We start from the raw sequence: 72,089 nt of genomic DNA, 5'->3' as shown, positions 1-72,089 counted from the left end.
GCTGTGTTCTGACTGGGTGGAGGCGTGGCTGCTTTCTGATTGGGTGGGGGTGTCCTCCGATTGGGTGGAGGCGTGGTTGTCTTCTGATTGAGTGGAGGCGTGGCTGTCTTCTGATTGGGTGGATGCGTGGTTGTCTTCTGATTGGTTGGAGGCGTGGCTGTCTTCTGATTGGGTGGGGTGTGTTCTGAATGGGTGGGGTTTTTTGTTGTGTTGTAATATCCTGAGTGTTGTGATTTGGTGTCCTGAGGAGTGGGCTGTGTAGTGGCCTCCAGAGCTTTGGTTTGGCTCCGAGTTCGAGGACCTGCTATGTATCTCTGGTATGGGTCAGTCAGGTTCGTGTGTGCGTACACACACGTATATATATATATTTGAATAATTTACACACACACACACACACACACACACATGGGTTACCAGTTGTCTTTCGGGTGAGGTTCAAGGTGTTGGTTACGATCTTTAAGGCCCTACATGGCATGGGTCCGGGTTACCTCAGGGACCACCTGCTGCCGGCATCGACTCCCCTCCGCCCTGTGCGTTCCCACAGAGAGGGCCTCCTCAGGGTGCCGCCAGTCAGGGAATGTCGACTGGTGGCCCCCAGGGGGAGGGCCTTCTCTGTGGGGGCTCCGGCTTTATGGAATCAATTGCCGGTGGAGCTCCGGATGGCACCAGACCTTCGAACTTTCCGTCGGGGCCTGAAGACCCATCTGTTCGAATTAGCTGGTCTGGCCTGATGGGGGATTATGGGTTTTTAATTGTTTTTAATCTGTACTTCTGTTTTAATTGGGCATGGATTTAATTCTTTTTAATTTTTGTATAGTGTTTCTTATGTATGCCCTGTGAACCGCCCTGAGTCCCACCAAGGAGAAGGGCGGTATATAAATCAAATAAACTATAACTATAACTATAACTATAACTATATATATATATGTGTGTGTGTGTGTGTGTGTGTGTGTGTAAATTATTCAAATATATATATATACTGTATATATATATACTGTGTGTGTATATATATATATATATATATATATATATATATATATATATATATATAAAATGCTTGTTAACTATTTAGATTACCTTGCTAGGCCCCAAACATGGGACAAATCTTTATTTCCTGTTTCGGCCTAACCGAAGGCCATCGACAGGCAGTAGTCACAACAGTGACAGCTCATATTTGTGTAAATTTTAGATTGCTAACAAAGAATTAAACGGAGACTGATATGCATTTCAAACTTATTTGTTTTCATCAGTCATATATATATATATAATGTCACTTATAAATGACCACAATACCAATGACCCAAACAACAAATCACAAGACACAAGACACTGCAGCAAGAATATAAATGACAGAGCATATAACATCAAAAGAAAACCACAAGCAAAGCAAAAACAGGTAAATACATATTTTTAAAGTGCATTTGAGGAATAAAATATTATTCCCCTCTGGCTCTGTGAAAGCAATGCACATGTTAGCCGGCTTGATTAATGACTGGAAAAGTATTTTCTCTTATAGCTGCTGGCCTTTCCAGAAATTGGGTATCTATTGAAAGCCAATTTCTGCACAGAAAACATGGTGCTGTCCTCCTGTAAACAAGAAATGAAGTATGCAACTTTGAGAAGTTATGATTTAGAATTTAACCTCAGTGGTTTTCCTTGTTGAAGGAAGACTGGAGTTGCCCACTTTCCTCTTATCCCAAGTACATTTCCACCCCAAGTGCACCAGCAGAAGGGGCAATGCTGTAGATCCTGTTGGCCAAGGAATTTTGGCTGACGAGTTCCAGGAGAAGATCCTTTTCTGCCTTGGTCCCACACTCTAGAACATCATGCTCCCCCCCCTCCTAAAGTGAGATATGCACCCATGCTTTTGACTTCCTGATCTGGCTCTGCCAACTGGCCTAGGACTGGAGGTGTGAAATTATAGAGGCAATGAATGGAATAAGATATGACCCCAACCTCCTCCCCATGTGCATCTTCCTTCCTTCCTTCCTTCCTTCCTTCCTTCCTTCCTTCCTTCCTTCCTTCCTTCCTTCCTTCCTTCCTTCCTTCCTTCCTTCTGCTACCCATTATAGTCAATGACTCTGGCTGGCTTACAGTTAAAAAAATTAAAAATTAAAAATATTAAAAACATTTTAAAACAATCAAAACTGTAAAATCAATAAAACACTAAAAACATACATAGGAGCAAGATACTTGACCAATTAGCAGAATAGAATAGAATAGAATAGAATAGAATAGAATAGAATAGAATAGAATAGAATAGAATAGAATAGAATAGAATAGAATAGAATAGAATAGAATAGAATAGAATAGAATAGAATAGAATAGAATAGAATAGAATAGAATAGAATAGAATAGAATAGAAGCTGAAAGAGACCTTGGAGGTCTTCTAATCCAGCACCCTGCTCAAGCAGGAGAACCTATAGCATGGGGTAGGGTAGGGTAGGGTAGGGTAGGGTAGGGTAAGGTGGGGTGGGGTGGGCTAGGATAGGATAGGATAGGATTTTTTATTGGCCAAGTGTGATTGGACACACAAGGAATTTGCCTCCAGTACATAAGCACTCAGTGTACATACAGCAACAAAGGATAAATCATGTTCATAATTATAAAATACAATAATCATAAATCATAAGATACAACACTAGTGATAGTCATAGTATACTAAATAAGCAATCAACATAAATCATAAGATACAACAACACAGTTATAGTATGATGCTATGGAATAATAGGTAATAGGAAAGATGAGAAGGATAATACAGCCAGCCCTAGTAGGTGGTTTGAAATCCCAGGGCATAACACAGTGTTGTGGGAATTAGTTTTTTAGCAGACAGTTAATAGCCAAGAAAGTTAATAGCCAGGAAAGCTTATTCCTTTTTACTTCTCAGTTTGTCAACATACTGCTATTGTTGCCAAATATATCCACCCTACCTTTTGATCAAACTAAATCCAGTGGCATCGGTTCTACATTTAGGCAGGAAATAGTATAGGTGGTACCTTGCTCAATAGTAGTAACTGTGAGAGAGATCTCGGAGTCCTAGTGGACAATCACTTAAATATGAGCCAGCAGTGTGCTGCAGCTGCCAAAAAAGCCAACACAGTGCTAGGCTGCATTAACAGAGGGATAGAATCAAAACCACGTGAAGTACTAATACCACTTTACAATGCCTTGGTAAGGCCACACCTGGAATACTGCATCCAGTTTTGGTCACCACGATGTAAAAAAGATGTTGAGACTCTAGAAAGAGTACAGAGAAGAGCAACAAAGATGATTAGAGGTCTGGAGACTAAAACATATAAGGAACGGCTGCTGGAATTGGGTATGTGTAGTTTAACGAAGATAAGGGTGAGGGGTGACATGATAGCAGTGTTCCAATATCTCAGGGGCTGCCACAAAGATGAGGGAGCCAAGCTATTCTCCAAAGCACCTGAAAGCAGGACAAGAAGCAATGGATGGAAACTAGTCAAGGAGAGAAGCAACTTAGAACTAAGGAGAAATTTCCTGACAGTTAGAACAACTAACCAGTGGAACAACCTGCCTCCAGAAGTGGTGAATGCTCCAACACTGGAAGTTTTTAAGAAGAGACTGGACAGCCATTTGTCTGAAATGGTATAGGGCTTCCTGCCTGAGCAGGGGGTTGGACTAGATGACCTCCAAGGTCCCTTCCAACTTCTTCTTCTTCTTCTTCTTCTTCTTCTTCTTCTTCTTCTTCTTCTTCTTCTTCTTCTTCTTCTTCTTCTTCTTCTTCTTCTTCTTCTTCTTATTATTATTATTATTATTATTATTATTATTATTATTATTATTATTATTATTATTATTATTATTATTATTATTATTATTATTATTATTATTATTATTATTATTATTATTGTCTTCCAGTTTGGCTATTCTAGAAAAAGGGAAGTTCTGCCAAACATATTCTAACCTGAACTAAACCATTACAATAGGCTGAAAAAAAATTCTCAGCTCTGAGCATAAATAGCAGCAATGGGAACCAATAGGTCCCCAAGATACACACAGTGTAAGGACCTGCCTCCGTTTCTCTACCAAGAAAGCAGAACTCTTGAATCTGGCATCAATGCAAAAGGAACTTTTATTGGCAGGTACAGAAAGCAGGAAAGCTAGGCAGGATCTGAGGACTTCCTGCCCAAATCAATAGGTTAAACCCGTGAAACAGTAGCCCCACCCCAACTGTCCATCCAATCGATTCAAGCAGGCTAATCCACAGGTGACATTGAGCTGTGGGAAAGCAACCAACAAGGAGCCTCTCTCCAGGTTGTTAGGTCTTCTCCAGTTCCTCCCTGCACTACGAGATAAGGCAGATGGCCCCGAGGCACTCCTTTCACACCCTATAAAGGATACATCAAAGCACATAAGAGAACAAGCGCTACAAGCCGCTGGTTACTCCCCTCCCTCATAGGAGAATGACAGAACCCGAATAACCTAAACCCAGAGAATGTGCATGATTAATAACTGAGGGTTCTGGCACACAGGCTGTCATTCATGCGTTGCCTCCTCTTGGAGGCTTCTGTGTGACTCAGATCATTTGCATGGTGAATGCAAACCAGATTCATTTTTGTTTCTGGCAGGAGATAGAGAAAATAAATGGTGTTCAAGATTTCTGGATTTGTTCTTAAAATGTTTGTATTTAATTCTTTCAAGTACAGGACAGCTTGATGACAGTCCCATTTGTAACTGGCCACAGAGAAAGTTGTTGTTTTTTTTGTTAAGCTGACTTTTAACACCCTTGAGGATTTTTCTCTTCTGCATGTAAAATAGATTGCCATTATTTGATCAAACAAAGTACCTGGGTCACCTGATTTTTTTAAAAATGGTCTTTGTGAAATACCAATACTAGCAAAGCTTCTCCCTTTGATAATATGCTATCATAGCATTTGTTCAATTACTGTTTAAAATCAGCTACATCTTTCAGTTATTCAAGCAATGGTTCTTTTAAGCATATATCACCACAGCCTAAACTGCTCAATGCAAAATTGTATACAGAAGGTGGAAGATGACTGCTTTCAACTTTTCTCAGCCAGAGATATTAGTAAATTAAACCACCTTTGCCTAAATAATATAATTTTGTTTACTTTCAAATTTTTTTAGAAAAGAATGCTTTTCATTTTCAGATGTGTGATACACATAACACTTTGTTTTATGTATTGTAAGTCAGACCTCCACAACTTAGTCCCTTCTACCGGTAGATATGTTAGAGTAACTAGACAGCACCAGAATAGTGGAAACTCAGTGCAATGGAAGGCATCAAGACAAAAAGCAGTATGGCTTTATATTGTTTTATATTTAATCCTTGGCTTTTTTGCTCATTGTTGCTTGTCTTACCCAGTCTATTACAGTAATTCACTAAACATCCCAAACTCTAGAGTTTCCCATCTTTTTTATATATTTTCAATATTGGAAAGAAATATGTAAAAGTCCAGAACTCTGTCCATCTGTCTGTCAGCTGGATAATTCTCTGAAAACAGAGCATAATGGGATAAAATTTGATGTGGGGGAAGAAGCTGACAAAAGAAAGATCAAGGGTGAAAAGGAATGGTATCTAGCCAGGAACAGCAGAGAAAAATGAATCCAGGAAAAAAAATGTAATACAACCTAATGGGAGAGGCAGATAGAGAGATGGATGCTTGAAAAACTGCCGATTCCTCCATTCTAAGTCTTTCTTCCTCTTCCTTCTTGTTGCTTCGAATCAGAACTACTAGAAAAGAGTTGGAAGGAAGTGTGGAAAGCCTTGCTCTGCACGATTTCTATGCCTTGGGGCTTTGTTTTGTTTTAATACTTTCCTCCTTTTTTAAGAACGGAGGCAAATGAGGTGAATCTGGAAAAGTCATACTAGCAAAACAACTCAACTGATTTATCAGAAAGCTTCAAATGCTGTAGAGTAAGACCATCATATTACAAAGCCATACCCATTACCACTTAAATACTGAGAAGACTCAGGCTATTAAATTCACTCTAGCAAAAATAGGAGTGGTGGGAAACTGTAAGATCTGTAGTTCAGACAAATATATTCAGATAACTATATGATGGGTTGTTGGTTGGACCAAAATCTCTCCAGGTTGTAATTCTAAATAGCCTCAACCAATATAGCCAGAAGTGAGAAACACTAGGAGTTATAACTACTTCCATATCACTGTGATGGATCTTGGCTTCAGGGTTGGCAAGTCTTTAATCCAGAGAAGACCTGAAACACAGCTTTTCCTTAAAAGGGTAGACTTTGGGGTTAATGGTCTTATGCAACATCTCCTAGACAACTAGACAACTGGTTCAGTTGAGAAGCTCTCAACTAACATCTTCTTCTCTCCCATCCCATGGTTGTTTTCTATGGCTGCTTCTGTGTCTTGCTGTGTTACAGCAAATGAACTAAATAAAACTGCCTGCCAATCCTTATAATTTAAAAATCAAACAGAGAAATCTATCAACATCATGCAGATACACATTTTAAACTTACCCAAATGATTACAGGGATAAAATGTAGTTTACTTCTACTGTCCAGAGAATAGCATATTTATTGAATGTTCATCCTGTCTGTAGCCCATAGTCACTTGTTAATGGTTGATAGTTGATTATATATGACTTTAAATTACATTATTTGCTTCTGCTACTTTTCATATACCAATCAAAGTTGCCTTCTGCACTATTCTGCTTAGTTTAGAAACCTGCCCATTTGCTGTGATTTTTCATCATTTTTTTAACATGTAATCATTCATTTCCCTATTAAATACAACCATTTTGGTCTCTGATACTTTGATTTTCAAACCCACACTTTCCAATGCATTATATATATATTATATTTGCTGGAAAACATTCTGTTTCTATCGAACAATAAGACATTGTCTGCAACAAAAATGTAGACACTTTCATGTCCCCAATCAACACACCTTCAAAATCATTACAAATATTCCTTGTGTATTTATCCATAAATCATGAAACCACCATGTATACATTATCCATCCTTGCATTAGTTGCTACACAGTCGAACTATTTACTAAGCATTCCATTTGTGTATGTTTTGTTTCCATATATTAGAGCTATCAGCATATAAAATTCCATTTCTGTGCAAGACCTTCCATACTTCAAACCTATTCACTTTACCATCTTTCTCTGAATCAACAAATGTAACAATAAACTTTTTTCCTCAATTTTCCAGTAACTTGCCGAAGGAGACTGATGTAGACTTATACTATACTTTGCAACTTTTTTTGAATAGAATAGAATAATAGAGTTGGAAGGGACCTCGGAAGTCTTCTAGTCCAACCCGCTCTTCAGACAAGAGATCCTATACCTTTTCAAACAAATGGTTGTCCAGTCTCTTTTTTTGAAAGCCTCCAGTGATGGAGCACCCACAGCTTCTGAAAGCAAGTTGTTCCCCTGGTTAACTGCTCTCACCATTACAAAAATTCTCCTTAGTTCTAGGTTGCTTCTCTCTTTGTTTAGTTTTCAACCATTGTTTCTTGTCTTGCCTTTTGATGCTTTGGAAAATAGTTTGACCCCCCTCATCTTTGTAGGAACCTCTCAAATATTGGAACAGTGCTATCATGTCACCCCTAGTTCTTCTTTTCCTTAGACTGGATGTATCCAATTCTTGTAACCATTCTTCATACGTTTTAGCCTCGAGCCCCCTAATCATTTTTGTTGTTCTTCTCTTCACTCGTTCCAGAGTCTCAATGTCTTTTTTATATTTCACCGGTTGCAGTATTCCAAGTGTAGTCTTACTAGGGCTTTGGTAAGAGGTACTGGAACTTCACCTGATCTGGATTCTATCCTTTGCTTAATGCAGCTTAGGATTGCATTGGCTTTTTTGGCTGCTGCCACACACTGTTGACTCATTGTCATGTTCTTATTATCACCTCTTAAACTCTCCCAGTAAGAATTCTGCCAAACATCTTATCAAGCACAATTAACAGACTAATTCCACTTACAGTTTTTGCATTTTGCATTCCCATTACTTCACCTTTCGCTGTCAGCATTCTCTAAATGTTCTTTTTCCCTTCCCTTGTCCTTTTACTATTTTCCCTCTTCATTTAGCTAATGAGAGATTGGGGAAAGCAGTGTATCACTTTTCTGCCTGGCGCACTCTGGATATATGGTGTAGAAATTTAGTATTTATATTTATATTTGCAGAATAGCAGACATGCTAGCCCTATCCCCTGAAGAAAATTGCATTTCCCCCCTATATACCCAAACACAATATAATTTCTCTGCTGCAAAGAGAAATGCTGAATTAATTATGGAATTCAACCAAAGCTTTGCTCTTGGTAATATATGATGAGAAAGAGGACATGTGCACTTAATAACCCAAAATAATAAATCCTTGTTTTCTTCATGAATGGCACATTTTTGTGACTGTTATAATAACCTGCCTTAAACCTACTAAAGGTTTGCCCTTTGCATTGCATGTCTGCTATTCTGCAAATGTCTGCAGTGTGTCAGTTACTCCTAAGGTGCCTGGTTAATAATTAATCAGACTTCTTTGATGGACAAGGGCTTTTGCTTCATCTATTCCCAAAGCACCTGGATGAGGCTTGGGGGGATTGGAAGCATAGGACTTAGTGTTGAAAGGCAAAAGATGTCAGTCTCATATGTTGACTTCATCTATTAAGAATTTTTCCTGTCACTGTTATCCGCTGCCCATTAGCAGGCAGAATTTCATAACATTGTAGCCACTGCGGACAAAGTGATTTACTGAACCATCAAAATGGACCCTGGGCCCAGTTTTACTGCAGCAGTATTCAGCAATCAGGTTTCATGACATCAAAAGCTAGGCCAGCACCTAACAATATGGAAATTGTTCCTGAGGTAAGAAGCTCACATTGAATTTTTGTCTCTCGGACACTTCAAAGAATCCAAGGAAGAGAAGAGTGATAAGGCATTGCCGTGTGCATGTTGTGTGTGATCGGTTATTCGGTGAGGCAAAAATGGCTTTTTTAAATTATTATTATTACAGAGGCGTTCGTGCAAAAATTTTGAAAGTTAAGCAAAATTAATGCTTAATTTGTCCTCCTTACTGTGCTTAGAGCAGCTGGCATCCTAGGGAGAAAAAGGAAAATAATAGATTAACATGTTCCACTGCAGCTACATTTATACACAGAACAATTCCAGTGCATGGTTCTCCAGGAGAAGCCTATATTCAAAGAAATGTATTTTAATTGGATATATTAGTATCTTGGTTTGCACCTATCTGTGGAATTACACACCTGGATGGAAAGAAAAGGAAGGAAGATTGCATTCTACTGGAACAGGAAGAGATTTTGTTTGAGCACATTTTAATTGAAAATAAACCCTATTAAACATATTGCTAGATTCACACAAGGTTTAACAGCTAATGGCTATATTCATACAATATGCTAAGCTGGGTTAGTGTTGACTTTGATTAGCTTTTTGGTGGCTTAGTGTGTTATGCTGAGCCAGGCCTGTTTGTTTAGCTTACGGTTTGATGTATTATGCTAATCAAGAAACTGGTTAATCAAAGCAAGTGTGTTGCAAGAAACCAGTATTGCACAGTTTGCTGTTATAGTATGTGAACCTTGCACAGTTTTTTTTACAAAAACCCATTACTTCTTCCTACCAAAACAGGCAATGGGAAAATGCTGAAGGTAATTAATATAATATATTTTGAGATAAATTATTGCCTTGGGTAATTAATATAGCCTCTTTGTACAAGCCATCAAGTGTAATGGAGAGCAAACTCTGATAGCAGACTTTTATAGAGTTTTAACCACTAGTATTCTGAATCCTTTGGAATTTCAAAGGATTCCATCTTGTTAAGCTCAAACAAATACACATGCAAATGCACACATGCACTGAGACCAATTTAGGGTGGGGTTTTTTGGGGTGGGGTTCATAGGCATAGTAGAGATGGGACGTGGGTTAATAGTAGTAACTGTGAGAAGGATCTTGAAGTCCTAGTGGACAATCACTTAAAAATGAGCCAGCAGTCTGAGGCAGCTGCCAAAAACCCCAATGCTGTCCTAAGCTGCATTAGCAGAGTATTAGAATCAAGATCACATGAAGTATTAGTACCACTTTATAATGCATTGGTAAGACCATACTTTGCATCCAGTTTTGGTCACCTGTTGTGATTCAGTGTCAGCCTGTGATACTGGCAGCTGAGTCTGATGATTCTGAAGAGGAGGAGGAGGAGGGGTTTGGAGAGCCTTTGGTGTCAGAGGGAGGCTCTGATGCACTGCAGGACTCTCAGCCTGGCCCCTTCCATCATGTTCCTCATCAGACCCAGCCATGTGAGCACGAGGTATTGTATGTAGATGATTCACAGCTGGATCTATTCAGGGATGCTAGGAGCAGGAGGCAATCCAGCAGAGTAGAACAGAGAAAGGCAATGAGGCAACTCAGTGAGAGGAGGAGAAGACAATGAGAAGCCTTGCCTTGGGACTGCTGATAAAAGGGAAAGGTGTGGGAGGTGCTGGTTGCTGAAGGCAACTGTTTGAAGATCTTCTACTAGAGTCCTGGTCTGTTATTCCTGTTTAACTCTTGTTTGAACTTTTGGTTTAACTGTTGTTTGAACTTTTGATTTCTTTGTAAATAAATTTGGTTGGGTTTTTCCAGCCTGTTGACTATAAAAAGGGGTTGTCCCTGACATTCAAACAGGGCCGGTCGTAGGCTGAAACAGAACATCACCATGACACAAAAGAGATGTTGAAGCTCTAGAAAGTGTGCAGAGAAGAGCAACAAAAATGATTAGGGGAGGCTAAAACATATGAAGACAGCTAGCAGGAATTGGATATGTCTAGTTTAATGAAAAGAAGAGCTGGGAGTTACATGATATTAGTGTTCTAATATCTAAGGGGCTGACGCAAAGAAGAGGGGGGGGTCAACCTATTTTCCAAAGCACCTGAAGGCAGAACAAGAAGCAATGATTAGAATCTAGTCAAGGAGAGAAGCAATCTAGAACTAAGGAGAAATTTCCTGACAGAACAATTAATCAATGGAACCACTTGCCTTCAGAAGTCGTGGTTGCTCCACCAGAGGAGGTTTTTAAGAAGAGATTGTACAACCACTTGTCTGAAATGGTACAGGGTCTCCTCCTTGAGTGGGAGTTGGACTAGAAGACTTCCAAGGTCCCTTCCAACTCTGTTATTCTGTTATTCTGCACTTTTGAAATAAATAGCTTATTCATTTCAAAACAGAATTAAATGTGCAAACAAAGATAATAAAGTGACATCAATCCATGTGAAATAATTTGAGTACCTAATTTTTGTTCTGTTCAACACCGTTCAGTCAAAAGTGCAATCAAAAAGACAAGATGCAACGTCTAAATCAATCAAATTTGAGACTCCTTAGGAACTGGTTAGGCAATATTTTTGGATCCATATGCGGGTATATGGATTTGAGCAGGAAAATGTTTCCCTCACTTCTTTTCAATCTGTATCAAACTGTGTTAAGTTTGTAACAATTACAAATGTAGAGGCAACTTCAGTCTGGTTTCAGCACATTGATTATTTGGGAATTAAAAAGAAACTAACTTCTTGTCAAAATATTTGCTGTAGCAACTAATTCCTCTAAATCATCTATCCCTTCGTCTTTTTGTCTCTCTCTTTTTCTGTTAGGGATCTGTAAAATTGAAGCTTAATATTTTACATTTAAAACCTCATGTAACATCTTTGCAATCAGAATCAATAGAGCTATTATGGATCTTCAAGGGCAAGCCCTCACATTCGGTTTCAGAGATTATATCAAAAGCGTGATTGGCTTATCACTTCCCAACAAATTGTCTGACAAAGAAAAGAAACCGTGATCTGTGATGGCTGAACCACCTGGAGCAGATTCATGCACTTTCAAGGAAAAAAAATATCCTGATCAGATGGAAAAGTACAATAGGAATAATGTTCCTTTCTCTGAGATTCCACATCATTTGCATTGTCCCTTCCACACCCATAACCAAGCCAGTCTTGTTGACCTTGAGGCTACTTGAACTCTGAACTGGACAGAGGTTTTTTTTTCCTCCATGGGACATTTATTCTTAATTCCTTGTGAGTGATGCCTCTAAATTGATAACAGCTATATGTTCAGAATATCCTGATGGTCTTGCCACATCTGAAATGTATAAATATTAAATTGGAATAGAATTTTAATTCTTTATAATATCACACTGGTTTTGTGTTTTAGATATAAGCTCTGTAAGTTGCTTGGGTTTAGACAGAGAAAGAGAGAGAAAGAAAGAGAGGAAGAAAGAAAGAGAAAGAAGGAAGGAAGGAAGGAAGGAAGGAAGGAAGGAAAGAAAGAAAGAAAGAAAGAAAGAAAGAAAGAAAGAAAGAAAGAAAGAAAGAGAAAGAAGGAAGGAAGGAAGGAAAGAAAGAAAGAAAGAAAGAAAGAGAAAGAAAGAAAGAAAGAGAAAAAGAAAAATAAAGAAAAAGAAAAAGAAAAAGGGAGGGAGGGATGTGTTTTCATTGATAGTGTTTTTATGAGCCTCCTGGTGCAAAGGGAGGGAAGGAGGGAGGGAGGGAGGGAGGGAGGGAGGAAGGAAGGAAGGAAGGAAGGAAGGAAGGAAGGAAGGAATGAATTAGAATGTCACATTGGTATCCCCATCCACAGTGCTTTTTTTGTAAAAGAAAAAGGTGCCGGAACTCACAGATGTCATACAACCCACCTTGCCTATCCTACAAGGTTCCATCCCAAGAAAAGGTGCCGGAACTCCGTTCTGAGCGTTCTATGAGAAAAAAAGCCCTGCCCATCCAAGTCAATACCTTTCCTACTCAGAAAATTTCCTCTAGCACAGCTTGGGTAAATGCATCAGTTTTGCAGTTCCTGTGGTTCCTGTTCTGTAGGGAGAATGTTAGGAAATAAATCCCAGAGTTTGGCTGCCTCTGATGGACACTTTATTTCCTTTTAATAAATCTAAGGCTGTGGTGAATTCAGTCTATTGAAAAAGTCCCCTTTCTCTCTGTTCATTCCCCGGCCGCATTTGCCTCTTCAGCCATGGCATTTCATTACATGCTTTCCATAAGCAATCACCAGAGACTTTCTTCTAGGGCACCTCAGTCCAACAACATTTTCCTAAAATCGGCTTGCCACTCTCTGAATTCAGATTACGAGGAAGTTAAAAATCATTACTTTTAATTTTCCTTTCTGGAAGTTTTACTGAAACTTCTTTCCATTTTCTTAAGGGGCCATCTTTGTAGAAAGCAAGCAAGCATATGCAATATGGCAAAAATTAACACACGTTGAGGACTTTAATCCTACCTCATGTTGAATAGTTTTCAGTTCTCCAATGGGGTGAGAATCTCAGGGGATTGTTTTCATAAAATATTGTTTAATATTAGTTCTTCGGTGCCTAAGATTCTCAACCTCAGCTTATGTTTTATATAACCCCTAAATCCAGTAACAGTTACAATAGGGAATGCTGAGAAAAACCAATTACCTGAAGGTTAAGCTGGTTCACAGTGCTGTGTGGCAGGATTGCAAAAAGCAGATATAGTGGATTGCTAGAATCATTTTCCAACACAGCCATTCCTCCTTTATCAAGTACTGCAATTAGCCTCCATTTGCAAACACAAGATTAATTTAAAATTCAATTTCTGAGCAATGTATGCATTTATGACCAAATATGTGCCTGACAACAACGCATAGTGGAGTGAGAGTAACATTGGTGTAGCTGTACAAGAAAACATTGGACAGCAGCAGCCAGTGGTCCTTGCAGCATCTCCCTCCCTCCCTCTCTCTCTCTTCCTCCCTCCCTCTTCCTCTCTCTCTCCCCCTCCCTCCCTCTCCCTGTCCCTCTTCCTCTCTCTCTCCTTCCCTCTCCCTCCCTCTCCCTCCCTCTCTCTCCCTCTCCCTCCCTCCCTCCCTCTCCCTCTTCCTCTTTGTCTCCCTCCCTCTCCCTCTTCTTCTCTCTCTCCCTCCCTCTCCCTCCCTCCCTCTCCCTCTCCCTCTACTCTCTCTCTCACTAAGCAATCATTTTGCTTAATTACTTGGTCATTGGAATGGAATTCAATCGCTAATCTGGAGGTGGAAATTTTCTCATTTAATTCTACTCTATTCTGAGCACAGTTCAAGGTACTGGTATTTAAGTATCAAACAACTATCTCCTCCCACACAAACCAACTGGGGGTCTTATTTTCCCCACAAGAAGTCAGCAGTAAGATGACAGAAGAATCATTTATTGTTATTGTCCAGATGGACACTACTTTGCCCCAAAAGCCACTTGTGGATTTGCCTCTTAAACCTTCACATGTTATGCAGAAACATTATACTTGCTTGGTTCTAATCAGTTGCATTGCATTTGAGATTTATATTCTGTGGTTTTCTTATTCTGGTAATTTTTGTGAGTTTTTTTAATGGATTTAGTTTTTATATTTTGATTTCCACTGTGAGTCTCTTTGAACATGTATGTTCAAGAAAGAGCATATAAATATTGTTATTGATAAGCTCAATAACAGTATTAGCTTGAGAATATCTATTCCTTAAATTTGTGAGCTAGCAAAAATGTTCTAGCTTCCCCATGGCAAATAAACAATGATAGTTTTGGTCTGTTTTATGACCACTGACCCATCTGTTGGAGGTGTGTGGGGATAAACCAGATCCTGTGAGAGCAAGTGTATAAAAATAAACATGCAGATGCAATTGAGATAAAGAAAATCCGTGTGCAAAAATTACATAAAGATATAGCCAATAGATTTGATAGCTTTCCATTATTGTCTTCCTCTAATAGTTTTACCAATTAGTATAAAAATAATCTTAATTAAAATGCTAGCTCAGGATAGCTGCAAGTTTAATTAAAATACAAAAAAAGGAAAGGGAACAGAAGTGATTAATTGAAGAATGGTTGGTATTCTTCAAGAACTGTATTGAGTCAGAGTGAAAAAATATCTCTGCATTTAAAAATATTAATGGAATTTATAAGAGAAGTATATTCTGCTCATTTTCTCAGAGAACCTGTATAAAATATTGATTCTAAGCTTATCAGTTTTTTTAAATAAGAAAACATACTGACTGTGCTAAGAATTCTGTGCAGATGTCAGATGCTGAAAGAATAATGTAAGACAATAGTTTTTCAAGACCAAAGCAGTATAATATTTTCTCTGTTATCTGGAGATACACTGATACTCATTGTCTTTGCTCCTCCAGTGATCTCTGATTTCAGTTTCTTGCAGCACTTCACAATCTTATAAAACTCACCTTATTAAATACAAAGTGTTAATATAAATGCCTATCAAGAATGATTACTACATACCTTTTCTGTTTCTAAAACTAGTGATTGTGCAGTCAATTTATTCTGGAAAAAAATGTACAAAAATGTCTCCCAACAAATAAAGTGATATAGAACCTTGTGTTCAACTTTTAAAGCAGCCTGGTAATTAGTCTGTAGCCTCTGGCAGCCTGATTTATTTTTCTATGAAAATTTCCCTCTCTCCAGCTATATTTCCTTTTTTTTTTTTTTTGCAGTGGGCAGAGGTAGACAAAAGTTCCATCCATTTTCAAAGGGGCTGAATGTCATCTGGGGTGGTAGCTTTAATCATTTGTGCATGACACAGACAGAATCAGCCAAAACATATTCCCTTTGCTTGCTGCCATCTTGAGAGATGTCACTTGGAGAGCTTTAGACATTTCTGCGGCTATTTTATAGAGATTTCTGAACTGTTGGCAGAAATGACAGGGAGTGTACTCTCAATTAGAGCTGTGCAACTTACTTGATTTCACAAACAAAACAGAAATCCGACACCAGGACTTTGATCTGGAATAAAAAGGAAGGGGTAGGAGACAAGGAAAGAAAAATGAAGAGTAGGTGGAGATCAGCTAATAGAGAGAAGGCAAACCTATCCTGGCTTCTGGATAATGAGTTGTCACCTGCAGTAACGTTTCTTGGTTTGAAGTGGGATTATTGAGCTGATTATGGGAAACCTCTTGTTTCTACATTCTGCTAGAGTTCAAGTAACAAGCTGCAAACAAGGCAAAAGTCAGCCCAAGAGAAAAAGAACACCAGCAAATTCTATTATCTACTTGAGAATGACACATCAAGAACAGGGAGTTATTAACAGAATAATAAGTTCATTAAAAAAAAAGGTCACAGAAATGTGAGCTTCTTACTTTTGGGTAGAAGACTATTTTAAAAAGATGTAGTATATCACAGATTCCTAAGGAAAGGACAAACACACTGCATCTGGTGGTATAAGGAATAGAGTTCACATGTGTAAGACACCTTAGGTTTCCAGTTTCTATGTTGAATTACATACAAACTCTGCTACGAACAGACCAAGTTATACCGGGGTTCTGAATCAATGCAGAACTGCAAATTCATTATCTGCGGCAATCCCATCGGGAGTCCTAGGCGGGAGGTTTTCCTCACCAGCTGTCCCAGCAGAAGCGTCTTCCGTGCATGCATGAATAGAAGATGTCAGGAGGGCCACAGAAACAGCTGTCGGTGCCGCGCCTTCATGCAACTAGGGCACTTTCGGGCCTTAAACAAGCAGATTCAGAGGGGCATTTCACTTGTCAAAGGATCCGCACAAGCCCCATTTTTCTGGTGAGCTATTAAACAGCTGATTGGCAAGCAGCATTTCAGGTGATGTGGAATTTTTCCCAGCATGCAGATATCATGACGGGAAAAGCTATTAACATGCCATTTCATAGCCCTGCTGCTGTGGACGCAGGGAAATCTGTCACAAAACAAGTTGGCAAGGCCAAGGGGTTTGGGGGGGGGGGGAAAAGCCACCTGGCACTCCTAGACATGGTGGATAGCGGCTGTTGGATTGAAAGGTATTATGTCGTGGGCTCTGATGAGCAGGAATGAGGACACGCAGATGAGTACAGAAAAACTCATACTTTATTTAAGCAGAAACTGTACTGAGAGATTGGAGTCACCCTGCTTCAATATATAGCCAGGCCCTATGGTATTAACCAATTGGATTGAAGCCATGTTTGCTGCCCAAAGTTGACCAATTGCAGGACTGGAGACATCCTGTCTGAGTTGCTGGAGAACCGTTAGTTCTCCAGCAATGCACGTGGTGATATTCCAAAAGCCCAGTACATAACAAAAGGTATGATTCTTTTAGTCAACAAAGGAAGGCATGGGCTTCTTTGAAGCTGATGCCACTTTTCACACTGTTACATCCAATTTCTCATATTTGTCACAGACATTCAAAATGTTGAACTGCAGAATAGGAGCCTCCCTTCTCTGATACTTGTTTCTTTGAAGAAAAAAAAGTGAACCAAGAGAATGCATGATTAGTAACTTTCAGTGCTTATTGCCAGGACTGTTAAATATTGTTCTAAGCAACTCATCATCTTTAAAATATCATATAGCCAAGAAATGGTTCACAGCATGACATAAAACTACTTTGGCACTTATTTCTTCCTTCATATGCAAAATCTTTTCCCACAGTCATCAAAATTGGGATGCGACTCTCCTATTCTTAAACATGCTTGGCCAAAGCATGCTTCTGATGTTCTTATTTTGGAAATCAAGGCATATTATGCAGCTCAATTGGGCTATATGTTGTCTTTAGTTTGAACCTTATGCGGTAGCTACATCAGCTCCTTTTTCTTGCTCAGAACTAAATGTGGGAGACCTTGATTAGAAAATTAGTTCGTGTGGCAGTTTAAGAGCAGTTTTAAGTATAGCCACCTGGAGTCACCTTATAAGTGAGATGGGAGACATAAATTTAAATAAATAAAATTAAATATAAAATAAAATAATTTAGGGCAGGGGATGAATAAGGTATGATTTATCATAATCAAAATGCCAAGGGTAAAATTGATCACAAGAAGGAGATGTTACACTGACTTGAATTATTTCATATATCTTCATATCATTTTAGAACACAATAATACTCTGATAATAAAAACTTAAGGCCATAATGAGTTTGGATTGTATCAGTGATATATTGTGTGAGCCTTGGTGGAGCAGTGGGCTAATGCCTCCTTAAGTAACACCAGCTGCCTGCAATTAGTGCAGGTTTGCATCCCACCAGGCTCAAGGTTGACTCAGCCTTCCATCCTTCTGAGGTAGGTAAAATGAGGACCCAGATTGTTGGGGGCAATTAAGCTGACTTTGTAATAATGCCGCTTGGGGTGTGTGTGAAAGCCCTAATAAGCAGGCATATACATAGAATGAAGGCTACTGCTAAGCTTGTAAGCTGCCCTGAGTCTTCAGAGAAGGGCGGGATATAAATGGAATTAAAATAAATAAAAAATCAAGGAAAACCTAGTGCCTTACAGCCTTCATCACAACTGTAAAATTAATGTATAGTGAAGAATGTTTCATATCAGACTAATTTCATGCATTGACATTATGCTTGTCCTATGAAAACCGCTACAGCTCCTTTGCTCTGTGCTCATACAACAGTAATATGTGAAGTTCATGCTATTTTCTTTGTTCCTTCATCGACTCAGCTTATAGGAGACAAAAGATGTTCTCATGCATTCAGGGTGACATGAGGAAGCTACACCTTCGCTACATCCAAGCTTCCCTCTCACTAAGTATGAAGAAACCTAGATTATTTTTGCAAGCATTTTGTATTTGTGGAGCTGTTGTTTGTGCCATGTCTTTTAGTCTATGCACAAAATTAAAAAAAATATGTGCAGAAGAGCATATGGAATTTATAAAGTTTCTCCATTTTATCACTGAAAAGAATGCAAAGCATATGAGGCTAAAATGGTGTTGGTTGCACTAACCAGCTGCCTTTTAATGTTTTCTTTGATTTAATAACCTTCTTTAATACAATTTTCTTTCAGCATTATTCCCAACCACTCTCCCTGTGTGTGTTAGAGAAAAAAAGTGCTGCAGTTTTCGCAGCAAAATAGCCATGTTATGAGTGGTAGAGGAATTTACCAGTAGTGCTTAACAATGGGGACTTAATAGAAATTATGTGCTTCTTTGATCCACCATCAGGCATACAAATCAAAGTCTGTCTCTGTGCACATACTTTACAAAGCACAAATGAACCTCACTGCACTTTGCTTGAAATGAGCTGCTTCAAGATTATAATATAACAGACCGTATATCAGAACTCACTGGAGGACTCACTAGAGAAGAGCCTAATGCTGGGAAAGATTGAGGGCAATAGAAGAAGGGGACGACAGAGAATGAGGTGGCTGGATGGAGTCACTGAAGCAGTAGGCGTGAGCTTAAATGGACTCCAGAAGATGGTAGAGGACAGGAAAGCCTGGAGGAACGTTGTCCATAGGGTCGCGATGGGTCGGACATGACTTCGCAACTAACAACAACAATATCAGAACTAAAGTCTAGTTTAAAAACTTCAACTATTTAGGGAGACTATAAACACCTGCTGTACTTTTATTATGTATACCTTAATTTTATCAGATTTGACTCAATCCATCAGGAGTTCCCATTGTTGCATAGATGCATGTTGGACATTATCTTTAGGTATATGCATTTATTAGTAGCTTGAAATTCTGATTTTGATCCTATTCTATCATTAAACAATCTTATCTTTTTTCTCTCCTTAACTGTATGCATGCTTATGTATTGAGTTATCCCTTTATTACCTCCTTTGATGCTGCCCTTCCTTCAAGAAACTCTGCATGCTTAGTGGTAGCCCCGCAATATTTTCCCATTATTCCTAGCAACATACAGAGATTGTTATGAATGGTGCAGTGAATCCTAGAGTGGGCAGAGGGCTGGATCTAATGACTTCTTAGGAGCCTTCCAATTCTATGATTCTATGAGAGAATCCAATATAGATGTAGTACCCCAGATTGGAAGAGGTGGTGTAGTGACTGGCTGAACATCAAGCAGAAAGTTCAACCATATTCATCACTTTCTGTTTTTTATGGTGGAACCATTTTGTAGAGAGGATGGATGGTGGTCAGGTACTTCTCAAATCATTACACTTAGTGACAGTCCTCTTTCAGCTCTTCAACTAATAGTAAGTAGCTGATAACTCTATGGAAGCTGGATTCACACAAGTCTGAGATTATTTATTTAATTACGGTATTTATCTAATTTATATAGCTTCCCATCTTACAAGCAAGTGACTCTGGGCAGCATATTTCTTGATCTCTACTTCTTAATCTTCTAGATCAGGCATGTCAAACTCGTGAAGTCACGTGATGTCACGTGACGTATTGTGACTTTTTCCCCATTGCGCGGTTTTGGCGTGACGCAGTTTGACATGCCTGTTCTAGATCAACAACTTCTTCAGTTTAAAGGCTATTGCCTTGTTCTCATATATATTTTTTAAAAAGAAAGAAAGAAAGAAAGAAAGAAAGAAAGAAAGAAAGAAAGAAAGAAAGAAAGAAAGAAAGAAAGTAAGTAAGTAAGTATTGAAGAAAAGTACAATATTGAAAATAACCTTAGTTGAATTTCATCTTGAGAGGCTAGATGTAACAAAAAAGAATACTCGACTTATAACCGTTCATTTAGTGACTGTTCAAAGTTACAACAGCACTGAAAAATGTGACTTATGACTGTTTTTCACAGTTACAACTTTGCAGCATCCCCATGATCATGTGATAAAAATTCAGACACTTGGCAGCTGGTCCATACTTATGAGCATTGATGTGCCTCGGGGTCATGTGATCGCCTTTTGCAACCTTCTGACAAGCAAAGTCAATGGGCAAGCCAGATTCACTTTACAACCAGGTTACTAACTTATCAACTACAGTGATCCACTTAACAACTGTGGCAAGAAAGGTCATAAAATGTGGCAAAACTCATTTAACAAATGACTCACTTGTAGTCATAAGCTGAGGATTACCTGTACTGTTATATTATGGATGTAACTTAGTTTTTCCAACCTAGGCACTCTGCTATTGTTTATCTATGATTTTCATTTATATAGTTTATACAAAAACTACAAATGGAATATAAATAAATCTTGCTGTGTTTGCTTAAAATGCATTTACAGTTATTTTGTCTATGATATTATAAATGACAAGCACCACATTTAGAGACTTTTCAGTTCAGATTAATATAACATCAGGACTTCTATCACTTTTCTGCCAGCAACTTTTACAGTTTCCCTCCCCTGTTTTTATGATAAGATGGCAAGATGATGTTGCATAAGATATGCTGAGCATGGAAACAAACCTGTAGCAGAAAAGCAGAAGACAAAATGGATGAAGTGCTTTAACCAAAAACATAGCAGCCTGGAGAATTAATAATATTTTCTCTACTGTTAAAAGTGATTTGGAAATTTGTACAGGGAAAAAAAGGTTTCGCTCTCTATTTCTTTACCATATTTCCTTAGCAACCTCAGATGCTGGTATATTTTGGAACAGATTAAAAGTGAAATTGAAAGCAATCAGCCTTCAGCATCTTCAAGATTTTCAGAGTGAAGTCTCTCAATATTTCAAGAATCAGATCAGTCTGATTATAATAGCTTCATGAAAGGATTATAATAAAGATGGTCTTTATTCACATAATATATTAAGCTGTGGCTTTTTAACTAGGCCAGAATCAATTGTACAATAAACAAATTTGGCTAATTCTTCCCTTTGTTTTGTAGCTGCTATTATCTTTCACCTCTATGGATTCATTACACACTCGGGCAAGTGTAAAACAGTGCTGGAAATGTGAACCAGAGTTGCAGAAACCAACCTTGGTCAATTGTTCTAGAAAACTATGTTGGCATTTTTATAAACAATTATTTTGGTCACAGTTTTCCTTGATCATGACTCCTTGACTTTCCTAGAGTAGAAAGTCAGAGAAAGAATTACAAATAGAATAGCTTCATGAGTTTCCTCTATTGCTTTGTCAGTTTGTTGCCTTGAGGATCATTGCACTGACAAGGAAGATACAGTATAAACAAGGTCAGAGACTAAGAGGATAACACAGCTAATGACAGACCAAAGTGACATAGGATTATTTGGCATCATTTAAAGATTATAATATGAGGATTTTTTTTTTGCATTGTAGTCTTAAACTATGGACTCCCGTGCATAAAGAGATTACAAATGAAATTGGTTTAAGAAATTCCTTTTCAGATTTCACCCTTTCTCCATTTTGGCTATGATAATGACTTGGTATTCTGCCTGGACCATGGTTATTACAGGTCCCAGTTGGTAGAATTCCCGCTTTTTAAAATATTTCCTGCAAATGCTGGGAAAGCATGCACAAAATTCTTTCATGAATGGGTCTTGGAGGAGATGTGCATTCATTGATAGCCTTCAGTATATGCCTCCTTCTGGTGCAAGGAAGGAAGGAAGGAAGGAAGGAAGGAAGGAAGGAAGGAAGGAAGGAAGGAAGGAAGGAAGGAAGGAAGGAAGCTTTGGTTTGGGTTTTGGTTTGGGGTTGGGGTTGGGGTTGGGGTTGGGGTTGGGGTTAAAAAAGCCTAACCTTTACCCTTCCGTCAATGATAGAAAACCTACAGAAAAACTCTAGTCGTTCACTGTTCCATCAGGTTAGCTCACTCCCTTTCAGTTTTTATTTCTATTGTTACTACTTCTAAAAGGTGTTGAAGGAAAAGTCTTCATCATGGTTCAGTCCAAGCCGGGAATAAACAACATGGCGACTGCTTTAAAAAGAAGGTTACAGTTTATTGAAGAGGAGAGCCAGACAGGAATATGGCTCTGGAAGAAACAAAAAAGATAGCACATGTAGGGAGTGGGTTTTTATACCCTCTGGGTCTTTTATTTGGACTTATTTCCTGTTCCTGTTTGAGGCTTTGTATTTCCTGTGTCATGATCCTGAGTCTGGGTGTGCCCTTCTGGTATTCTGATGGTGGTGGGTTAATCCTATTATGTCCTAAGGATCATATCCTGCTTCCCTGGGGATGTGGCTGATGACTCTTAGATTTTTGGTGTTGATTCTAGGGATCTTTCTTCCTAATCCCAGTTTCCTGATTCTAGTCTTTCTGACAAGACTATTATTATGTTGGGTTCCGGAATCAGAGATGACACAGGTTCAGGAGCTAAGGTAGATTGTAAACTGCCCTGAGTCTTCGGAGAAGGGCGGGATATAAATGGGATTAAAAAATAAATAAAAAATAAAAAAATAAAAAAAGTTGCTTTATTGAGGAACATGGCCGAACTGGGGAACAAAGGACTTTCAGCCCTCATTTATACCTGGCCAGGTAACTGCCTGGCCAATGGGTTAAAATCCAAGCATCCTGCCGGCTGGTCAGCCAATCCCTTTAAATCTGGCTCTCCTGCCAAACGCTGTCTCTTTGTTCTGGCTTCCCGCCGAACGCTGTTCCTGCTTGCTGTTCCTGCACGGAGCTGTCCAGCTCCACGCCTCCTTAATTCACTGACCCACACGTGCACGCAAAGCCTGCATACACAACAACTATCATCTGCAATTCTGCAGACTTGGTTTCTGTTTGGAACAAAGAGACTTGGGGCGGTTGGTTTCTGCATTTAAATCCTTTAGGGAAAAATATTCTGCCCTTTTAATATTTCCTCCTCTGGGATGGCTGACTTCCTACAAATGTTAATGGGTCAATTAAAATTTCTTTCACCTACATTACCATTGTATCATAACTGTCTCCCAAACAAAAATATGAACAGTATTACTTATATGAATGTACAAAGATAGAGAAATATACTTCTAGTACTTTCATTTCAGTCCTCAAAGAATAACTTTGTTAATGAGGGCTTGCTGCTTCTGGGCCAAGAGGCATGGAAGGTCACTGATAGTCTTGTCTTGAAGATATAGCTTCACAGATATAGAAACCTTCTCCAGTGCAACTCTCATATTTATCAGCTGGAGGATTATTGGACCTTGGGAATTATGAAATTGTAGTCATCATACCTGAAAGGTAACAGGATGGGGAAGGCTGCTATCTAACGTAATCGCAGCCTACTAATCTTTTAGATTCTAGAGCGGCAAAACGTTAGTGTGTTAGTCTGGGAAACTGTAAACTGATCCATTTCTTCAACATTTTTTGTCTGGGACTAATTCAATTATCATTTACCTTGTCAAAAGGATTATAGATATTTTCTTCCATATGAAACTAAGCTGGGCAAACTGTACCCATGGACCATCAATAGTTCCTACAACCATTGTTTGTATTATCTAAATTCTAAAGTTTGCTTAGATCAGATTTTTGAAAAATAACAGCACACGTTCTGGCCATTTGGAAGCAGGAACCCATAAAAACTGGAATGATAGTCCTAAAGTAAATGTAGCAAATTTATTAAAGGGGGGGGGAAACCCTCCCAACAAATCCTGCTCATGCCTCTGTATATGACACTGGTGCTTCCATTTGCAATCACAGTGCCACCCATTGCTCTTCCTCTTGGTGCTTAGTTGTGTTTACCACACCTTTCCATTTCATCACTAAAACCAACCAACCAACCAACCAACCAGGGGTCTGTTTGAAAGTACATTAGTAATGTATTTTAGATCTCTATAAAAGTCTCTGAATATGCCACCATAGTAAGTGATGTGGAAAAATGTTTTCACTGTAACTTGTGGATAAATAATTTAATGTCCTTTCATTCGCTAAGGCATTTCTCTTTTTTGGAAATCTTGCCTTGTAAAGCTAAGTCAAACCACCTGCCACTCACCATCAATAATCTCTTTTAGATAATTGGTAACAATGTACAGCTATATAAAACACTACTTTAATAACATTCTGGCCAGAAGCACAACATTATCATGCAGAGATTTCAAAACAATAACATAAAATGTAGCCATATTAATTGCTTGATCCAAAACTGAGTAAGGATTTGTCAAATCACATTCTCTTCCTTTGGCCTCAAACTGTATAGGACCTGAATGGACCCTGATGCTAAAGTACTTCCTTTCAGCCCACAACTTAAGGCTGCACTTCATCTTTCACTGAGGCATAAAGAAACTTTCTCTGATTTTATGGAGACAGCTGGAACCTAATGTTTATATGCTGCTGATAAAACATACAATGGTTGCATTGGGCTAATAGATTTTTTCAGAGAATTGGAAGCAATATGGTATTGCCGTTATTGCCTAGATTATGCATTGCTTTTCCTTTCCTTTCCCTTCTTTTTTTTTCCTTTCCTGGTTTCTGGCTGAACAGGTTTCATAGATTTTCATAGCTCCATTAAAAACACAATCTGCTTAATCAGAAACCAAACTGGGTAATTGCAACAGCGCTATAACATTTTCAGTTCTTTGAAACACATTCCTTTGATGTAGTCTGAATGTTTGTCATGGCCAAAAAAACAAGTGAAAGTTTGTAAAAGCTCAGATCCTAGGGTTGTTTTTCCCTTTAGGATCCTGATAGGGGAAAAGCAGGAACTGATCCAGAATACAGGGCTTTTTTCAACTGAGACTGAAACTTGCGTATAAAGTACGCACGAATGACTAAGTGAACAAATCCTAGAATAGCTCAAGTGCATACTCAGTTTTATAAATGAGCCAGCTCATATAAATTAACTTTCTAATTTTAAGAATACTTTTCCTACCCTTCAACAACAATTATGGGCAGGGATTGATCTAAAAATTTGCTATCAATGGCAAAATACACAAATTACCTTCACCGTGATCAATTCCTCCCCCTCCCCCCATTAATTAGTGAATTTGTTATTATTATTTTATAATTTTGTCTTTATTTAATTGTAATATTTTATAACAGTTTTCTAAATCCCAAGAGAACGTACAGGAAAGCAAACATAATCAATCACATAGCGATCGTCCCATAAAGCATTGCAGTAATCTATTTGGATAGTTTTGAAATCTACTCACCCATCCTAATTCATCTCCTGCTTCTGTTCTATCATCTCAGGCAGGAAGAGTGGAGCCTCAGTTACTAGCATCTTCTCTGTCTCTACCGGAGTGTTTATGGAAGACAAACCAATTCCAATGCAGCACTGGGGACGAACCAATAGCCATGGTTGGTCACCCCATTTTGAAAACTGAACTTCAAAAAGCCCTTGATTGCTTTCAGACACTGTCAGTGGTGTAGACCTGAATTTTAGTCAGTTTCCCAGAGAGATGTTGCCCTTCAGAAATCCTCCGTTCATAGCTCCTTTAATCCCATGAGCTAGTCAAGTCTAACCTCGCATCGTGTTGCATTTTATTCTACAACAAAAACACACTTTTCATCTGTGCAATGTTTATTGAGGATTAGGCACTTGCACTTTGTTTCCCATATCTGAAAGGAGAAAGGGTGTGAGGAAGAGTGCAAAATGCAGCAAGATATCCTGATGCCCTGGGAATGTAGAATTAGCAATATTATGAGAGAACCTTAGCTCTTAGTGCAGGAACCGAACGTATTTGGAAATGAATTTCTACATTATTTTTTTTAAAAAAATAAAGATAAATTTGACTTCTCTTCACTTATTCATGGCTTTTCTTATTTTATGTGAAAAAGATGTCATCAAGAAGCATGCAAAAGTTAATTCTGGAAAAAAGTATTTTGAATACCCTCCCCCTTACAATATATTCACATGGCTTTAATTTCACCATAGGTTTATATTTTAATTGTAATATGCCTATTATTTAAAGGGGTTTCTTTAGTTCAGGCATGTCAAACTGTCAGCCCACAGGCTGGATGCATCATGCTGAAACTGCATCTACCCCATTGCTGGCAATGGGGAAAAAGTTCTGATACGTCACACAACGTCAAGTGACGTCACGAGTTTGACATGTCTGCTAGTTCATAAAGAGCAAGGAATACAGACTCTATAACATGCTTTCACAGGAATGGCTCATAAAGTTCAGGAAGTTTCTCCTTTTTATGCAAACATGGCTATTTATCATTATTTGCACATATTTATATAAAATGACCAAATAAACTTTCCAGGAAGATAAACATGCAGTTTAATGAATAGAATATCATTCGATATCAATAGGGACAAACTGATTTGTATCATGTAATTTACAGTATATCAATGTATTACTAAAAACCAGTAAAAGTTTAAGATGCCCTCAAGTCAAGATCAACTTGTGCTGACTGCACCTGTGCAATTTTCTTCCCAAAGACAGAGAGGCGATGTGTCCTCAGCTTCTTAGTCTAGCCAACAGCCTCTGTCCAGGTGTCAAGGTAGACTTACTTTAGCTTACAGCTTTGGATCAACCAAAGTCAGCTTGGTACTACTTCCTACTGATCCTTTTTTCAATAAATCATGCTGACTGAGGAATGATGAAAGTTGTAGCCCATCATATCTGAAGACTAATTTGGGGAAAGTGCTTTTTAGACAGCTTGGTCAACTTGAAAAATAATTTGGCTATTTATTTATTTTTTAAAGAAACTTGGCCATAAGATGTAGAGTGAGCAAATGGAGAATTCACCATTACCACAGATGAACTTTTGAACTCTGATTTCCCTTCTGCTGCATTTACTCAAGTTGTTACTTGACTGATATCTTCAAAGCTCACCACTCTGAAAAAAAAGGATGAAACATGCCTTTCTTTATGAAACTATTACGCAGCAGCACTGTTATGCGGATGTGACAGGTTTGGACTGTTGACATATTTAAAAATTAGACTTATCTTAAACAGCTTGTGCCATAAGAATATTATGAACCTTCAGTGACCTTGCCTATCGCTCAGGGAACCCACATTCAAAGTGAAGCAGAAAGAACATTCTGTAGCTGACATTTTGGTCTGGATGTTTTTCAGCTTCACTGCCATTTTTTAAGAGATGACTGTTATTTTACAGTTTTTGATGAGATGTCAACATATTCAGGAATACAAGCATGATGTGTTTTGCAATGTGATATATTCAGAGTTATACCCTCACACATTGTTTTTGTTCAGATTTATTTCTAATAATACAACTCATGTATTGCATAACCTACAATCCAATGAAGACATAATATTCTCATTTCCCCAGACTACTTGCAGACTGTTGATATGTTATACTGTATCTTTTTATTAGAAAAGGTGCTATAGCCTTATTTATGACCCAGCAAGTTCCACCGAAAACAAGTTTGCTTAGTTTCCTTTCAAATGCTGAAGGAACTATCGATTGTGTCTTGTATCCAGCTTTTTTATATACATATACATACATACATATACATATACATATACATATACATATACATATACATATACATATACATATACATATACATATACATATACATATACATATACATATACATATACATATACATATACATATATATATATATATATATATATATATATATATATATATATATATATATATATATATATATATATATATATATATATATATATATGTTAAGTATTTGTCAAGGCTATATATATATATACACACACACACTATCCATAAAATCAATTTCTAATTCTTAATATTACAAAGAACAAAGTTTGAAGATTTGCTGTTTGCAGTTTTGTGAACTGGTATCAGTTTTTCAAAGACAAAGTGGATACACAGTAGTTATTGCTGCATATCAATATTCCACTGAGATTTTACATATCAAAACGTGAACTATTATGCTGCTGTATTGGGGCAAGTTGATGGATCAGTTGGGGATTAATGGAGCAAATATTTGGATGATACAGGTTTTCTAGACTCATCTGCCTTCAGCAAATAAAAGTGATTTGGTTGGTTGTTCTATTGAATGATCCAAGTGAGGATCCAAGAGGAATCCAGCCCTGTACTTTCTCCTGGATAATTTGGTACCTTTCAATATCATTGATCTCTATAACTTCCTAGAGCAACTTTGCTCATTACAGGCAGACTGCTTTTGGAGAATAATATTGTATAATTAATTTAGCCTGATTAATTGTATCTATTAATTTTAGCCTGATATTTAAACTGCAGAGCGTTACAGAATTTAATCTTTTTACCCAGCCCTTATTTATTTGAGCATTCAGTGTACATGCATGCATTTAAAGCAAATATTCTGTGTGTGTGTGTGTGTGTGTGTGTGTGTGTGTTTCTGTTTGTCTATCTGTCTCTGTCTCTGTCTCTCCCTCCCCCCTCCCCCCTCTCCCTCTCCCTCTCAATGGCCTAAAAATGGGCCATTTTATCAGCTGGCTGGGGAACCATGAATGGGGATGTAGCCAATCAAGTGGCTGATTTGATTGTGTTGTTGCTGTCTTTGGGGGGGAGTTCTTTTCATTGGTTTTATTATAGGGTTTTGTTTTGGTTTTTTTTAATTAAGCTGCCAGTATCACCTGTGTGTGAATTCGCCAGCTGTATAAAAGAAATAATAAAATCAGCCTGAGGATGACGAATGAGATTTCGTCGAAACGTTGCTCTTACACCTTCAATTCTACGTGGGGAAAAACCCGTCATTCATGGAAAGGAATATGGGTTTTGCTGAATGAGAAAAGAGGACATTTTCTATTTTCCTATGACTTTTAATCTGTGATTCTCTCTTTTCTAACAGCACTGTGCCTCTTTTGTTGTTTTTATGAACCTCTGACAGCAAGCAACAAAAACAAGATCTTAACAAAAGATCAATATTGCAGAAGAAATTGTCATTAAATTGCTATTCACTGTGTATATTATTGTACTTCTCTAACTGTATTTGTAATGTGTATTGCCTGTAAGAATTAATCTAAGCTAAACAGTTACATTAAAAGGTAAAGGTTCCCCCGCACGTGCGTGCTAGTCGTTTCCGACTCTAGGGGCCGGTGCTCATCTCCGTTTCAAAGCCGAAGAGCCAGCACTTGTCCGAGGACGTCTCCGTGGTCATGTGGTCATATATATCTTTGTCTTGTTGTATAGGAGGAAGAGAAGGAATCATTGTGAAATTTGTAGGTAGTTTATAACAAATAGCCACTAACGGTAGTTATGTCTAGATTTTTGGCAATAAACAATTTCAACCTCTGTTATATGTATATATTTGAGGTCCATGGATAGAGCTCTAATAGGACAAGTTCTCATCTTGTAAAAGTAGCAAGAATGATAAAAAGGCAACTGAAGGGGAAATTTGAAGATGGCAATCCAGGATTTAGTTTTACCCTATAAAGTGGATCCCAATCAAGAATTACAGAAATGACATCGTTGCTATTCTGCAAATGGACAGTTACCAAGCAGACATAACATGATCACATTTAATCTCAGAAGAAGACATTTTTAAGAAATTAAGGGAACTCTTCTTCTTTTACAAAAAAGAAAGAAAATGTAAAGCTTCTCCCAAATGCTTGTGAATTATTCAAAACTGTATTAACAAAAGCTCAACTAGAATCCATTCACTAGACACAGTCAATCAAACAAATGAATCAAGTTACTTAGGAAGCTGGAGAGATAGAGAGAAGCCTTGCTTCAGAAAATGGGAATCTTGGACACCTGAGTCTAGAAAACAACATTAATTTTGGCAAAATAAATGCAATCAGACTAATTCATAGATTTGACACATAAATCTCACTAAGCCAAAATTGAGGGTTTGGGGGGTTTGTCTCATTTTGTTGTGTAAACCCAGTCAGTCACATTTGTAAACTATAATTTTGTAAACAACATTCTATAATTTAGCGAATTATATGATCCTAGTCAATAGTGGTTTATTCACAAATTATGACATATGAACTAGACCCTAAGAAATGATAAAAATGAAGTTGAGAACATTCTTGAACAAACCAAGCCAAGTAATAAACAAGGATGGCTGTTAAAAGCAGGAAAAAGGCTGGGGAGTCCATGTAAATAAATTCTGGGGTAACCCCATTGGGGTTATGATGGTTTGTTAGAGTGTAACTGTATTTGCACTAGCTGCCCCAACATGAATTTAAATCATGTAGAAGACATAAGATGGTGAATTAAGGTCTTATCCCATTGTTTTTTGTAATGTTAACAGATATAACTGACATAAATATCAGATAAATAAACTAATCAAAAAACATTGCTAATTACAATATTAGCTGATCTATGATTTGAACTGAGCTCCAAGGCTTACGTACTGAGCTGAGCTAAGATGACTAAACTGGGCCAAGCTTTAAGTAACACCTATTCATACTGCATTTTAGTGGGCCACCTGAAATGTATTGTCAAATATTTCAAACTCCCTTATTACAATTTTTTGGAAGAATTCCTTACAGGATTCCTATAAGGATTCTGTGAGGATACAGGAAGTAGCCATGTAGACAAAACCTTTGTGTTGCATTCATTTACACCATATGTTTCCCAATTAAAACAAGATGACAGCAGCCCATGTCAAAATGTAGCAGGCAAATCTCCAGCACTTTTTTTCCCCAGCGAGAATGTTATTAACCCAGCTGAGGTCCCCAGGATCTCATTGTATTCATTCTTTCTGGCTGCAGCTGTTCTTGATGGTTTCCATATCAGAAGCAATATGTTCCGAATTGCTTTTGCTTCTGGGTCACCTGGAAACTGTTCAGCCTGTACAATTGTATTTTGAGACACTTAGCAGCATGTCTATCAAAGAGCATCCTAGTAGACCTCCACTCATCTGCATTTGAGTAAATTAGATCAAACATGATCTCGGTTACTATACTTACACAGATGAGGGCTTTGGAAAGTGCTCATGACAGATTAATGTCTGCTAGATGTAGTACAAGAGCTTTGCATCAGAAACCAAATTTGGCAGAAGAGGATCTAGAAGATGGCAACAGACTGCGACTATAAGCATGGTGGTTGCTGAAACAGTGGTCAATTGAGGTATTAATTTAAACATGATTAAAGATGACAGAAGGAACTCCAGTGCTCATACTGGTTTTGTCACGTGTCATAAGTCAGCAGCCCCCAACCTTTGGGGCACCAGGGACCAGTTCCGTGGAGAGAGGTTTTTCCATGGACTGGAGGGGGCATGGTTTCGTGTGCTGCCTGTATCCTGTGGATGGGGCTTCGCTTCTTTGCATGGCCCAGTTTCTGGCATGCCATGGCCTGGTGCCGGTCCACAGACTAGGTTTTGGGGACCCCTGTCGTAAGCCACCTGTAATACTGCCACTGAGCAATGAATGGAAGTCACTCCTGATTTTTGTTTTCAGTTCAGGGAAATGTACTGTTGTGCAGACGAAAACAGTTTCTTTTGAGAAGGCAATGTAGCCTCAAATAAAATTGAATGTGTTCTGATGGAGTTTTAGCTCCATCGATGGAGCTCAATAAGTTAAAATGTATTATCCTCTCTGAAACAGAGGGCTGTCTCTTCAAGTTGTTTTTCCTTCTTTTCTTTCTTCTTAATTTAATGTCCAATAACTGCTCATTTCTGCAACTCTGTGCAGGAACATACATTAAAGAATAAAGCTTATGCAGCTGCACTGTTCTTTAATTGCAGAATAGAAAAAGTTCTGTGGCAAAAAATTTTTTTTAAAAAAGCACATCACAGATTACGTTCACTTCTGCCTGAGTTCACCAGAGAACATAGGGGAAAATATTGCAAAAAAAAAAAAAAAAGTGCTGGCGGGCTAATTTGTTTGGCCTCCAAAAGTGCTCCTACCAAATGTGTAGGTTTTTAAGGAGAGAAACGGATTCAATTTTAATCCCCACACAGGAAAAATTAGAGATACCAGATGATCCTGCAAACAATCTGGACAGTCACTACAGGGCACTAGAGAGTTCCAAAAATGCCCCACCCCTTTTTTGCTACTATATAATAGTTACATAATTTTTCATAAATCAGAACTGATACTTGTAAAAAAATTCAACTCTGTCTGTTAGGTTAGGTTTGTTAGTTTAAAGGGTGAAATTGGAGAAATTACTCTCTGCATAAAACAGATGAAAATATTTTCCTGGCTTCTCCATGGAATTCTAGGAGCCACAAAAACATATCAGTAACTTCTGGATTGCCCAACTGTATTCAACTGATTTTTCTCCCACTATTAGGAGCATTGTATATAGTAATTTGGGGCCCTGTAGTGCAACACTGTAAGTTTTTTTGGGTGATGATGGGGGAGGGGGAATTATCATAAGAAGGTCTGAGGGTAAAAGAAATATGAAATTCTGCTTCCCTAGCTTGAAGACAGGAGATAAGCGGTTGGATCCTTCTAAAGGTGAATGTTTGTATATTATGAAATGATCTAGGGATAGACTAAATGCAGTCCTCTATAGGGATTTATCATTACTAATTGTGCAGTAGCTAGTAACCAGTTATGGGATGGTTATTATGCTTTTGTTTTAACATAATGAAAACCTGAATTTTCTGTCTCTCTTAAATCTATTTTCTTCATGGAGAAGGAGGAGGAGGAGGAGGAGGGGGAGGAACAGGAGAAGGAGAAGGAGAAGGAGAAGGAGGAGAAGGAGAAGGAGAAGGAGAAGAAGAAGAAGAAGAAGAAGAAGAAGAAGAAGAAGAAGAAGAAGAAGAAGAAGAAGAAGAAGAAGAAGAAGAAGAAGAAGAAGAAGAAGAAGAAGAAGAAGAAGAAGAAGAAGAAGAAGAAGAAGAAGAAGAAGATCCTCCTCCTCATCATCATCATCCATGTTTAAAATCTGTGACTTTCTTGGACTTCTTGCTCCGGTCCTGCATTGTGTAAATCCTTCCTTCTGAAATGAGGTTGTTCATTCATTCATATGTATTCAGGGTTGGGCGGGTTTTGACAGCCAGTCTTGCCATTTTCCTTTCCAATGGTTGGTTTGAACTTTACCATTAGGTACCCCCTGATTTAGACTGCAGGAACGAAAGCCTAACATTTAGTTAGTCAGCCAGCCACTCTCTCATACAGTATAATCAAGGTCCTCTGTTATCTCCAAATTATTGCTGCCCTCTTAGCTTAGATATGAGACTAATGGGCCATTTCTGAATGAACCTTTGTATGGACAGGACAGGAGTAGTGATTTCTAAGCTTATCGTAAATTCAGCCAAACTGGCTTTCTTTTATTCTAAGTACAGCAACTTTACTTCTGAAAAAGTAGCAATTGCATCTTGCTCATTGCTCTCCCTTGAATGAAAATATCCAGCATAGGGTCAGAACTGAAAGGAAAATGAATGGCAATCTCTTTGCAGACAAGTTGCCCACTTTAGAAACCATTAGTAACTTAAAAGGTTCCTTTAACCGTCTTGTCCTCCAGGAGTTAGAAACTCAGCCTGTCACCTAGACAAATTGCTGGTTACCCATTTTGTCCTTATAAATGCAGTTTCTCTTTATCAGTCCACACAATGCTACCATTATCTGTCTGGTGAAGAACTCTGCCCTTCCTCCCCACCCCTTCTAATGTTTAAAAGGGTTTTTGTCTGGATTGGCACTGTATCGGCAATGTACATCAGCCCATTTCCTGTAGTTTGATTTCTCTCTGTGAACTGGGCATCGTCATTTGTTTATCTGCCCATCTGCAAGTGTAATTCAAGCAGATTCCTTTGTGGGAGCTTCAGGAGGCTGTTTTAATTTCCATATTAAACCTGAACCTGTCACAGCACGGGATTGATTCAAAGAAAGATAATGGATCTTCCTGCATTTTAAGGAATGTCTTAGAATAGCACTGATGAACTTGGAACAAATCTACTTTCTTCACCCAGGATACTTCCTGGGGAGAAAGGGAGGAGAGAGGACATTTTGTGGATCTTTCTGCCATCTCGAAGACTGGAATGCTCCATTCGGGTGCTCTGTCACAGGGCATACAAATAAGAGACCTTTTGACAAGTACGCAATGGAGACTTCATTGCCGATTATCATCTTACTGTGTAATTGTGCACTTTTCGACACTGCATTGAAAAAGAAAATTGTCCCAGAGTTTATCTCATTGGCAAGGAATACAATAGGCTTGTATATTTGTTATTTTGACCTATCCGTTGGGTGGTGAGGGGCAAATGATGAGAAACGCATCACTATGTGTCGCACAAATGATGCAACTTACACACATGCATCCAATATCATCATGCAAATCATGCAAATTCCATAATTGTGAGAATTGCACAATGATATCACGATTCCTGTGTCATCAGGTTGACGTTGATGGAGCTGGAAATGGAGACCTATCATTTAGGAAGCTTTGTTCTGATGTAAGATTGAATCTCAGCAAAGTACAGATGTTAAAATTTAGCTTTGAGGCAAGGCTGGGTTCATATCTTAAGTGAAAGAAAAAGCACTGCTTTTGAAGATATAAGTACACAGCTGGCCACATCAGATCCAGCAGAGAGGGCATGCTGTGGGCCCTGTTGGCTAGAGAGCTGTGTTTGACAGATCCCAGGTGGCTGGCCTTTTCCGCTGTGATGCCCACTTTATGGAATCTCTTCCCCCAGAGGTTGGCTTCATCACTTTTGAGTTTCTGGAATTCCCTCAAAATCTGGTTATGCCATCAGACCTGGGGAACTCCAGGGGACTGATAAAATATTGAGGTGGCTCCACTGTCATTAACATATGCCCAGTATTTCTTCTCTTTTAGCATGTCCTTCTTGTAGCTTTCAAGCTAATAATAATGCCACATGATTGGAGTGCCTAGAAATTACAAGAGTCAGTAAAAACATCAGAAGCTTTCTGTAAAGATCAATGGCACAATGGAAGACACTGTTACTGATCAATAATATTAGAAATACTTTGCTTGCAAGGAAGACCACATAATAAAGTAATAGCAAATGAAGAAGCTAAAGTGTTCTGGGACTTTAGAATTCAAATAGATAAGCACATACCATATGATACCCCAGACTAAGTAATTGTGATAAGAAAGAGAAAAAAAAAGTCTGGATGGTACATTGTAGTATCTGGAGACAGCAGAATAGAAGAGAAAAAGTGGAGAAAATCACAAAATACAAAGACCTGCAAATAGAAATAAAATGATTGTGGCAGAAGAAAGCAAAAATTGTACCAACAGCAATAGGTGCCTTGGCTGCAATCCCAAAACAATTTGAGCATCAGTTGAAGGCCATTATCGATGACAAAATCACCATTAATCAATTGCAAAAGGCAGCTCTGTTTGGAACAGCTTACATCCTACAATACCCTTAACCCCATCAAAATAATATATTATTTTTTCCCTCAGTTGTATGACACGCTGAGTCACTTGTTTGTAAGATGGGTGGCCATATGAATTTGATGAATAAATTAATAAATAAAATGTCTACCCAGAGGCTGGAGTCATCCCACCCACCCACCCCGATTTCATCTTCTTTTAAACAACAATTGAAATCATGTCTCTCAGTGTAGTCTTTTGTAGCATAACTATTGCTCCATGACAAGGCTGTCTTTTTTAGGCTGTCTTTCTTTAAGCAACAAAAAATGCATCCAATAGTGGTGGTGGGGAGAGAAGTGATGACAATCAGCCCTTGTACAAAGCTGCCTCTGTCACAACGTAATTCAGCTGCAGGTGAAATGAATGATACCACCCCATCCCTTAACTGTGTGTTCATTCTTCAGGTTATATATAGCAACTTTCATCATACATAAATGGAGAAATAATTTATATCTGTATTTTGTATTAAATTTGTGTATACTATTACCAGCTGGAAAGGGGTGTGTGTGTCAGATTTAAATTCTCACTCTCAGATTGCTTTCTCCAAGGCTTTCCCCATAAAAGACATCTATGGAAGGCTATGAAAGGGAACAGCATTGAAGTATTCTGTCCAAAATCAGAAATACAGAACTTAATAAGCCTTGTGCTAAGCCTGAAACACAAAATGTAGCAATGAAACTGGACAATATTATGTGTGATGTGATGACTCCCCCGGACACTTTCTCAGATACCTCTCCAGATGTCAGCTAGGAGGAAGATGAAGCAATTCCAGTCATGTCTGTAGAGGAATTGGTCAATAACTCCAAGCAGCCATCTGAGAGGGATTTGGCTGAAGCACAGCTGCAGCAGAATAGCTCTGAGGTTTCAGATGGGCAAAGCATGCAGCTGCAGCTGGTCAGGGATGAGGAAGAGGAATTGCCTTCTGGACCTGATCCAAGAACACAGAGGGCAGAGAAAAGGCAGGAGCAAAGAAGGTCAGACAGATTATTTGTGAGGAGAAAGCCTCGCCCTTCTGGATAGGCTGCATCCGAAGCTGGCTATTTAGCACAGCAGACACATAGAGGCAGTGGTGAGATTCAGCCAGTTCGCACCACTTCGGCAGAACCGGTAGCTAATTTTTTGTTGCCCAGGCCCAGAGTGGACTTCCAGAAGTGGCATCCACACAGAGAACTGTTTGTTCACATATTTGAATCCCACCACTGCATAGAGGCGATGCTGAGAACAGTATGTTTTCTCGCTGTGTGTGCTTGCCTTGAACTTCGGATTGTGACTCTTCAGCTGTTGTCTTTTCTTGCCCTGCTTTCCTTTTGCCTGTGGATTTGCCTTTGTCTTGGATCTTGCCTATGCTTAGGTAACTTGCTTTTGCCTAGTGGACTGGACTTGCTTTTGCCTTGAGGACTAGTGTTGGCTTCATTCAAGTAGCCTGCGGAATCATTGGGGTTGAGCTGGTGCCAGCACAGGGAATTGCTGGGGAATACCAATTCAGGCTCAGAAGCCTTAATAAAGATTCCTTACACCCATGGTGTGTATGTGTGTGAGTATGTGTGATTGGAACAGCACAGATGACTACAGCTTGTCCTTGATTTACAAGCGGTTGCTTAGTGACCATTCAAAGTTATGACCGACTCCAAAAAGGGGAACTACAGTCAAGATTTGAAGTTCACATGACTTGGGCACTCAGCAACATGATCATATTTACAGCTGTTTGCAAGTACTGTAGTTATGTAACTGTGTTTTATGATGGTTTTGCCAAAAAATCAGGTTTTCAGGAAAACCATGGTAGCAAATCATTGGTTTGATTAACAACCATGGGATTCACCTAACGACTACTGCATTTGCTTTACAGTCACTGCAAAAAGGTTGTAAAATATGACATATGAGTAAAATGGGCAGGCTCCATTACTGTCGTATGTAGAGGACTACCTGTATGTAATACTGTTACACAAGTTTTAAGGGGGGGAAAACTTTTTTAAACAATGAAGCCAAATTTCTAGTTATAAAAAAGACTTTATTGTGAAAATGGGGAAGTAGCTGAATCAAGGAGATAATTCCAAATGAAATCAATAGAAATAGCAAGAGTAAATAAGATATTGAGGTTCAGATTTCTCTGCCTAGTTGATTGGTTGAAATGCATATTCAGAGTCTCCTGCTTGACTATGTTAGAAAGGCCCTTTTGTTCCCTCTAGCATCATCTTAGATTTGAGCACTAATCTTAGTTTTATTCACATATGGGGGATAATTGAAAATAAGACTCTTTAGGAAGATGGACTATTGCTTTGCAAAAAGTGCCATTTCTAACACAATGGGTCTAGCCAGTTAATTAGACAATTATCTTGGGCCTGCATCCATCTTCCTAAAGGCCCTTCTTTGAATGATAAAAGTGCTGATTACTTTTCACCATTTGGGTCATTATATAAAAAGAATTGCATGAAAAAATCTTTTCAGGCAACAAAATAAGAATTTTGCCAATACAGGCTTCTCCATTTTGGGTCAATTAACAAAATGTTTTAGACAGCACTCTTGTGCAATACCAATTTATTCAACTGTAACGGTAGCATGTCTACAATTTGGTGTTGACTGCAAGATTGGCAGGTAATGTTACATAAAAGGTGGAATAGGCAACATTTGATACTGGGTGGTGAATACAGTCTTTTATGAATTAATTCAGGGAATCTGCAAGTCATCCTAACACATGCCATTGCATCTGAAGCCGAACTGTTGATGGAAAGAAAACTGCAGAGAGATTGCTGCAAATCAAAATCAACCAATGAAATATGTGTGTAATAAAAGTCAGTGTTGTATTTCAGAATCACAGGCATTGTGAAAGAAGCTTCATGAAGTGAGAGATAAAGAGCAGTGATAGGGGAAAAAAAGGAAGAGGGAAGTATTTCATGGTAGGATCATCTTTGCATTTGATGCTCATGTAGGAAATTATAATATGCACATATAGCTAGCCCTTGACCTACAAGCAATTATTTAGTGACTGCTCAGATACAACAGCACTGAAATGAGTGACCTATGATGGTTTTTCACACTTATGACCATTGCAGCATCCAGAGTCAGATGATACCTATTGCAACCTTTGGCAAGCAAAGTCATTAGGGAAGCCAGATTCACTTAACAACCATGTTACTAACTTAACCACTGCAGTGATTCACTTAATAACTGTGGCAAGGAACATCATAAAAAGGGGGGAAGCTCACTTAACAAATGTCTCACTTAGCAACAGAAATGGGCTGAATTGTGATAATAAGTTGAGAACTACCAGTAATGGACACAGAGGTTAGGGTAGAGCCTTTTGCTTCCTAGGATCCTGAATATCACAACAGCCACATTATAGATGGCAGAATATAGGGGGAAGTACAATTTTCCAAGAAAAACTTTGTCTATAGTTGTGCTGTCCTGCTCTCTCCCTCTCTCTCTCTCTCACACACACACACACATACACACACACACTCACTCACACACTCACACATAATTGTGGTTTAGTGGGTTTATTAATATTCCCCTGCAACTCCCTTCACCAAAAACCCAGAACTGTCCCAATTAAGTCCAGCCACAAGCAGACCAATGCTAGTCTAGAGAGCAATGGCCAATGAGTCCAGAGGGCCCTTGAAAGTTTCTTAATCAATATAAACAGTGATAGAATTAATCCATTGGGTTGATTCATGCAAACCTACTAACCACATACAGAAACTCTGCTATGTCATGAAAATAAGCAAGAAAAGAGTAAGAGGGAAGAAGGCTTCAATACATTCTTGCTCCTGAGTATTTTGCATAGTTTAATCTGCATCCAGAATTCACAGGTATATCCACATGTCTTTGTGTCCCTTACATAATACCTAGTTCAAAATGTCTCTACAAGGACATTGTAATAAAAATTGGGAACAAAACAAGGCAAGCAAATATAGCACATGTTACTCTGAAGTTCATAAAAGACTTTCATCAACCTTTGGATATTTTTCATGGTGAGAAAGAAGGTAAAATAAATGGGATTGCTTAAGTCTTAGAAATGTATTTAGTAAAGAGTTTTAGAATATTTTCCATTATTTCTTTTTTGCAATTCCCTATTGTATTGTTGAAAGTCAACACCCACCCACCCTTCTAAAGAAGGTAATATTTTGGAGGATATTAAAAAGGCAAACCATTCAATATCACAGTAATCCAAGTCTATGCCCCAACCACCAGTGCTGAAAAGGATGACATTGATCGATTCTATGAAGCCCTACAGCACCTTATAGAACTAACACCAAAAATGATGTCCTTATCATCATGGGGGATTGGAATGCTAAAGTAGGAAGCCAAAAGATAACTGGAATAACAGGCAAGTTTGGCCTTGGAGTACAAAATGAAGCAGGGCACAAGCTGATAGAATTTTGTCAAGAGAATACGATGGTCATAGCAAACACTCTTTTCCAACAACCCAAGAGAAGGCTCTACACATGGACATCACCAGACAGTCAAAACAGAAATCAGATTGACTATATGCTCTGCAGCCAAAGATGGAGAAGCTCTATACAGTCAGTAAAAACAAGACCAGGAGCTGACTGTGGCTCAGACCATGAGCTTCTTGTTGCAAAGTTTAGGCTTAAACTGAAGAAAGTAGGGAAAAGCACTAGGCCACTCAGGTATGAATTAAATCATATCCCTGTTGAATATACAGTAGAGGTGACAAATAGATTTAAGGAATTATATCTGATAGACAGAGTGCCTGAAGAACTATGGACAGAGGTTCACAACATGGTACAAGAGGTAGCAACTAAAACCATCCCAAAGAAAAAGAAATGCAAGAAAGCAAAATGGCTGTCTGAGGAAGCTTTGCAAATAGCTGAGGAAAGGAGGGAAGCGAAAGGCAAGGGAGAAAAAGAAAGATACGCCCAATTGAATGCCACAGGATTGGAAAAGGTCAGTTTACATTCCAATTCCAAAGAAAGGCAGTGCCAAAGAATGTTCAAACTATCGCACCATTGCACTCATTTCACATGCTAGTAAAGTTATGCTTAAAATCCTACAAGCTAGACTTCAGCAGTATGTGGATCGAGAACTACCAGAAGTGCAGGCAGGATTTCGAAGAGGCAGAGGAACTAGAGATCAAATTGCCAACATACGCTGGATCATGGAGAAAGCTAGAGAGTTCCAGAAAAACATCTACTTTTGCTTCATTGACTATGCTAAAGCCTTTGATTGTGTGGATCATAACAAACTGTGGCAAGTTCTTAAAGAGATGGGAGTACCAGACCATCTTATTTGTCTCTTGAGAAACCTATATGCGGGCCAAGAAGCAACAGTGAGAACTGGACACGGAACCACTGATTGGTGCAAAATTGGGAAAGGAGTCCGGCAAGGCTGTATACTGTCACCCTGCCTATTTAACTTATATGCAGAGCACATCATGAGAAAGGCAGGGCTAGATGAATCAAAAGTTGGAATTAAGATTGCCGGAAGAAATATCAACAACCTAAGATATGCAGATGATACTACTCTAATGGCAGAAAGTGAAGAAGAACTAAAGAGCCTCGTGTTATGTGTGAAGAAGGAGAGTGCAAAACATGGGTTGAAACTTAACATTAAGAAAACCAAGATCATGGCATCCGGCCCTCTCAATTCCTAGCAAATAGATGGGGAAGAAATGGAGGTAGTGACAGATTTTATTTTCCTGGGCTCCAAGATCACTGCAGATGGGGACTGTAGCCAAGAAATTAAAAGACGCTTGCTCCTGGGGAGGAAAGCCATGGCAAATCTAGACAGCACACTAAAAAGCAGAGACATCACCCTGCCAACAAAAGTGTGTATAGTCAAGGCTATGGTCTTCCCAGTTGCAATGTATGGCAGTGAAAGCTGGACCATAAGAAAGGCTGAGCGCCAAAGAATTGAGGCCTTTGAACTATGGTGCTGGAGAAGACTCCTGCGAGTCCCTTGGACTGCAAGGCGATCAAACCGGTCAATCCTAGAGGAGATCAACCCTGACTGCTCTTTAGAAGGCCAGATCCTGAAGCTAAAACTCAAATACTTTGGCCACCTAATGAGAAGGAAGGACTCACTGGAGAAGAGCCTAATGCTGGGAAAGATTGAGGGCAAGAGAAGAAGGGGACGACAGAGAATGAGGTGGCTGGATGGAGTCACTGAAGCAGTAGGCGTGAGCTTAAATGGACTCCAGCAGATGGTAGAGGACAGGAAGGCCTGGAGGAACGTTGTCCATAGGGTCGCGATGGGTCGGACACGACTTCGCAGCTAACAACAACAACAACAACACAAAAAGGCAGAATATTATATTTTCCAAAGGAATAATGGAGAAAAATCTTAGGCAGAAAAGCCCCCAGTCTCCCTTTCCTCCAAGCAGAAACTGAGTAGGCCAGCTCTTTAGAAATGTACATTTGGTAATCCATTCAGGAAGGTTGGGGGCAGGAAGGCTGGAGCTGAGTGGATTAGGAAAACAAAGGCTCCAAGGACAGGAACATGACCTTTAGGACACAATAGGATTAACGCACCACCATTAGAATACCAGTAGGGCACACTCAAGCTCAGGTCAAAGTACTCAGACAGGAACAGGCATTTCAAATACAAAGCCCAAGAAGGTATAAAAACCCACCCACTCCCAACTCCATTTTGTCAGCCACCCCTGAAACATGCTGTGTCAATAAAGTTTCTGGCAACTAAATAAACAAGAACCTTCTTTCCTAAGCAGCCTCCATTTTATTTCCAGCGTCTTAGCCTCCATGTTGTTTACTCCCAAGTTGGAACTGGACCCAATGATTTTTCTTTCAACAGTATGTTCTGAATCTTTCTGACATGTTGTAAAGTCGCGTGCTTCACATAGAGACGGACACAGAGCTGGGGTGAAGATGAGTTTATTCTGAACAGAACGAACTGGGGAAACAGGGAAGCCTGGCGTCTATTTGTACCTGCCCAGGTGGATGGCATCCAATCAGTTCAAACCTGGGCTTCCTGCCAGTGCAGGTGACAATGGGTGTAGATCCTGGCTTCCCACCAGGCTGACCTTGCCTGGGGCTGTCAACAGCTTAAGTCATTAGGCTTATCCTGAGTGAGCAGTTATCACCCGGAGCTGTCCAGCCCCTCTGCTGATCTGCACCATCAGCCTCCTGCTGTGCTGTCCTTTGTGTATGCTGGGAGGCATACACTGCACCCCTTCCCCCATAGTGAGGATGATCCTCTGTCGTTCCTTCTTAACTATATACAGCTTATTTACAATTTTTACATTTAACCCTCCAGATTCCTCCTCCCCCCAGGCTTAAGAGCGAACATAATCACTGAGGTAGCTGGGGGCTGTGTGTGTCCTGTTTGATCTTCTCAGGCTTGGCTCTGTAGTGGTTTCGGTTCTGCTTCCTGTTTCTTGGTCTGGTTGTGTTGGTCTGATTTGTGTGTGTGCATGTGTTTCTGTGTTGGCTCTTTGTGACCTGCTGCCCTCAGGCTCTTGCCTACTTTCCCTGTCAGCTCCCTGCCAGGCAGATGGATGCCCCAAAACCCTTCCTGCTGTTCTTCTGGGTGACTGTGACTGTGGCTGTGTTTGTGTATGCTCTGCCTCCTCCCTTGCTGTTTCCATTGATTCTCCACCCGTCCTCTCAGGGGCTCTCTTCCTTAGTTGATCTAAGTGTCTCCTCCACAGGAGTCCCCCCTCCACCCTTACTCTGTAGGAGAGGGGGCCTGTCCGTTCCAACACTTCACCTGGCACCCATGGATGGCCTGTGCTGTAATTTCTGGCCCAGATCTGCTCCCCTATGTTGAAATTGGTTTTGAGGGTTGGGGGTTCTGTGTCTGCTGATACCCTGTCTGGGTGGAGTCTGTCTAACATAGTTATGAGGCGTCTGCCCCACCTGAGCTCCGCTGGGCTCTTTCCTGTGGCTGTGCAGGGTGTTGCGTGTTGATGGAGGAGGAATGTGGCCAGTCTCTGTTTCCAGTCCCCTTGTACTATTTGTTTGAGTGCATCCTTGGTAGTCCGCACGAACCTCTCTGCCAACCCGTTACTGGCAGGGTGAAAGGGCGCTGAAGTGGCATGCCTAATCCCCAAGGTCCTCAGGAACACTTGGAAATCCGAGGAGGTAAATTGCGCTCCGTTATCAGATACCACTACATCTGGTAGCCCATGTGTGGCAAACACTCCCCTTAGTGCCTGTATTGTGCCCGCTGATGTCATGTTGGACACAGGTACCACCTCTAACCACTTGGAGTGACTATCCACGATGACTAAGAAGGTGTGTCCCTGAAATGGCCCTGCATAATCTATATGGACCCTGGACCAGGGGGTGTGAGTTTGTTCCCACTTGTGGACTGGAGCGTGTGCCTGCTCTGGGCGAGACCTTTGGCATGTGTAACATCCTGCTACCAACCCCTCTATCTCTTTATCCAACCCAGGCCACCACAGGTAACTCCTGGCCAGAGCCTTCTTACCACTCCCGGGTGACCCTCGTGAAGAGACTGAAGGACTTTCTCCCTAAGTTTTGTGGGGATGATGACCCTGCTCCCCCACAGCAGGCAGCCTTTATGGGTTGAGAGCTCGTGCCGCCGCGTAAAAAATGCTGTGAACCCAGGTCCCGGTGACTTGTCCTGCCAACCGCTGCTAACCCAGGACTGAATTCTGCTAAGAATCTTATCCCTGGGAGTTTCGGCTGCTATGTCGCTAGCATCTAATGGGCACTCAGCCAGCTCCTGTATTGCTAATATCTGATTAGCAGGAGCGGGATCCGGTCCAGCCTCCCTTAGGGGAAGTCTGCTGAGTCCGTCGGCATGTCCCATTTCCTTTCCTGGTCTATGGATTAGCTTACAGGAGTATGCTGAAAGAAAAATGGACCAATGGAGCATCCTTGGTGAAAGGATCTGTGGCGTTTGCTTCTCCGTGGTGAATAATCCCAGCAGGGGCTTGTGATCCGTGTAAATGAGGAACTCCCTCCCGTACAGGTAGTCGTGGAACTTTTTTACCCCCGCGACCACTGCCAGCGCCTCCTTATCTATCTGCGCGTAGTTTCTCTCCGCCGCTGACAGGGTCCGGGAATAGTATGCTATGGGAGCCTGCGAGCCGTCCTCCCTTAAGTGGCTGAGGACTGCCCCTATCCCATAAGGGGATGCATCGCACGCTAGGCAGATGGGCTGGTCCTCCCTGAAGTGAGTGACCATTGCGTCCCCAGCTAGCATGTTCTTAAGGGTCCTGAACGCGCTTGTGTGTGTGGCAGTGCAGTCCCAGGGTGTTTGTTTGTCCAGGAGCCTGTGCAAGGGCTCCGCGATGGTCGCCTTGTGCGGCAGGAATGTATGATAAAAATTTAAGAGACCAAGGAACGCTTGCAGCTCCGCTTTGTTTTTGGGAATTGGGGCTTCCTTGATAGCCCTCACCTTGGAGGCTGATGGGTGGATGCCTTGCGCGTCTATCCTGAATCCCAGAAACTCCGTCTCTGTAACCCCAATTTTACACTTGTCCCTTTTCAGTCTTAGACCCACATCCCTAAAACGACCGAGTACCGCTCTTAGCCGTGATGCCAGGACGTCCTCCGAGCTGGCCGCTATAAGGACGTCGTCAAAATACGGGCAAACCCCGGGGATCCCCTTTAGCGTTTTTTCCATGACTTCCTGGAAAATCCCCGGAGCTACGCTCACCCCGAATTGCAGTCGGTTTACCCGGAACGCCCCTTTGTGGGTGATGATGGTCTGGGCCCTTGCTGCCTCGGGGTCTACCGGCAGCTGCTGATAAGCCTGGGCAAGATCTAATTTCGCGAATACCGCCCCACCTTGCAGGGATGCCAGGATGCTGCTTACAGCGGGAACCGGGTACGAATGCGCACTTAACGCCCGGTTAATTGTCCCCTTATAATCTGCGCAGATTCTAATGTCCCCATTTGCCTTTAACAGGGTAACTATGGGGGTCTCCCAGTCCGCCCCATCTACCGGCGTCAGCACCCCCTGTTCCACTAACTTATCCAATTCCTGCTCAATCTTATGCTTGAGCGCAAAGGGAACTCTCCTCGCCTTCATCCTGACTGGTGGGATTAGGGGGTTTAATTTAAAAGAAATCGGGGGCCCGGTGTACTTCCCCAACCGTTCGTCGAAGACATCCACAAACTCCCTGCAGATGCCCCCCAGGGAGGTGTGGCTCTGCGTTTGGTGGATCCCGGTGATCCCAATGCCCAACGCCCTGAACCATCCTAGCCCCACAAGGCTGGTCCGTTGCCCTTCGACGACCAGCACGCTCAACTTCCCCTTAAACCCTTTGTAGTGGACCGTCACCGACGCCTCCCCCCTGACTTTAATCGGAGAGTTCTGGAAGTCTGAGAGGGTCAGTTTGGATGGCCTCAGGGGAGCCCGCTGGCCGCTCCGCTTGCAGATCTCGCTGAAAGTCCGCGCGGAGATAATGGATACGGCTGACCCAGAGTCAAGTTCCATTATGCAGGGGACCCCTTGAATTTTAACCCTCAGTTTGATTTTTGGAATAAGGGGTGGGTGTCCCCCGGTTTCGCAAACAGCCGACTGTCCCGCCGTGTGGCTAACTGTAAACCTCGGTGGCCGCTCCCCTGTACCTGTGGCCAGCTGGAAATCTGCCTCCTCGTGCAGACTGTCCCTCGGCCGGCTCCGACAGACCGCCGCGATGTGGCCGGTCTTCCCGCACGCTCTGCACTTCGCCGACTTGAACCGGCAGGTAGACCGGGGGTGCTGTCCTCCGCAGCTGGCGCAACGGGTAGATCGGTTGGAGTTTCCTGACCCGCAGCCGATGCACGGGGTAGACCGGTGTTGCCCAAGTGAGCCGGGCTGGGTAGACCTGGGGCTGCCGCCGCACTGCTGGCTAGACCGGGAGCGATGGGTGCTGCAGCTGGCGAACTGGGTAGACCAGGGGCCGCTCGTTCCGCATCCGCACTCCTGGTACCGCTGCTCAGCTGTCGCTGGGCGCTGCTCCTTCACGCGGTCCCGGGAGTAGGTCGTCGATCGCTGCTGGCAGTGGATGGCGTCCACCTCGAAGTCTCCCCCTTCTGCGTCATCATGGCCGGACAGCTGATGGATGGCCCCGTTCTCCCTTGCGTCGGACTCCTCCGCTATGTCCCAGGCTAAGAACTCCTCCTGGACGTCCCGAAGGGTCAGCTTCTGCTTGGCAAACATCTTCTGCCACAGCTTCCGGTCCCTTAGCCCACAGACGATCCGATCCCGCAGACGGACTTCGAGGTTGTCGAAGTTGCAGAGTCTCGCCGCTTGTCGCAGGGCAGCCATGTACTGCTTCGCGGTCTCGCCTGGACGTTGGTCGCGTTTCTCGAAACGGTACCGCCAAGCTATCTCTGATGTTTCGGGCTTAAAGTGTTCCGTTAGCTTGGATATTAGCTCGCTGTACCCGACGGCGTGAATGTTGTCGGGCGCGCACAGACTGACCGCCAGCTGATACGTCTCCGTGCCACAGCTGCAGAGTAGCGCCGCTGCTCTCTGTCGGTCGTCCTTGACCCCATTTGCCCGTAGGTAGCACTCGAGCTGACCTACGAACGCCTCCCACTCCTCAGGGCGGCTGCTGTTGAAGATGGGGTATTGTCCCAGTTGTGCCATTACCTCGGTCCGGGTCGTCCTGCGTCAGTTCCTGAGCTGCCGATGGGAGTTCATCCGCGGCTAGCTTTTTCTGGAGCAGGATCCCACCTTCGTCGCCAGTGTAAAGTCGCGTGCTTCACATAGAGACGGACACAGAGCTGGGGTGAAGATGAGTTTATTCTGAACAGAACGAACTGGGGAAACAGGGAAGCCTGGCATCTATTTGTACCTGCCCAGGTGGATGGCATCCAATCAGGTCAAACCTGGGCTTCCTGCCAGTGCAGGTGACAATGGGTGTAGATCCTGGCTTCCCACCAGGCTGACCTTGCCTGGGGCTGTCAACAGCTTAAGTCATTAGGCTTATCCTGAGTGAGCAGTTATCACCCGGAGCTGTCCAGCCCCTCTGCTGATCTGCACCATCAGCCTCCTGCTGTGCTGTCCTTTGTGTATGCTGGGAGGCATACACTGCACATGTCAAATTAATTTTTGTAATGGACATTTTTCTATTTCAATTAAACACAATACTCAGAGCAGGATTCAGTTGCTACAATTGCTGTGTGTGTCCATTTGTGAGACCACACGGACTTGCTGCTGCTAGTTGAAATCTTCATGTTTGGTCTTCTGTTCCCATGATGATTTTTTTCAATGAGGTCCAAACAGCAGAAAACCAAACTGAACAGCAGGGTGTAGCATCTGAAAACTGTGTCCTGAGCTACAAACATACTCCATCTGCAGCAGCTTATACAATATTCTCTCCAATTTCCATTTCTCTCTGTTTATACACATGCACACACACACACACACAGACACACAGAGCCAGACAGACAGACAGACAGACAGAGAATATATATCCTTCCACCACCTCAGAAGCTCTGAGTCCTTCATATTAGATTACATCAACAAGCAGTGCAATGCAACACAAATAGGCGACGAAACTGAAAAAGAACAGATTTTATCTTTTTAGATTCAGAATTTTATAGGGACAGTGACTATAGCCATGAAATAAAGCGATACACAAGGTACTTGAGAAAATGAATGTAAGAGTTCTGGACAAAATGGTAAACTGCAGAAACATTGCACTAGCAACAAAATGATATACTGTTGAGACCATGGTTTTCATAATTGTAATATACTTCTGTAAAAGCTAGACCATCAGAAAGACTGAATAAAGAAAAATGAATTCCTTTGAATTATGGTGCTAGAGAAAAAAATATTGAGAATACTTTGGATGCACAATTAATTGTATACTACTTTAAAAGAGGCAAGATTTATCTGATTTTGAAATGGCAATTTTGTCTTCTAATCCAGAAATGATTGTATGATTTATTATATTGTTGTAAATCAAAACATAATATTATATTTTTGATACAATGATAATTAAAGTATTGACATTGTATTATTTATATATTCTAGAATGTAAGAAATAAAGAAAACAAAAAGAAATATTTTATCAATATTAATTACAATTTGGGATGTTGATCTTATAATTCAAGCATACAATTTTGTGACCTTTTCATCCCAAATTTAAAGATTAAAAAAGAAGACAATACGTTTTTCTAGAATGTAAATTTTATGATATTTTGCAATGTAAGATGACCATTAATTAGTTTTTCTCATGAAGGTAAATTAAAAAAAAACCAGTTTGAATTGATTTCTATGTAACATGTAAATATGTTACCTTTTTCTGTTTTTTTCCTAGTTTTCAATGCATTTCTTTAACCTTTTATGTACTTTGCAATTTTACTATTTCTGTCTGTAAACCTTGTTAAAATTAAACATTCAAATAAAATGTAAATATTTTATTTTATTATAAATTTTAACAAATACACCAAAATACAAAAGTAATAAGAAATCCAGCAAAGCACAAAAGAGCAAAAACAGACTGTAAATAAAAGTTTAAGAAACAGAAAAATGAAATGAGTAATACAAAATAACAAAAAAAAAAACAGAAAAAAGGGGAAAAATCAAAGCATTTTACTTATACATCAAATGTTAAACAATATATGAAAATATCAAATTAGAAACAAAAATTGATTAAATTTCCTGAGATGGCCAAATTGACCTGTTTGATTGGAGAAAAGACAATATCTACATTTGTTGCTGACTGGGAACCCCTTACAGAGTTTTTGCATAAAACAGAAAAAAAGTGAACTTGTGTTCTATTGTTTTGACGATTAGACAGGATCGATAATAGGAGGAAGAAGATCATGATGTAATTTTAGAGAAAGAGGGAAAATCTACAATTCTGCCGCATTTATAAATGCTGTAAAGATCAGAAGCCACTTCATATCTCCTTTCTTTTCTATTTTTCTTCTACCTGTTTTCTTTTCTTTTTGCATTTTAACTTTCCCTGTTCTTTTTTCCTTCTTACTTTACTTTAACACTGGAAGTTTTTAAGAAGAGACTGGCCAGCCATTTGTCTGAAATGGTATAGGGTTTCCTGCCTGAGCAGAGGGTTGGACTAGATGACCTCCAAGGTCCCTTCCAACATTATTATTATTAACTTGTCCCAAAGGTGCTTTTTCAAGAGACAAGTGGACTTTCTTGTTTTTCTTTGAAGACGTTTCACTTCTCATCCAAGAAGCTTCTTCAGAGCTGAAGAAGCGAAACGTCTTCGAAGAAAAACAAGGAAAGTCCAGTTGCCTCTTGAAAAAGCAACTTTGGGACAACCATGACCTGGATGACTGAGAATCTCCATAGACATTTACTTTAACTTGTATTAATTTTTACTCTTGTTTTTAAAACTTTTTTTTAAAAAAATATATTTGTTTTAAAAAAAGAAATAAAACCAAACTGCTCATGGACTGCAGCATTAGAGAAGATCCTGATGCTTGGAAAGAATAAAAGACTTTTTTTTCATAAAAGGCCAAAGAAGACAAGATAGTATGATAAAATCACCAGTAAGATATGTAATAGAACTCAGAGAGAGTCTGTTAATAACTAGTGGTGGGATTTAGCCGGTTCACACCGGTTCAGAAGAACCGGTAGTTAATTTTTCGTTGAGTTCGGTGAACTGGCTGAAGGCCTAGCCCTTTTTCGCAAGGCCCAGAACGGCCCTCCAGAAGTGCATGGACGCCACTTCTGGAAGTCTGTTCTGGGCCTCGGAGGCCCGGAGGAGGCCTCCCAGGTCCAGAACAGCTTGCTAAAAGTGTGTGGACAGCACTTCCGGATGTCCATTCTGAACCTTGGAGGCCCAGGGCCAGAACAAACTTCCAGAAGCAGTGTTCATGTATTTGAATCCCACCACTGTTAATAACTGTCATTCTTGGCAAAATGGTATCTGCAGAAAAAACTGAATGCAAAGAATACAACAAATCTATAGAAGTAGTCCAATATATTGTAACCATAAATATGTTTTGAATTAAATTGAATTGATTTGAATTGAATCCGAGCATGAATTTTTTTCTAGGCCAAGGGCTGATTTTGGAGAAATCATCTGTGTTATGCAAATCAGCTCCTGATTCCTCCAGTCCAGTGACCAAAAGGATCACTAAAGGTGCAGCCTTGCACCAAGGTTGTGTGTTTCTAAATAAAAACGGGGCAACATGGGTTCTTTTAGATGCTGTTGACTTATTATTGCCATTATTTCTAACTCCCGTTATTAAAGTTAAGAAATTGTGATAACTGCAGCCCAACATCTGAATGGCCACCATTGTCCATTGTGATCAATATCAGTATAAAAATGATGGTGTTAATGCCTGTTAAGTAAACTGAAGCTTCCTTTCTCTTCCCTTCTGTCAAAAAAAAAAATCTAGCTGTAAATAAATGAATATTTAACATTAAACCTGAAATGGTCATACCATTTGGCAAAGGTTTGGTGTACTGCTGCTTTGATTCCCCACTATAGTTTCATAGCTATTGTGAGTTGTGATTGAGAGCACAGAATTCTGTTAAGTCTCTGAGATATTCTGTTCAACTTGTTTTTTTGTATGTAGTTCCTGTTTGAAGTTCTTGTACTGAGCCCTGGAGGCTCAGTGGTTAGAATGCAGTATTGCAGGCTCACTCTGGCAATGCTAAAAGTTTGATCCTGACCGGCTCAAAGTTTCCTCAGCCTTTCATCCTTCCAAGGTGTGTAAAAGGAGAGCCCAGATTCTGGGGTCAATATGCTGACTCTATAAACTGCTTAGAGAGTGCTGTAAAGCAGCATGAAACAGTATATAAGTCTAAGCGCTATTGTTATGTATATTGTTTTCTCCAAGTCCATCTAGCAATTTAAAGGAAGCCTTGATATTTAGCTGAATCCCTGTACCAAATAGCACCTTAAATGTTACCTTTCCGGTTCTTCCTACCTTAACTTCCACAGACACTGCAGATGTAAGTCACTTGTTTCGTATGTAAGAATGTAAATTACCTATCTACTAAAATGTGTCTCTAGCAGTTCTCAGACAATTCAGCCAGAACCCTGATAAAACAATAATGATGAACAAGTAGTATAAAACATATATACAAAATTGGTTTTTGTTGTTTTTGTTCCAAGTCTCAGTTGAATGAACCTGTTCTTAATGAAGCCTGTTGGTTCACCTCTTGTGTCAATGCCATCTCTTCAATGAACAAACACATGGCGTTAAGACTGAAGCTGAATTCCCATGCAGCAATACTGGTGTACTACAGACCCAAAGTGGGCAAAAAAAGAGAGGAGAATTTCTACTAGCTTATTCAAAGAAGAAAATATGACTATTATTCCAAGTCTAACCAGAGAGTCAGCACAAGGGCTAAACAGCCAAATTGCACCATTACTGAGCAACAATTAGGGAACAGTGCCCTCTTTGGAGATAGCCGAGTAGTGATAACATGGGAAAACAACTGATGCTCTGAGACCACCATCAGAAATGAAATTCATTGACTATATGGAAAACACTGGCAATACCTTCAAACATGTACATTTGTACAGAAAAAAAGAAACAACTTCAGCAGAAATTGGAGGCCAACTTCTGATCATGCCTACAAAACAAGGTTGAGACAGTTGACAAATCTGCAACAGATCTGAAAACTAAAGAGTAACCTTTGACTTTGGTAGGTTGACTGAATTAAATTGTTTGAGATATGTGAAAAAAAGAGGGCAAGAACCCTTATTTTAAAAAAATGAACGTGCCTAGAAAACACTATTAATATGCCAAGCAGCAGACATTGTTCACTCACCACTGAAAGTTACGGGATTCAGCAATGATAATACTCTGATACTGTCCATAATTCATAATAAGATTTATGGAAAATAAGGAGACTAACAGACTTCAGTCAGAACCAAAGCAGCCAGCAGCAGGTAAATAACCTTGGAAACAGAGCATACACCATAGTTATTGCAACATGAAGCATGCCTTTAAAATGTCCAGCATAAAGACAGAAATATGACAACCATGGAAAATATGATCACATGGCTAAAATTACTAAAATGATCCAAATACCAAAACAATATGAACCCAAAGAATATGATTTGTTCACAGATTGAGTTAATTCAGATAGGGTGAGACATCAGAAAGAAGGTGGTTGTAACAATTCTATTCATGAATGGAATTCCCATTGCTTATAGGACTGATACTGGTGTGCAAGTCAGTCTAATAGCTGAAAGAGACTGCAACAGACTGAGGCCTAAATAGCCCTGTATCCAGTGATTCGATCTGATTTGATTTGGTCACCACCCAATTTCAGTACCCAGTTGATCTAGCCCAGGATCTAACTCTCAGAAGTCCCACTTAACACCAAAGAACAGTTAACACAGACATGTCAAACACAAGGCCCGGGGGCCAGATCCGGCCTGTGAAGTGGTTTTATGCGGCCCGCAAAGCCATCCTGGAAACAGTGAGGGAACGGCCCCCACTGCCTTGGCCCTGGCCCAGAGACCCTCCTTCTGCCAGAGACCCTCAGATCTGTCCCACTCCTGCCCAGGCCCCCATAGGCACCCTTGATGCGAACGATGTAGAGCTGGCCACGCCCACCCAGTAGGCCATATGCACTCTAGCCACGCCCACCCAGTAGGCCATGCCCACCCAGGCCACACCCACATGCCCCCCTGAGGGCAACCGCAATGCTGATGCGGCCCTCAATGAAATTGAGTTTGACACCCCTGAGTTAACTGCTCCCAAGGCAGGTTTGGGAGCCCCCAACAAGCCAACATTCCACTCACCATCTTCAACCTACAAAAAACCACCCACAGGAGCTCCCATCACACAACCTCCACTCTCTCTGCCACCTTAAAAATATTCCTAAACTCTGCCTGAATCTAAATTCAATAGATCAAGTTTCTACCAAGACATCTACACTATATGCCACCACCAGGACCTTGTCCCCAAAGCAGAAGTATTCAGGTCTGGATGGCCACTGTCAGTGTCCAGGATGGGGTTTTTTTTCAAAGTCACATGCACTATTACCTCTTTTAAGGTCAGCAGCATTTCTTCATCATGCATATCCCAGTCTCAGACTTCACCCTGTACTTCATTCTTGATTAGTTCAAATAAGAAAGGCAAAGTTGAAGAGAGCATGTTCTGCATTGGATAGCTACTAGTATCTTGGTCATGTCTCAGAAATTGGAAGAGATCTCAAATATTTTTTTTCCTGCCCAAGATGGCAGCGGCTGCGGTCTGAGCTCCCTGCGCTCCGCAGCGGGCTTTATATGGGTCGGTTGGGAGACCCTACTGAGGCATGAGGCAGTGGACAGCTTTGGGGGGAGTTGGATATGAAGATGTCTTGCTGGGTGCTGCTTTTGGCGGCGCTGGGCTCTCCCTGCCCCCTTGGATAGCAGCATCTGCCTACCGGCTTGGAGCTTGTTTGCTTGTGGTCGGGCCTGTCATCCGGGACTCGTCGAGTTTGCTGCGGGCTCTCTCCGGTTCCTGCGGCTTTCTTTGTTGATTCTTCGCCGTGAGCACTCCCCGCTTGTCGGAGGAGCGGCAGCGACGATCAGGCAACTTGAGGACTCGGTTTGGAGCTGAGGTTCATGTCAGTTTGGCAGGCGCTGCTTTCAGCGGTGCGGAGCCCTCCCTCTCCTCCTGAGTTGCAGTGGTGGCTTCCTTGCTTGGAAATTGGCCAGGGCTTGCTTCACAGGCTCTTCTTGCTATCTTTTGCCATGAACGTCCCCTGCCTGTCGGAGGAGCAGCGGTGACGATTGAGCGATCCGGAGACTTGGTTTGGAGTTGGGATTTAGATCAGCTGGCTGTTGCTGTTTTGGCGACGCGGAGCCCTCCCTCTCCCCGAATGGCGGCGGTGGCTTTCCGGCCTGGAAACTGGCCGTGGTTTCATCCTACCACCGTGGATTTGCTGGACCTGTTGGATTTGCTTCCTATGCTGGTTGGCAGGCACTACTGTGGCCCGAAGATCGGCCAGGATTACGCTTCAATGCCCGGTTGGGGGTTAGTGCTTCCCATTAATATTCCGGACTGGACCTGGGACTCGACTGTGGTGGGAGGACGGTCTTGGATTGATCATCAACCGACCCACTGGTGTGAGAGTCCAGGTGGGGTTGGTTTACCCCGGGATCCTTTATTTTATCCATGATAGGCTAGACTCCTCAGCCGTAGTGAGAAGACGGCTGGGGTTTCTTTTCTTGAGTTCCACCTCAGGTGAGAGCTGATCTGGACTAATGGACTGTGATACATCTACCGGACTTTATGTTATCAATACCATCGATCCACCCATTATTAACCATTATTAACATCAGCCCTATGCGGACATTTGTCACTATTGTATGGTTTTCTTACACTACTCTGGAGCCGACTTGTATGCCCTCAGGGGGGTTTCTCCCTCCTGGATTTGACCTGCCGCCCTTTACTGCATTCCCCTTAATGACGGGCCCAACTGTTGGGACCCCGAGAGGTGGTTGGGCTTAGATAGGGGCCTCAAGCAGAGACTTATCAAGAGGCCTCTGATCCAGTTTTTAGCTGGTTATTTTAAAAGGTTAGGGAGGGTGAGGGAGGGGAGGGGATTATTAACCAGCACTCAGTCCGGGCTGGTTTGGGGTCCCGGTGGGTCAGGGCTTGGGTTAGAGGCGGCTGGTTCTGGATGTGTTGGGGTGGGGCTTCAAATCCCCATGACGATAGGGAATGGCAGCAGGTGTGTGCACGGAGGGCCGTATCGACATCTGGGATCACGCCCCCGCTGCTTGCGAGTGGTGACGCGCTCCGACCCTCCGGCTAGCACCCTTTTGCCCAGGGGTGAGGGTGATCAGGTCCCTGAGCTCTGGCTGGTCTACCTTAATGCCAGATCCGTTGCTAATAAGGCTCCCCTCATTCGTGACTTGATCGAGGAGGAACGCGCGGATCTGGCATGCATTACGGAAACCTGGTTGGGCTCGGAGGGAGGGGTCCCTCTGATCGAGTTATGCCTCCCAGGTTTCCATGTGCTACACCAGCCACGGGCTCAGGGTAGGGGCGGTGGGGTGGCGGTGGTTATCAGGGAGACTTTATGCCCACGGGAGACCACCATTGTCCAGATTGGCGGGAGTGAGTTACCTCCTCCTGAGATGTGGTTCTCGGGTTCAGATGAGCTTGTTGCTTACATACCTGTTGCCCAGCTGTGTGGCAACAGCTCTACCCGAGCTGCTCAACACCCTCTCAGGGTTGGCGGTGGAGTTCCCCAGGCTCATAGTGCTGGGTGACTTCAACCTGCCTTCCCTGGGAGGGTCGTCGGAGCTAGCCCGGGAGTTCATGGCTTCCATGACAGCCATGGACCTGACCCAGGTAATTCAAGGCCCGACCCATGTGGGGGGTCACACTCTCGACCTGGTGTTCCTATCTGGACAGTGGTTGGTTGACTTGGGAGGGAGTTTACCGGTTGTTACCCCCCTGTCATGGTCCGACCATCATCTCCTGCGGCTGGTCTTCCGTTATGCCACCCCCCGCTGCTGGGCGGCGGAACCAACTAGATGGTTCTGCCCCAGGCGCCTAATGGACCCTGAACGGTTCCAGATGGCACTTGGGTCTATACCCATCACCCTCACTCACAGCCCAGTTGATGCCTTGGTGAATGCCTGGGAAAAGGCGGCCACTGAGGCACTCAACTGTGTTGTACCCTTGTGACCTCTGACCCGGCACAGATCCCATTGGGCTCCATGGTTTTCTGTGGAGCTCTGGGAGATGAAGCATCGCAGACAGGGTCTAGAGAGCGGTTGGAGGTCCAGCCGTTCCAAATCTGACCAATTGCAGCTAAGAACCTTTACAAGGTCTTATCTTGCTGCAATGAGGACGGCGAGGGCTAATTACTTCGCTGCCCTCATCGCGTCTGCAGATAATCGCCCGGCCGCCCTGTTTAGGGTGACTCGCTCCCTTCTTCACCAGGAGCTGAGGGAGGATCCATTACAGGGATGGGCCGAGGAGTTTAGTCATCATCTGACGGACAAAATCACTCAGATCTGGGCCGGCTTGGACTCTGACTGGGCGGAGTCTGACGTGGAGGAATCGGACAGTCTTGAGCATGTTATCTGGACTGAGTTCAATCCTGTTTCCCCTGATGATGTGGACAGGATCATGGGGAGGCTGAGCTCCACCACCTGTTTGTTGGATCCGTGCCCCTCCTGGCTGGTTTATGCAGCCTGGGAGGAGACACGAGGCTGGTTCCAGGCAGTAATAACTGCTTCTTTGAAGGAGGGTGTCTTCCCCGCCACCTTGAAGGAGGCGGTGGTGAGACCCCTCAAAAAGCCTGCCCTGGACCCAGCTGTTTTAAATAACTATCGTCCAGTCTCCAACCTTCGCTTTCTGGCATGGTGGCGCATCAGCTTTCTCTGTTCCTGGAGGAAACTGATTATCTGGACCCGTACCAATCGGGTTTCAGGCCCGGGCACAGCACAGAGACGGCCTTGGTCGTGCTGGTGAATGATCTCTGGCAGGCTTGGGACAGGGGATGCTCCTCTGTCCTAGTCCTATTAGATCTCTCAGCGGCTTTCGATACCATCGACCATGGTATCCTACTGCGGCGTCTTAGGGGGTTGGGAGTGGGAGGCACCATTTTATGGTGGTTCTCCTCCTATCTCCTGGGCCGCTCGCAGTCGGTGTTGACGGGAGGGCAGAGATCCACCCCGAGGCCTCTCATTTGTGGAGTTCCTCAGGGGTCGGTTCTCTTGCCCCTCCTGTTCAACATCTACATGAAGCCGCTGGGTGAGGTCATTCGTGGTTTCGGGGCAGGGTATCATCAGTACGCTGATGATACCCAACTTTTTCTTTCCACCCCGAACCAACCCAGCGATGCCCTTGCCATGATGTCCCGTTGCCTGGAGGCGGTCCAGGTCTTAATGGGGAGAAACAGGCTTCGTCTCAATCCTGCCAAGACTGAGTGGCTGTGCATATCGGCATCTCGGATTAACCAGTCCATCCCACCTTTAACGATGGGGGGTGAGGTGTTACCCCCCATTGATAGGGCTCGCAACTTGGGCATCCTCCTGGACTTACGGCTCAATTTTGAAGACCATATAGGTGCCGTGACCAGGGGGGCTTTTGCCCAGGTTCGCCTGGTGCACCAGTTGCGACCCTACCTGGACTGAGATGCCCTACGCACAGTCACACATGCGCTCATGACCTCCCGTTTAGACTACTGCAACGCTCTCTACATGGGGCTGCCCTTGAGGACCACTCGGAGGCTTCAACTGGTGCAGAATGTGGCTGCGCGAGTTGTGATGGGGGCTTCCCGATACTCCCATGTAACACCTCTACTCTGTGAGCTGCATTGGCTTCCGGTTGCCCTCCGGGTGAGATTCAAGGTGCTGGTGATGACCTATAAAGCCCTAAATGGCTTTGAGGGAACACCTTCTGCCAGCATCAAGTTCCCTTCGTCCAGTGCGCTCACACAGGGAGGGTCTTCTCAGGGTGCCGCTGGTAAAAGACTGCCAGTGGATAACACCCAGGGGGAGGGCCTTCTCTGTGGGTGCGCCTGCCCTCTGGAACCAGCTGCCTGTGGAGCTTAGGACTGCCCCTGACCTTCGTTCATTCCGCCGGGACCTGAAGACCTGGCTCTTTGAGCTCTCCGGCCCAAGCTGAGAATTTTTAACTGGGGTTTTTATTTTAAGGGATAATTTAATCTTTTTAAATTGTTTTTTAACTTTTGTATTTTGTATTGCTGATTTTAAATTCCCTGTAAACCGCCCTGAGTCCTTCGGGAAAGGGCGGTATATAAATCTAATAAAAAAAAATAATAACATGGCCAGACTATACCCTGGACATCTCCATGTGCAAATCAGCATGAAGTGATTCCATATCTGAAATTCCTTGCAAATTCATCACAGCAAGATTCTAAAGGTTCCAGATGAAATTATCTGGTATCAAGTAGAATAAGCTCATAACCACTCTAAAAATCCTTTGCACCCTTTCTCACTGTGCCGTAAACAGTGTGGTTTTCCACATTTGACTGGTCAGCCTCAAAAACATAAGCTATATTAGTTGAGCTCAGGGCTCCCCCGAGAAACAGGCAGCAGCTTAGGCTTGAAAAGACTTGATCATGATCAAGAGTGCAGCCAAATTTGGGGAAAACACAACGTTACAACTGAACTAAAACGAAGATCTTCATCATGTTGACTAGGCATAGAAGTTAGCATGAAATACGTTTTTCTTTCACTTGAATAGAGTCTTTGCTTTCCCATCTTCTGAAAATCAAGGTGGGGAACCATTCTGAGGCCTTTCTTGGTATTTTGAAATAGCAGGTTATTTATGTAGGGGGGAAAAGGACAATGAACCACTGAGATGTTATACATTTGTTGTATTTCTACAAAATTTCCTGATAGAAAGGAGCATCAGTCTCTCTGGATCCTCTGGGTTTTAACCATGTTTTAGGCAATAAAAGAAAATAGTCTGCTTTGAGTGTAATAATACGAAATAAAAATTGCTTTGGGATAAAAATAGGTCCATTTGATTGCACATTTTGTTCTCATATATTGCCTTCAGGCAGTGTACAATGATTTTGGGAACATTTTATTCTCCTCAGGTGCTGTTAGATAGATGCTAACCTTCTTGCCCATCAATATTTGTGATTATCTGCCCATCGGTTTTCTCACAGTGTTAGAAAAGGGAATATGGAAAAAAAAACCACAATTAATGTAAAGTTTCTTTTTTCCCCCAGAGGCAGCCTGGATTCATTGCACTGATTACTAGAAGGCTTATAAATGATATGGTTTTCCTCTTATTTGTATTTACGAACTAACAATATTATTTGTCCTTAGCAGTTATCTACTGATTATGATTTCTTTTTTTTTCTGGTCATATAGATAAGATACACAGAGAGGTAAGCATAGTTCTGTATAGGTATAATATAGATAGATTTTCACTTTTCCCAAGGCACAGCTGGCTTGCAAAACTCTGTCATCAGCATGCATGCATCAGCAAAATTTGTTCATAGCAGGTCACCCAGCTGGATCTAAATGCTACTGCAGCTTTTATTTCAGAAGATAGTCTTTTCTCCCATTTATTAGAAAGGGGTATAAAATAATAGAGCCAAGAAAAATGTAAATCTCTGGGGGTGGTACAGGGCGGTGAACAAATCTAAGACTACTGACTTTAGTGGTGTCCCTGTAAGAAAGAACTGGAAGATTCTGTTCTCAGCCTGACAATACAGCCAAGCAGATTGTTAACAGAATGCATGAGTTCTGGAGGCCCAAGTACTTTAAATGAAAATCCACAAATTTTATATACATTAATGGCTCTAAACTGGCCATGACTGAAAAGAAAAAAAGAAAAGGCATCTTGCAGTTATGATGCGCAGCCTAATGGAAATGTCAACACAGATGTAGCCACTAGAAAGAAAGAAAGAAAAAGAAAAATCTACATTTAGAATCTTTAGGAAGGGAATTTAAAATAAAAGAGAGCCTAGCAATGCAATCATCTATGACCAGAGCACAGCTAGAATATTTTGTGTGTACACTTTTGAGGAAGGAAGGAAGGAAGGAAGGAAGGAAGGAAGGAAGGAAGGAAGGAAGGAAGGAAGGAAGGAAGGAAGGAAGGAAGGGAGGGAGGGAGGGAGGGAGGGAGGAAGGAAGGAAGGAAGGAAGGAAGGAAGGAAGATTAAGGAGGCAACAGCAGTTTTCCTATGAAGAATATATATAAAATCATGTGCAGTGTGGAAAATATGGCTAAAGAGTAGATTTTTCTTCTTCTCAGTGTTACTCTTCAGGATTAGTCATTAATAGTAACTGGGGAGATGGCCTATAAAAGAAATCAATCTTTTAAAAATGCACAGGGAATTTGCTGCTATCAGATGTAGTGCTAGCTATCAATTTAAGTTGTTTAAAGAGAAAATTCATGCACAACTAGCTGTTGACTACCTTCAGAATTTTTGGCAGTGTACTCCAGATGCCAGTTGCTAGAGGGTGATGATGGGAAGAATAATACCACTCATCCATGTTCTGGAGTATATCTGATTGGCCACTTTATGACTAAATGGGCTTTTTTGGTCAAAAGACCAGTTCCAATAGCAGTCAAAAGCAGGGATAAGTCTTAGTGTCTGCAGATACAGGAGTCTCCAACCAGCTTTAAAAAGGCAAAAACAAAACAAAAATATACCACCTGGTTGTGGTTTACTGCAATGTCACTACACATCCACAGAGAAACCTACATGTTTAACTAGGATGGCACAATGGATCAAGGTGGAACAAGGTAGAAGCTCTGGGCAAGTGCGACAACAAATACCAACTAAGAACAATCCTTTTACTGCCATCTAGTGGCCATCCAAATTTATACACTTTAGATCTGATAGCCCTAGTACTGATGCAATCCTTCTGTCTCAAGAGAATGCTCAGGCTTCTAGGTCCCTAAGAGGGGCTTGGACGTGCAAGTCTTGATGTGCAAGTCTTGACTTCTGCTCTTTTGAATGCAGCCACTCAGTTTTAACTGGTAATTGAGGTTGAAATAGTGGGAGAGACAAAACCTACTTGTCCTATCCAGCAGGTTCTCATGATCTTGAAGTCCTGGTTTAATTGGATTCCACTTGTTATGAAGGAGGTTGACATCTGATGTAGAGCCCTGACCAATCAGACTTCTAAATTGGGACAGGAGGTTAGGCTTGTAAGGACAGTTCCCCTTTGTCATATGCCCTCTACAGAAAGCATGAGGATGCAAGGAAAGGGAGGGGCCAGGTGCAGTTACCATAATGTTAAAAAAGTTGGAAAGTGCACGTTCTTGTTTATGTGACTGTAGTGTAAACAAATAACAGATTCATGATCAATCAAAATCTGAGACTTGTTACATGCCAAATCTTTACTACTCTATAGCTTGTCCTTTCTTGTGCAAAAAAAAAAAAATTACATCAATACTTTTTTGAAAATGCTGCAAACTTAGCTCAATACAGTTTAATTATTAAGGTTTAAATGACCAATTCTTGCAACAACAGCCTGAAACCAGAGTAATCGAATATCTGAACAAGAGAAAGGCAGAAATCCATCTTTCTGACCAAAAGTGGGAGGCCTTTAGGCCAAATCTAAAATGTAGAGTTGGCATTTTACACTGGGAAGTTGCTAGAATTCTTTCTTAATGGCTTCCATAGTTCTTTCAATAAACTCACTTGTCTGAAACCTGTGTTTTTGAATTTCTATCTTTCAATTCTGCATGTGTTATCAGAAGAAGCTTGGCAGGTTGAAATCATAAGCATATCTATCTATCTATCTATCTATCTATCTATCTATCTATCTATCTATCTATCCATCCATCCATCCATCCTACAGAATATACAGTAGTTATATTCAGCATCAAAGCACTTTTTGATTATCAGTTTTAAAAACATATAGCTGGTATATTTCAGTATCAAATCTGAGAGTTAATAGCAACAGATATTTACACAGTGAGCAGGGATATAAAGCTACTGTAGATGATCTAATTAGGGACTCTGTTCCTGCCTCACGTCCATTTATCTGGCATCACATTTGAATTCTAACAGCTTATTCCCTCTACACATTTTGCAGAGTGCAGCTAATCATTTTCACAATAGAAAATTGATGCCCCTGCATAGGACAGTAGTCTGTCTCTTTCAGCTGTTTGGTCTCTTTGCATAAGATTAGGAATATTAAAACTGCTGCTCCTGCTCCTCTTCTCTTCCCTGCCCTTGGTAATCAGCTCGCATATTTTCCACTGGAGAGGGAAAAAAAGGAAAACTAGCAGTAATATTAACCATGAGGTTACATGGCTTGTAAAAACAGATATAATTAATTTTCTTTTTTCCTTTTGACTTCTGGCACTATTTTATCCTTGGTGGAGCAGTGGGCTAATGCCTCCTTAAGTAACACCAGCTGCCTGCAGGTTCGAGTCCCACCAGGCTCAAGGTTGACTCAGCCTTCCATCCTTCCGAGGTAGGTAAAATGAGGACCCAGATTGTTGGGGGCAATAAGCTGACTTTGTAATAATGCCGCTTTGGGGGGGGGGCGAAAGCCCTAATAAAGCAGGCATATACATAGAATGAAGGCTATTGCTAAGCACATTGATTTGTGCTTCTTAGATTGTAAGCCGCCCTGAGTCTTCGGAGAAGGGCGGGATATAAATGGGATTAAAAAAAAAAGCTTAACTCCTGGTGGCTATAAGACCACATCCATACTGTTTTACTAGCAACAGTTAAGAAGAGGTTTTAAATTATCATTTCATTCAGCCTCAGGGTAAAATGTTATATATGCTCTTTCTCTCACACACACATATCCACCCCACTATTCCCTTTTGGATAGGAACATTATGCAGAACTCAGAAAATGAAGAAATAGTAATCCAAAGAAATTACTATAATTAGATAAGAAAAAGAAAAGGCACATTGCTACAATTAATTTATACCATTTCCTACATCCCCCAGATATAAATGTGTTTTGTATTTGAATACAAATACAAAAACAATGACCAGATCCACACATGTAGAGTTCAAGCTAACTATTTTATTATATTCTGGGCCTGGGGAACAAAAAATTAGCTACTGGTTCTACCGAAGTGGTGCGAATCCCACCAATGATATACCACCTAGATGAGGTGATTCAAGCAACAGTGTGTTGGTTTGCAAGGTAGTCTCCAGACTGAAGATCTGAAGCTTACATAGAGTAAAACATAGAATGAGTGGCTTTGGCCAAAGTGTGCCAAAACATGTTGACCCTGCATATTACCATATTCTACACTTGGCATGACTATGATTAAACCTTGTAACCTCATCTGCACCTTTTCTAGTTTATTAAAAATGGTAACATTCTTAAAGCAAAGCAGGGCTGGTTAGCTTTTTCAGACTGGAGGGCCATTTCAGTTCTCAATAAATTCCTGTGTGTGTGTGTGTGTGTGTGTGTGTGTGTGTGTGTGTGTGTGTACAAGTGGTGAGATAGGACAATCCATGGCAAAGCACAGTCAGACACCATACATTTGTTCTCACATGCACACAGGCTGGAGATAAATACTGTTTCTTTTCCTTGAGCAGACTTCTTTCTTGTTGCTCTATGTGCACATCTCTTTTAGTTCTCTTTATCTCTGATGAATGTGGAATGACTGAGCACATTTTGGAAAGCAATCGCACAAATTGTCTTCAGATCTGTGGGAGAAATGGAAAATATTATTTCATTAGAGGAAGCCTTTTCAATGATTGCTCATGTGTATGAAACCTTTCACACTGGGTTTTACTACTCAGAAGAATATATGAACATACTGTAGGGGTAAGAGGAAGTTCATTCCTGACTGAAAACATGATTTGAAGTGAATTGCATATATGTAGATTTCCCTTCCACGCAAATTGCATGCTCCTGCCTTTCTTTGTTTGTTTCCATTGATTAATTCCAGACCAACTCTTGGTGGCTCAAAATATATCAAAATAAAAATACATTACACAATACATGATGAGTAAGATGGGGGAAAATACAAATAAATGCAAAAATACAAAAAATACAAATACAAATCACATAAGGGGTTTCACTCACCCTCATCTGGGAGAACAGCCAGGTCTTTAAGGCCCTCCAGAATGCCTCTGGTGAAATAAAATCATTATAGCAGGACTTTTTATAGCATTGCTAAGAATTGTGTATAAACATTTGGGGTGAGCATCCATAAGAAAACAACATCATGTCAAGAATTCTGCACTTATCTATGTATTTGAGGAAAGCAACATATATTTGCATACATGCTTGCACATTGGCAATGAGCTCCCTAGAGCGCAATGCTCAGCGGACAATTAAGCTGGCATTTTGCTGTTTGTGAGGGTATGCAGCATAGGAAATCTATGACCTAAATGCAGGTGCCGACATTTATTACCTCATTGCACAAGCTCGTTTGAGAACCTTGATTGTTATGGACAATGGCTGGGCTTCTATTAATCTGCTCATAGTATAAAGAAGCCTCATGAATAACGGCGAATATATGCGCCCCAGGATAATGTTACAGAATCCAATCTGGGTCGGCCACTGGGTTTGTCTTCCAAGCTTTTGGACTCATGCTGGAGTTCATCCTCAGGGAATTCCTCTGTGTGCTTTGGGTGTTCTATTTTGTAATAAACAAGGACATACATTCAGTTTTGCAGCTGCTAGGATTGTTGGATGAGCAGGCACAAAAACAGCCAAGGAGCTTGAAGCTTGGGAAACAGGTCCCTTGTCAATCAACAGGAGTACTGATTTACCCCCAGCTTATCAAGTACTTAGGAGGCGGGCCCTTGGCAGCACAAGGAAACACCCACCAACAATTTAATAGTCAGCCATCAACACCCCAATCTACCTCTAAAAAGCTACACACAACAGCCACCATATAATACCACACATAGAACAAAAAGCACACTGAGTAGTCCCCTGAGGATGGGGTCCAGCATGACAAAACCTCTGGTCCCAGTGACCGACCCAGATTGGATCCTGCATAAAGAAGCCTGACTCTATCTTTGCAAGAGTTAGGGGAACAGTTAGGGGAACAATAACAATGCTGACCATATTCTAAATATCTTTCTGAAAAAGCCAAGCATCAGTTACTATTTTTAGCTGGACATGTGTTCATTATTGATTTATCCCTGTACCATCCATTGTGCATTAAGAAGTGGAGGAGAGGAGAGACATTTTTAGTGCTGACTTTCCAGAAGCAGCATGAAAGTAGTAACCCTACTGCTTCCAGAAAAGTCTTCTAAAGGAAAAAAAAACAACCCAAGAAAGATGTTAGTTGCTTCCCTTGGACTTAAGTAATGGGAGGCACAGAGTCCTCTGCTTATAAAAAGTACTTGCTGGGGATGGAGAGACAATAAGTAATCATGGACAGATGTTAAGTTTGGCTGATTCTCTGATCAGCTTTTCTTTATTTTATTTTATTTTTTATTTTATTTTATTTTATTTTAATTATACCTCCATTTTTAATATCTTTTGTATCATGCCACATATCTGACCCCAATATCTCTTGGCATTCTTACATGTCCACCAAAGATGATAAAAGGTACCTTCACATTTATTACATTTCCAACACTTATTTGATATTCCCATACACACACACACACACACACACACACACACACACACACACACACACACACACACACACACATACATACATATATATATATATATATATATATATATATATATATATATATATATATATATATATATATATATATATATATATATATATATATATATATATATATATATATATATATATATATATACACATATATATACATATACATATATATACATATATATACATACATATACATATACATATACATATACATATACATATACATATACATATAATTTGGGGTTCTTTTTAACTGACTACAGGGTCAATTTAATATTTTTAATTTGGTTCTTAATTTTTGTATTTTGGATTTTTAATTCCCTGTAAACCGCCCTGAGTCCTCAGGGAATAGGGCGGTATATAAATATAACTAACTAAATAAATAAATATACATATACATATACATATACATATACATATACATATACATATACATATACATATACATATACATATATATATATATATATATATATATATATATATATATATATATATATATATATATATATATATATATATGACATTTTTTCAAGAAGTTAAATACCAATAGTTTATCATTTTATATATTAAAAAGTCAGATTATAATTGAATGAGAATTTTAGTCCATTGATCCACTGCCCCAACATAATATTATATCCCATTTTTCCCCCATTTAATCATACAACCTTTAACATGTTAACCCTCCTGGTTCATTTTCAGCAACAGTTTATATACTTTTGCAGTAAGATGTTCTAACCGAAGTTAAATTGTACTGGAGTCAAGAGATTCCTGCCCTATTACCGGTAACTGGGGATTTGTGTAGCTTCTGTAAATGGCTCCAAATCATGTTTTTGGAAGAAAAAAAGAAACAGCATGCCAGTACTGCCGTCAGGAGAGCTGGGAAATTCTGATCAGAACAATGTCATTGTGCTCTTTTATTGTCATCTTCGTTGACTAAATGTTGCTGAGAACATGCAGGATTCCTCTTCTCAATGGTTTTCATAGACAGTACAAGGGATGCAGTGTCTGAATGAAGCACCCTTGGGGTGAGGAAGGGAAACTGATGAGATGAGTTGCAGATAGAAAAGGGTGGGCCTTATATTATGATATCATGATGTATATCTTCACATTTTGCTGTCATTGTGATAAAAAGTGGACACCTATAAGCTTTTGCTCCTGTAAGAAGTCACTGACTTATTAAGTAAGAAGTTCTACTTCTGTCCTGATATAATACATTTTTGGCAGAGAGATTCTGTCTCAGCTGCATCACTTCCATTTCAAAATTCTTTTTTACAAATTTTCCATCATGTTCTACTTGTAGCAAAGTTGGGGTGAGAATGGGGCCGGCTGAGAGGTTTTGCGGGAGCCCTGCCGATCTGGCAGGGAAATGAGGAGCTCTGGCTCCAGAGGGGGGAGAGAAAGAGACCGGAGGGAGGGGTTTTTGGGGGGCAGGAGATTAGGTGGAGCCAGCTGAGGAAAAGGGGAGAGTGCTTAGCTTAATGGAGCCTGCAGTCCAGAGGTAGCTAGAGAGAGTAAGAAGGCCAGACAAAGAGAGGGAGAGAGGGTAGTTTTTGGGAGTTTTATTTCTTCTCCCTTGTTGGAGCCAGCTGGGCGAAGGGAGAGCCAGGAAAGAGTTTGACCGGGTTGAGGGTATGTCTTTTAGTGGGAAGTAGAGGGGTTTTTATAGGATCCGCTGGAGGAGGCAAAAAGGGGATAAGGAAGGGAAGGGGGGGGATTACATATAGTGAGGGCAGAGACAGATGAGGAGTGGATAAAGGAGGGCCCCTGTGAGCTCCAGAGAGGGACTAATTACCATCATCTTAGGCAAGTTGCCATCACCAGAGACTGACTACCATCGCCCTAGGCAAGTCGCTGTTACTAGAGACTGACTAACATTGTCATAGGCAAGTTGCTACCATCAGAGACTGGCTAACATCATCCTAAGCAGGTTGCTGTTACTAGGGATTGAGTACTACTGTTGTACGCCAGCTTCTGCTACCAGGACTTGACTACCATCGTCTCCTGTAAGTCTTACTGCCTGAGGTCAACTATCATCATCCCAAGTGAGTTACCATTGAAAGAGATTGACCATCACCACCCTATGTGCATGGCTGCCAATTGTGACTGAACATCACCATGCTATGTGCCCTGTCAGGCAGAGGTGTCAACGTGAGAGACCCCTTGGGTCAGCAGCCAGCCAAAGAGGAGGCCAGGAGGGCCCGGACTTTAGAGGTCTCCTGTAAGTCTTACTGCCTGAGGTCAACTATCATCATCCCAAGTGAGTTACCATTGAAAGAGATTGACCATCACCACCCTATGTGCATGGCTGCCAATTGTGACTGAACATCACCATGCTATGTGCCCTGTCAGGCAGAGGTGTCAACGTGAGAGACCCCTTGGGTCAGCAGCCAGCCAAAGAGGAGGCCAGGAGGGCCCGGACTTTAGAGGTCCCTCCAGGGGTGGCACTACATTAATTATTCCATTGACTAAGCAGGCTTTTATCATTATATCATGACTGCCAGGTCAACAATTTACAGGGAATTCTTTCCATTGTATTATCATTGGGGGAATACCTTGTATATTTGACATGGAATGCCTAGTGTATTACAATGTATTGTATTGGAAATTTAATTTACATCATATTCTGGAACATATTGTAACTATATATTCTTTTCATGCCAGATACTGATCAGACTTTCTCACATTCCATATGAATTACACTAGACCACGGGTCAGCAACCCGTGGCTCCGGAGCCGCATGTGGCTCTTTCAGCCGTCTCCTGCGGCTCCCAGTCCTCCGCCATGTGCAGTCTGAAAAAAAAAAGTTCAACCAATCAATTCAAATTTCTCACAAAAAAAAATCTTGCGAATTGATTGGCTGAACTTCTTTGGTTTGTGGGACTGCCCACAAACCTCTTCTTCAGACTGCACGTGGTGGCAGCAGAAGAAGAGACGGAGGACTGCTGAAAAAAAGGTGTGTAGGTCAGTCAGATGGGGTGTGTGGGGGGACACGGAGCCTGAACAAACGCGCGCACGAGGCAGAGGTGCTGCTCGGGGCCGGAGGGGCGGCCGGGCAGATTTCCTCTGCTTGCCAGGCAAGTGGAGCCTGAACAAACGTGCACGCGAGGCAGAGGTGCTGCTCGGGGCCGGAGGGGCGGCTGGGCAGATTTCTTCCGCTTGCCAGGCAAGCGAAGCCTGAACAAACGAGATTTGGCATTTCTCAGCCTGCGTCCTCCTTACAGTCTCCCTCTCTCGAGTCTTCATCCCAAATGCCGAAAGCGCTGATCTCGCCCTTCTTGCAGTCTCCCTCTTTGTTTCAGCTTGCTTTCTGCATTTGGGACGAAGCATCAAGACTCGAGAGAGGGAGACTGTAAGGAGGGCGCGACTGAGAACAGTCGCTCCCTTCATTTCTGAGGGGACAGACCAACCAGGCAGAGAAGCCGAAAGAGGCTCCACAGCAGCCGTCCCTCGCCCCCACTGCTGTTCTCCTTATTCCTTGCTGCTTTTCCACTGCCCCAGAAGGCGGTCCGGCAAAGCGCGGTGCGGCAGTGAATTCCTCAGGCTGCTCAATCCTACGGTGGGGGGGCATCCCAGGGTGGAGGAGTCCCTACGAGGCAGGAAAGCAGCTGCACCTTTAACACGGAGTAGCACACGTGCCTTGGCTCTCCCCATTGCTGAAAGCTTTGCACGGGAAGCCCGGCGTCCGGGGAAGCGGCAGCGAAAGCGCACGCACTCTCCAAACTGCTACCATCCTCTTTGCACAGCTGCTGTGTTCGTCCGTGTTTCTTTCAAATGCGGAGGAATGCAGCAGCTCTGCAAACGGGGTGGCGGCAGTTTAGAGAGCTGCGCAGCTCCCCAAACCTCCGCCTCCCCATTTTAAGAGCTGCTGCATTCATCAAACGCAGAGGTTTGGAGGTCCCGGGAGAGGGGGAGGGGGAGGGCGCTCGGGTGGCTCCAGCGGTGCCCGGGCTGAAGGCGCTGCCGCAACCCAGTGCCCATTGCCTGCGAGTCCATCTCTTCCCCCCCCCGCGTAAGCTGACAGCACTGGGCAGCGACAGGTGCGTGCAGCTCAGGATGCGGTGCGGGCGTAGGGGGTGGTGTATTTTTTGCTTGTTCTGCGCATGCGCGTGCATGCCCACATGCGTGCACACATTTTGCGGCTCCCACTTTTTTGTGTGTATGACAGAACCGGTTCCGAGTGGCTCTTTTGCTGTTTCGGGTTGCTGACCCCTGCACTAGACAAACAACTTAGCCAATACTTTCCTGTCACAATAAACATCAAAGAACGATTCATAATGATGGGAAATCTGCTCAGTTGCATTTGTCTAGTTATTGAGATGTGCTCAGCATATATTCAAGGAATGTCAGGATTCCCCGATTTGGGGCCAGTCTTCACAAAAATGGCTTCCTTAATATATATATACGCGCACACACACACACACAAATACACATACATACACACGCACACACAGACAGTAAAGGTAAAGGTTCCCCCGCACATACGTGCTAGTTGTTTCCGACTCTAGGGGCCGGTGCTCATCTCCATTTCAAAGCTGAAGAGCCAGTGCTTGTCTGAGGACGTCTCCGTGGTCATGTGGTCGGCATGACTAGATGCCAAAGGCGCACGGAACGCTGTTACCTTCCCACCGTAGTGGTCCCTATTTTTCTACTTGCATTTTTACGTACTTTCGAACTGCTAGGTTGGCAGAAGCTGGGACGAGTAACAGGCACTCACTCTGTTACGCGGCACTTGGGATTCGACCCACCAAACTGCCGACCTTCTGATTGACAAGCTCAGCGTCCTAACCCACTGAGCCACCGCGTCCCTTGGTGTGTGTGTGTGTGTGTGTGTGTGTGTGTGTGTGTGTGTGTGTGTATAAGGAAAGGAGGGGAGAAATACTTTCAGTCTTGCAAGATTCTGTTTATATAACCATACAATAATGACAGAGCTAATACTCCTGGTTGTACTTCTTGTCTAGACTACTTTGCAGGGCTAACATGTACGCTTCTGGTGAACTGACCTGTGGTTCACAAAAGCTTGCGCCTTTTCATAAAATGTGTTTCAAAATGTGCTGCCAGATTTCTGATTTTAATGCTGCCATAGACTGTGGTGCAATGTAGCCTGGATTCCCAGGAGGGAGGGGCTGTATTCCAGAGGAGCAAGAGATAGCAAAGTTTAGATGATTTGTTTGGAAGAAAGAAGGTCGAGATATCTCCCCCCTAGAAGTATATATTTAATTATGCAAGTATTTTGCTTTAGTGTGGCAAGATTTCTGTCTATAGGTAAGGAACAATAATACACAATAAAGGAAGCTACTCAACGTGTTTTTTGGAGGTTGACACTAACACAGCTTTTCTCCTACAATTTTGTTATTGCATATTGGTATCTTATGGCTTCAGCAAGGCACTTGTATTTTCATTTGAAGATAAAAGTACCATTGATTTTTCAGAGGTAATTATAGATTATTGTTGAATTGCTTAACATTTTTAAAACTGCTTTCATGTCCTAAGTTAAAAAAGTGTAATGATTATTTGCTGCAACAGTGTGGAAAAGCTTATTGAAAACAGGAAAAAAAAAGATTTGTTATGGGATGCTGGAAATGGAGAAGCTCATTTCAATGCTCCTTGAAATTATTTTTTTAGATTTCAAAAATGATAGCAGAACACGAGAGCAGTCTTTCATCACACTGCAAATGTGAGGCTGGAAATAAATATGGGGGGGGGGGAATTTAAACTATAAAAAGAAATACAACACCCATTCTCCACTTTTTACTTTTTCAAAACGTAATAGTACTCTGGACTTCTTCATCTGAAATAAGCAATGTCATTTATAAGCCCTAAATAGGCTTAATATCATCCCCTCCAAACCTGCAAAATTGAAAACAGAAACAAACGTTCACAACCTTTCCCCAATTCTATAAAAGAATGGCAAATCCCAGCCATGCGATGCATGTATTTATTTAGTCCTGTTACTGACTGCCAAAAATTAAGGATGGCCTCTGGTCTATTTGTGGATTACAGATGATCCAAATGACTGTAGTGGCAAATATCAAGTTCAAATCTGTTAAACATTTTGTTTTGTTGTTTGGAGGAAGAGAGAATTTTAATGTGAGCTGGGTCAATACTGATTGGGAATTGAATAGGACCTACACTAATCTTGTATGTTATATATCATGCCTTTATTATATCTTACAACATATGCTAATGGTTTTATTTTTCTTTGGGGATTGTAATGTTCTTTGTGCTATGATGTTGAACTTGGAACACAGGAAGTCACTGTTAAGACCTGCCCTTAGAGAATCCACTATTCCTAGGCAGCAGTTTGGCTCTCTCACATTATGAAAGTCACAGAACATTTCGGGACAATGACATTTTGGGAGTAGAAAAATAATTTGCAGCCAACTCCAGTTTATAAAGCTATATTATTACATTTTCCCTATCCCCTGAAGTTCTACTTGGACATATGTTCCATAATTGGGAAAGTATCAGCAGCTGCACTAGAAAATGTGTCCAATCACAATACGGTTGGTGTATATGGCAAAATACAGACCTCTTCCTCGTCTGGGAATCAAATG

The sequence above is a fragment of the Vipera berus genome, assembly GCF_964194415.1.
Source record: "Vipera berus genome assembly, chromosome: 1".
Classification (NCBI taxonomy): domain Eukaryota; kingdom Metazoa; phylum Chordata; class Lepidosauria; order Squamata; family Viperidae; genus Vipera; species Vipera berus.
The sequence above is the reverse complement of the archived record's forward strand: the minus strand, read 5'-3'. Positions refer to the sequence as shown.